The sequence below is a fragment of the Taudactylus pleione genome, unplaced genomic scaffold, assembly GCF_031769625.1.
Source record: "Taudactylus pleione unplaced genomic scaffold, aTauple2 ptg000662l, whole genome shotgun sequence".
NCBI lineage: Eukaryota > Metazoa > Chordata > Amphibia > Anura > Myobatrachidae > Taudactylus > Taudactylus pleione.
This window is the reverse complement of record NW_028285064.1, coordinates 2160448-2232536: the sequence shown is the minus strand read 5'-3', so window position 1 is coordinate 2232536 and position 72089 is coordinate 2160448. Positions and strand designations below refer to the sequence as shown.

Here is a 72089-nt window from a genome sequence, read left to right as displayed (position 1 = left end):
GTGTGTTTAAGAAGCTATGGGGCACTGTGTGTAAGAGGCTATGCGGGCAGTGTGTGTAAGAGGCTATGGGGCAGTGTGTGTAAGAGGCTATGGGTGCAGTGTGTGTAAGAGGCTATGGGGCAGTGTGTGTAAGAGGCTATGGCGCAGTTTGTGTAAGAGGCTATGGGGGCAGTGTGTGTAAGAGACAATGGGGGCAGTGTGTATGTGGCTATGGGGGCAGTGTGTGTAAGAGATTATGGGGGCAGTGTGTGTATGTGGCTATGGGGGCAGTGTATGTAAGAGGCTATGGGGGCAGTGCATGTAATAGGCTATGGGGGAGTGTGTGTAAGAGGCTATGGAGCAGTGTGTGTAAGAGGCTATGGGAAAAGTGTGTGCGAGGCTATGTGGGCAGTGTGTGTAAGAGGCTATGGGGGCAGTGTGTGTGAGGCTATGGGGCAGTGTGTGTAAAAGGCTATGGGGGCAGTGTGTGTATGTGGCTATAGCGGCAGTGTGTGTAAGAGGCTATGGGGCAGTGTGTGTACGAGACTATGGGGGCAGTGTGTGTATGTGGCTATGGGGCAGTGTGTGTAAGAGGCTATGGGGCAGTGTGTGTGAGGCTATGGGGCATTGTGTGTAAGAGGCTATGGGGGCAGCGTGTGTAAGAGACTATGGGGGCAGTGTGTGTAAGAGGCTATGGGGCAGTGTGTGTATGTGGTTATGGGGGCAGTGTGTGTAAGAGGCTATGGGGGCAGTGTGTGTATGCGGCTATGGGGACAGTGTGTGTATGCGGGCAGTGTATGTAAGAGGCTATGGGGCAGTGTGTGTAAGAGACTATGGGGGCAGTGTGTGTAAGAGGCTATGGGGCAGTGTGTGTAAGAGGCTATGGGGCAGTGTGTGTAAGAGGCTATGGGGGCAGTGTGTGTAAGAGGCTATGGGGGCAGTGTGTGTTAGAGGCTATGGGGGCAGTGTGTGTATACGGCTATGGGGGCAGTGTGTGTATGCGGCTATGCGGGCAGTGTGTGTAAGAGGCTATGGGGCAGTGTGTGTAAGAGGCTATAGGGCAGTGTGTGTAAGAGGCTATGGGGGCAGTGTGTGTATGTGGTTATGGGGCAGTGTGTGTAAGAGGCTATGGGGGCAGTGTGTGTATGCGGCTATGGAGCAGTGTGTGTAAGAGGCTATGGGGCAGTGTGTGTATGTGGTTATGGGGCAGTGTGTGTAAGAGGCTATGGGGCAGTGTGTGTAAGAGGCTATGGGGGCAGTGTGTGTAAGAGGCTATGGGGCAGTGTGTGTAAGAGGCTATGGAGCAGTGTGTGTAAGAGGCTATGGGGGCAGTGTATGTAAGAGCCTATGGGGGCAGTGTGTGTATGTGGCTATGGGGGCAGTGTGTGTAAGAGGCTATGGGGCAGTGTGTGTAAGAGGCTATGGGGGCAGTGTTTATGTGGCTATGGGGGCAGTGTGTGTAAGAGACTATTGGGGCAGTGTGTGTAAGAGGCTATGGGGGCAGTGTATGTAAGAGGCTATGAGGGCAGTGTATGTAAGAGGCTATGGGGGCAGTGTATGTAAGTGGCTATGGGGTCAGTGTGTGTATGAGGCTATGGGGCAGCGTGTGTAAGAGACTATGGGGGCAGTGTGTATGTGGCTATGGGGGCAGTGTGTGTAAGAGACTATGGGGGCAGTGTGTGTAAGAGGCTATGGGGCAGTGTGTGTAAGAGGCTATGGGGGCAGTGTGTGTAAGAGGCTATGGGGGCAGTGTGTGTATACGTCTATGGGGGCAGTGTGTGTATGCGGCTATGTGGGCAGTGTGTGTAAGAGGCTATGGGGGCAGTGTGTGTGAGGCTATGGGGCAGTGTGTGTATGTGGCTATAGGGGCAGTGTGTGTAAGAGGCTATGGGGCAGTGTGTGTAAGAGGCTATGGGGGCAGTGTGTGCATGTGGCTATGTGGCAGTGTGTGTAAGAGGCTATGGGGCAGTGTGTGTGAGGCTATGGGGCATTGTGTGTAAGAGGCTATGGGGGCAGCGTGTGTAAGAGACTATGGGGGCAGTGTGTATGTGGCTATGGGGGCAGTGTGTGTAAGAGACTATGGGGGCAGTGTGTGTAAGAGGCTATGGGGCAATGTGTGTAAGAGGCTATGGGGGCAGTGTGTGTAAGAGGCTATGGGGGCAGTGTGTGTATACGGCTATGGGGGCAGTGTGTGTATGCGGCTATGCGGGCAGTGTATGTAAGAGGCTATGGGGCAGTGTGTGTAAGAGGCTATGGGGCAGTGTGTGTAAGAGGCTATGGGGGCAGTGTGTGTATGTGGTTATGGGGGCAGTGTGTGTAAGAGGCTATGGGGGCAGTGTGTGTATGCGGCTATGGGGACAGTGTGTGTATGCGGGCAGTGTATGTAAGAGGCTATGGGGCAGTGTGTGTAAGAGACTATGGGGGCAGTGTGTGTAAGAGGCTATGGGGCAGTGTGTGTAAGAGGCTATGGGGCAGTGTGTGTAAGAGGCTATGGGGGCAGTGTGTGTAAGAGGCTATGGGGGCAGTGTGTGTTAGAGACTATGGGGGCAGTGTGTGTATACGGCTATGGGGGCAGTGTGTGTATGCGGCTATGCGGGCAGTGTGTGTAAGAGGCTATGGGGCAGTGTGTGTAAGAGGCTATGGGGCAGTGTGTGTAAGAGGCTATGGGGGCAGTGTGTGTATGTGGTTATGGGGCAGTGTGTGTAAGAGGCTATGGGGGCAGTGTGTGTATGCGGCTATGGAGACAGTGTGTGTATGTGGTTATGGGGCAGTGTGTGTAAGAGGCTATGGGGGCAGTGTGTGTATGTGGTTATGGGGCAGTGTGTGTAAGAGGCTATGGGGCAGTGTGTGTAAGAGGCTATGGGGGCAGTGTGTGTAAGAGGCTATGGGGCAGTGTGTGTAAGAGGCTATGGAGCAGTGTGTGTAAGAGGCTATGGGGGCAGTGTATGTAAGAGCCTATGGGGGCAGTGTGTGTATGTGGCTATGGGGGCAGTGTGTGTAAGAGGCTATGGGGCAGTGTGTGTAAGAGGCTATGGGGGCAGTGTTTATGTGGCTATGGGGGCAGTGTGTGTAAGAGACTATGGGGGCAGTGTGTGTAAGAGGCTATGGGGGCAGTGTATGTAAGAGGCTATGAGGGCAGTGTATGTAAGAGGCTATGGGGGCAGTGTATGTAAGTGGCTATGGGGTCAGTGTGTGTATGTGGCTATGGGGGCAGTGTGTGTAAGAGGCTATGGGGCAGTGTGTGTAAGAGGCTATGGGGGAGTGTGTGTAAGAGGCTATGGGGCAGTGTGTGTAAGAGGCTATGGGGGCAGTGTGTGTAAGAGGCTATGGAGCAGTCTGTGTAAGAGGCTATGGGGGCAGTGTGTGTAAGAGGCTATGGAGCAGTGTGTGTATGAGGCTATGGGGGCAGTGTATGTAAGAGGCTATGGGGCAGTGTGTGTAAGAGGCTGTGGGGCAGTGTGTGTAAGAGGCTGTGGGGCAGTGTGTGTATGTGGCTATGGGGGCAGTGTGTGTAAGAGGCTATGGGGCAGTGTGTGTAAGAGACTATGGGGCAGTGTGTGTAAGAGGCTATGGGGGCAGTGTTTGTGAGGCTATGGGGCAGTGTGTGTAAGAGGCTATGGGGGAAGTGTGTGTATGTGGCTATGGGGCAGTGTGTGTAAGAGGGTATGGGGGCAGTGTGTGTGAGGCAATGGGGGCAGTGTGTGTGAGGCTATGGGGCAGTGTGTGTAAGAGGTAGGGGTGTGCACCGGCCACTTTTCGTGTTTTGTGTTTGGGTTTTGGATCTGGATCTTTCTTCGTGTTTTGGATCTGGATTGGTTTTGCCAAAACCACCCTTCCGTGTTTTGGGTTCTGGGTTTTGTGTTTTGGATCTGTATTTTTTTGAAAAAAAGCATAAAAACAGCTAAAATCACAGAATTTGTGGGTTTTTCTGCTCCTATGCTATTATTAACCTCAATAACCTTAATTTCCACTCATTTCCAGTCTATTCTGAACACCTCACACCTCACAATAGTGTTTTTATGTCCAAAAGGTTGCACCGAGGTAGCTGGATGACTATGCTAAGAGATACGAGTGGGCGGCACAAACACGTGGTCCATCTAGGAGTGACACTGCAGTGGCAGACAGGATGGCAGTTTGAAAAACTAGGCCCCAAACTATACATAATGCAAAGAAAAAAAAGAGGTGCAAGATGGAATTGTCCTTGGGCCCTCCCACCCACCCTTATGTTGTATAAACAGGACATGCACACTTTAACAAACCAAACATTTCAGCGCCAGGGTCTGCCACATGACTGTGGCTGAAATGATTGGTTCGTTTGAGCCCCCACAAAACAAGCTGGCAATTAATCTGTCCCTGCACAAACTGGTTCTACGGAGGCAAGATGTCGTCCTCATCCTCCTCATCCACCGATTCCTCACCCTCTTCAGTGTTGTGTACATCCTCATCCTCACAGAGTATTAATTCGTCCCCACTGGAATCCACAACCACAGGTCCCTCTGTACGTTCTGGAGGCTGGTCTCCCTAGAAGAGTTGATAATTCATTTTATGAACATCATCTTCTCCACATTTTGTGGCAGCAACCTCCTACGCCTTTCGCTGACAAGGTTTCCGGCTGCACTAAACACTCTTTCGGAGTACACACTGGAGGGGGGGCAACTCAGGTAAAATAGAGCCAGTTTGTACAGGGACCTCCAAATTGCTTCTTTTTCCTGCCAGTACTGGTACGGACTGTCTGACATGCCTACTTGGATGCTGTCACCGATGTAATCCTTTAACAGACAGATGCACGCTTGTCGCTGCTGCTTTGAGGATGCAAGTGCGGCTACAGCCCACACAATTCACAAAGACAGAAAAAAGAAGAAGAATATTTTTATTGTTTGTGTAGCACACTTTGAGGGTGTCACCACCCTTTAACAGACAGACGCACACTTGTCGCTGCTGCTTTGAGGATGCAAGTGCAGCTACAGCCCACACAATTCACAAAGACAGAAAAAAAAGAAGAATATTTTTATTGTTTGTGTAGCACACTTTGAGGGTGTCACCACCCTTTAACAGACAGACGCACGCTTGTCGCTGCTGCTTTGAGGATGCAAGTGCGGCTACAGCCCACACAATTCACAAAGACAGAAAAAAGAAGAAGAATATTTTTATTGTTTGTGTAGCACACTTTGAGGGTGTCACCACCATTTAACAGACAGACGCACGCTTGTCGCTGCTGCTTTGAGGATGCAAGTGCGGCTACATTGCACACAAGTCACAAACACATTAAAAAAATAGTTTTTTATTTTTTGGAGCACTTTGAGAGTTACACCACCCTTTAACAGACAGACGCACGCTTGTCGCTGCTGCTTTGAGGACAGTATCATATGCAGTGACAGTAGACTTGTCAGAAATTGTTGGCACGTCCTTCAGTCCGGACCAGATGTCCAAACCAGCCCTTGACTTATGACACAGGCGCACGCTTGGCGCTGCTACTATGTTGATGCACGTGCGGCTACATCGCACACAAGTCACAACCACATTAAAAAAATAGTTTTTTATTTTTTGGAGCACTTTGAGGGTTACACCACCCTTTAACAGACAGACGCACGCTTGTCGCTGCTGCTTTGAGGATGCAAGTGCGGCTACAGCCCACACAATTCACAAAGACAGAAAAAAGAAGAAGAATATTTTTATTGTTTGTGTAGCACACTTTGAGGGTGTCACCACCCTTTAACAGACAGACGCACGCTTGTCGCTGCTGCTTTGAGGATGCAAGTGCGGCTACAGCCCACACATTTCACAAAGACAGAAAAAAGAAGAAGAATATTTTTATTGTTTGTGTAGCACACTTTGAGGGTGTCACCACCCTTTAACAGACCGATGCACGCTTGTCGCTGCTGCTTTGAGGATGCAGGTGGAATCTAGACGGGATTTGGAACCGGGGACACACTACCTCCATCAATTGTCTAAATCCCACTGCACTAATGGCGGATACCGGACGCACGTCTAACACCAACATAGCAGTCAAGGCCTCAATTATACGTTTTGCTTCAGGATGACTGCTGTCGTACTTCATCCTCATCGCTAGGGACTGTTGGAGGGTCAATTGTTTAGTAAAAGTAGTGATGTTCCTACTTCCTCTCTGGGATGATGAACAACTCCCAGATGCAGCAACAGCACTAGGAGGAAGTGGTTCTTGATCTTTCCCTATTTTATTTTTATCGGAGAAAGTTTGGTCCTCCATTTATGTTATATTGATATATACGTGCGGCTAAAGCGCACACAAACACAGAAAATATTTTTTTATTTTTGTTGGAGAGTAGTGCACTTTGTGGGTTACACCACCCTTTAAGAAATGAGCCAGCCGACTCTTTACTTATGGGACACAGGCGCACGCTTGGTGCTGCTCCTTTATTGATGCACGTGCAGCCACAGTGCACACAAGTCACAAACACAGAAAATATTTTTTTTTTTGGTTTGGACTGGAGTGTACTTTGGGGGTTACAGCACCCTTTAACGGTCAAGCCAGCCGGCCCTTTACTTATGACACAGGCGCACGCTTGGCACTACTTTGTTGATGCACGTGCGGCTACTGCGCACACAATTCACAAACAGAAAATAATTTTTTTTTTTGGTTTGGACTGGAGTGTACTTTGGGGGTTACAGCACCCTTTAACGGTCAAGCCAGCCGGCCCTTTACTTATGACACAGGCGCACGCTTGGCACTACTTTGTTGATGCACGTGCGGCTACTGCGCACACAATTCACAAACACAGAAAATAATTCTTTTTTTGGTTTGGACTGGAGTGTACTTTGGGGGTTACAGCACCCTTTAACGGTCAAGCCAGCCGGCCCTTTACTTATGACACAGGCGCACGCTTGGCACTACTTTGTTGATGCACGTGCGGCTACTGCGCACACAATTCACGAACACAGAAAATAATTTTTTTTTTGGTTTGGACTGGAGTGTACTTTGGGGGTTACAGCACCCTTTAACGGTCAAGCCAGCCGGCCCTTTACTTATGACACAGGCGCACGCTTGGCACTACTTTGTTGATGCACGTGCGGCTACTGCGCACACAATTCACAAACACACAAAAAATATTATTTTTTTAGCACTTGGGGGGAGCACCCCTGATGGACAGAGCACCCCCTGGACAACACTACAGCACCCCTTTAGGACTGGGACACTGCACAGGACTTTGGACTATGGAGAACTGACTGCACAACACAGTCCAGCCAGCCCCTATGGACTTTGAAGTAGTGGACACAGCCCCTATTAACAACAGCAGCACAGCACAACACAGCCAGCCCCTATGGACTTTGAAGTAGTGGACAACAGCAGCACAGCACAACACTACTCTGCACTACACTACACAGCCCAGCCAGCCCTAACTCCCACCCTCCCTCTTCACTGTCCACAGCCGAGTGAGAAAATGGCGCCGACGCGGGTACCTTATATAGGATCCAAAACCCGCGAGACTCGGAAGGCAGGATGATGAAGTTTTGCCTCGATTTCAGATCCGACTCAGGCGGGAAAAGTCGAGCCTGACTCGGATCTGCCTCGGATTGGGGGGGCTCGGGGGGGTTCGGATTTCAGAAATCCGAACCCGCTCACCCCTAGTAAGAGGCAATTGGGGCAGTGTGTGTAAGAGACTAAGGGGGCAGTGTGTATGTGGCTATGGGGGCAGTGTGTGTAAGAGACTATGGGGGCAGTGTGTATAAGAGACTATGGGGGCAGTGTGTGTAAGAGGCTATGGGGCAGTGTGTGTAAGAGGCTATGGGGGCAGTGTGTGTAAGAGGTTATGGGGGCAGTGTATGTAAGAGGCTATGGGGGCAGTGTGTGTAAGAGACTATGGGGGCAGTGTGTGTATGTAGCTATGGGGCAGTGTGTGTAAGAGGCTATGGGGGCAGTGTGTGAGAGGCTATGGGGTAGTGTGTGTAAGAGGCTATGGGGGCAGTGTGTGTAAGAGACTATGGGGGCAGTGTGTATGTGGCTATGGGGGCAGTGTGTGTATGACCCATACGTATGCGCAGTTGTGCGAACATCGCTCGGAGCGAACGAGCGGACGCTTGCGAGCGGCTCTGAATCAGGCCCTGTGTGTGTAAGTGGCTATGGGGACAGTGGGCCTCATTCGGAGGCGGTCGGAGGATGCAAGCGGTCGCTCAGAAAATGGGCGGCCGCTTGCATCCTGACCGCCCGCCTCTGTTGCGGTTGTTAGGCTGTGGGTTAACACCCACAGCTCTAACGACCGCTCCGGTGATGGTCGCGATGGTCAGAGACCATCGCGACCATCGGGGCTTACGACGAGACCTTAGGGTAGGGTCTCCCTTGTCGTAAGCCCCGGAGAGCTTCTGGCTCTGTCTGAGCCGGAAGCTCTCCACTGACATCACTAGTGATGTCAGTGGGCCCTCCCCCAAACGGTAGGCGTTCCCATGAGAACGCCTCCATTTGGGCTGCCACCCCCCCGGCCCGCCTTCCAAAGCCGCATGCTCTGTGGGGGGCCATCGACCTGGTTCGAGCGCATCGGCGCTAACGACTGGGTTTGAATGACCCCCAGTGTGTGTATGCGGCTATGGGGCAGTGGGCCTGATTCAGAGCCGGACGCTCTTTCAGACCGCTCGCTCTGAATCAGTGCTCTCCCTCTCTTTTTTTTTTAGAGCGGCCTCCTGGCCGCTCGCATAGCTGTGGGTGACCACCCACAGCTATAGCGAGCGGCCAGGAAGATGGTCAAGACCATCGTGACCATCGGGCTTGCGACGAGACCCTTGTGGTAGGGTCTCGTCTGCCGCAAGCCCTGCAGTGCTTTTGGCTCTATCAGAGCCGAAAGCACTCCCACTGACACCCATGGGAACGCCTCCGTCTGGGCAGCAACGCCCCCGGCACGCCCACAAAAGGGGGCGTACTCTCATTCATCATCGACAGCACGCCCCCTTTGTAGCGAGACGTATAGCGACGGCTTGCCCGTCGCTATGCGGGTCTCGCGCATGCACGGAGCCTGCTCCCTCGTGCGCATGCACACTTGGCCAACATCGACCTGCTTGTGAGCGCTCAGCGCTCATGAGCGGGTCTGAATCAGGCCCTGTGTGTGTAAGAGACTATGGAGGCAGTTTGTGTAAGAGGCTATGGGGGCAGTGTGTGTAAGAGGCTATGGGGGCAGTGTGTGTAAGAGGCTATGTGGGCAGTGTGTGTAAGAGGGTATGGGGGCAGTGTGTGTAAGAGGCTATGGGCGCAGTGTGTGTATGCGGCTATGGCGGCAGTGTGTGTGAGGCTATGGGGGCAGTGTGTGTAAGAGGCTATGGGTTGTGGTAACCTTGACTTTACGTGGTATGTAAAGAGTTTACCTTGTGTGTTGTGGTTCAATCTTCACTCGACTTACGGAGAGGTGAGAGTAATGGAAGCACATGAAGGGGTGACGAGGCAGCTTGTGGTTTTTATTTTGTGAACACAGGTTTATTAGAGAGTCGGCAGGGCACTTGCATAAATAACACTCCGCATTCAATGAGGCAGCCTTCGTATTGCACCAGTGGGAAAAACATCAATAATGAGATTACACATAAAAACAATGGCATTTGCACGGCACCATACGGATTGGTGTAATAATACTTCGGCAGTATGACCATACAATGTAAGGCAACTTTTACGTTACTATTTACAGTTGAATTCAGTATTGAGCATACATTCTTATCTCAAACGGTTGCACACTACAAGCAGGGCAGTTTCTAGCCAATCTGGCTCCCAGTGCGAGCATTCAAAATCCCCCCCCCCCTATAATATTTACTTCTCTGAGCCATGCAATCAGTGGCATTACTAATAATGCCATCATATTTTAACTGTATGAAATACTTCCTGTAAGGAATAATGTCATAAAATGTGGTTTTTAATAATAACATAGAAAACCATATTTCATGACAATCTGGCATCTTCTAAACTGCAGTGTTCTATAAGCTTCCTGTGGATTGGGACTCGAGGTGGGGTCACAGAAAATATGTTATATTAACACATAATGTACATACTGAATCTTGTCCCTTTAATTTTTCTATTTGAGGAACTGGAAGCCTCTCTCTGCTGCCTGCGTGCCGTGCTTCGGCATCTGGCATCACCACTGCAGTCCAGCCCAGGCAGTCACAAACACTCTCCCGACGGGCTGGCGTCCCCTCACGAAATGGCGCCCATTTGGGTCTTTCTGTTAGGTAAAGCTGGCTCTTCATTGGGCTAGGTCACACATAAAGAAAAGGGAAGGAATTTTCCCAATTGGACAAGCCTTAGCTTAGCAGTTGTAGAGGATTAGATAGTGTTCACTGTAGGAATTTTTTAGGGCAAGGAGTGTTGAACGCAGAGAATAACACATCTGTGCATACCAAAGCAGAGCTGTAACTACACATTTTCGTGCCCTGTGTACATAAAGAACATTAGTGTCCCATCCATATTAGAAGCAGTGGGAGTGCACAAAAAAAAACCAGTTGTAGTTTCCCTGGGAAGGTGCGTGACCACACAATAGTACCCTCAATTCGAATTATGCCACACAGTAATGTCCCTTCTTCACATTACATTGCACCGTAGTGTCCCTTAGTCACATTACACCACCCAGTAGTGCCCATTCACCTTAAACCACAGAGGCAATTCACGTTATGCCACACAGAGCCCATTAACATTATGCCACACAGTAATAAAACGTATACACATTATGCCACACAGTAGTAGAGCCTTTCATTTAAAATTACAAAAAAAAGTCGATTAATGGCCAGTCAATGTTCCTATCATAAATCTTGCATTTATATTTGTAATTTCTTAAAAATTCAAAGTAATTAAACTCAGCACTGCCAGCCCTGTCACACAACCTGTGTGTAGTAATCAGGCTGAGAACGGTCTTCCCCAGTACACAACCTGTGTGTAGTGATCATGCTGAGCGCCGCCAACCCATTCACACATCTGGTGTGTAGTGACCATGCTGAAGCCACCAGCCCATTCACACAACCAGTGTGTAGTGATCATGCTGAGGGATGCCACTTCTGTCACACAACCTGTGTGTAGTAATTGTGCACAGTAATCATGCTGAGGGCTGCCAGCCCTGTCACACAACATGTGTGTAGTATATACATGGTTTTCCCTGACATATGTAGTCTTTCCAAAGAGAATACTATGTGCTCATGGGTGACTGCAGGCAGCTCTGGTATGTCACACAAACAGTACAGTAATAGTGTGTACTGACTCATAGGTGTAGCCTACTTCCTACCAGTGTGCCACAGTGTAAGGATTATCCCTGGAGAAGAGGCAGAATGACTCACCCCTCCCATACATGTTGTTACATACTGTAATATGGTACTAACTCCACATCATCTAACTCAGCCATCACATATCACAGCATACTGTACAGTGCGGCTCGGAACGTTATGTCTACAGCAGTGGTCGAAGTGGAAATTTTGAAGTGTGGGTATGGAAATATCAGTGGGGATTTAATTAAGCTGGCCAAACTCCTGAGCCACCCTGATATTTACATACCCCCAATTCAAAATTAGGACAGTGACTTGGGCCTAATGCCTAGAATCACTTACCAGTAGCACGTGCTCTTTGCCCGCTTACCAATCACCACAAGCCTGAGAACTGACTGGGCCCACGGGCCTAGTGTCCAACAATACTGGTGGTCTAGGGAGGGTTAAATAAGTGAAGGTGGCCGAAGCCGCTTACCAAGGCTCTTGGAGAGGCTCTCATCATGGCCAGTGGTGCATACGATTCTTCTGTGGCCGGCTCTTCCGTCTTCTTTTCTTCAGGAGGTCTTCTTTCCTCCCGCTTCTCTTCCTTCGCAGCAGCACACATCTCCTTACAACAGCACTCTCCTCTCCTCACACCTCACCTACCTGCAGAACTCACCACTTCTCACATCTAACTGCAGCACTCACTTCTCCTCACACCTCCCTTCCCCTCACAGCGGCACTCCTCTCCTCACACCTACCTTACCTCACTGCAGCACTCACCTCTCCTCACACCTACCTCCCCTTACTGCAGCACTCACCTCTCCTCACACCTACCTTACCTCACTGCAGCACTCACCTCTCCTCACACCTACCTCCCCTTACTGCAGCACTCACCTCTCCTCACACCTACCTTACCTCACTGCAGCACTCACCTCTCCTCACACCTACCTCCCTTCACTGCAGCACTCACCTCTCCTCACACCTACCTTACCTCACTGCAGCTCTCACCTCTCCTCACACCTACCTCCTCTCACAACGGCACTCCTCTCCTCACACCTACCTTACCTCACTGCAGCACTCACCTCTCCTCACACCTACCTCCCATCACTGCAGCACTCACCTCTCCTCACACCTACCTTACCTCACTGCAGCACTCTCCTCTCCTCACACCTACCTTACCACACTGCAGCACTCACCTCTCCTCACACCTACCTCCCCTCAATACAGCACTCGCCTCTCCTCACATCTACCTCCCCTCAATGCAGCACTCATCTCTCCTCACACCTACCTTACCTCACTGCAGCACTCACCTCTCCTCACACCTACCTCCCCTCACTGCAGCACTCTCCTCTCCTCACACCTACCTCCCCTCACAGCGGCACTCCTCTCCTCACACCTACCACCCCTCACTGCAGCACTCACGTCTCCTCACACCTACCTTACCTCACTGTAGCACTCACCTCTCCTCACACCTACCTTACCTCACTGCAGCACTCACCTCTCCTCACACCTACCTCCCCTCACAGCAGCACTCACCTCTCTTCACACCTACCTTACCTCACTGCAGCACTCACCTTTCCTCACACTTACCTCCCCTCACTGCAGCACTCACCTCTCCTCACAACTACCTTACCTCACTGCAGCACTCTCCTCTCCTCAAACCTACCTCCCCTCACTGTAGCACTCACCTCTCCTCACACCTACCTTACCTCACTGTAGCACTCACCTCTCCTCACAAGACCACTCACCTCTCCTGACACCACTCATGTCACTGTAGCACTCACCTAGAGCTCCTCATCCCCCCCCTCACTGTAGCACTAACCCCCATTCACCATCTGTACACACACAGCCCCTTCACTATCTGTACACACACACAGTCCCCTTTCACCACCTGTACACAGTTACACCCCCAGCCCCCCTTCACCATCTGAACAGTTACACACCCAGCCCCCCTTCACCACCTGTACACACACAGCCCCCCTTCACCATCTGTACAGTTACACACCCAGCCCCCCTTCACCACCTGTACACACACAGCCCCCCTTCACCATCTGTACAGTTACTCTCATAGCCCCCCTTCACCACCTGTACACACACAGCCCCCTTCACCATTTGTACAGTTACACACACCCACAGCCCCCTCTTCACCATCTGTAAACACAGTAGACTCTTCATCGGTATGTATACACACTTAGCTCCGCCCCTCATCACTCGTTTAGCATCACAGCAGCATGCTGAGCAGTGCTCCCTTCCCATCTGGGTCCCCTCCCCAGCAGTATTTTGAATATGGTGCCGGCAACGCGGACCGACAGCCATTTAGGGGCGGCCACGCGGCTGCCGGTCCGCGAGCTGTTATTAGCTCACGCGACCAGTGCCAGTGGACAACTTTAAAAAGAACTTGCCTCGGGGAGGACTGGGACTGTAATAGGTAGTCCCAGCGCCAGCTGCTAGACGCCTGCACGTAGAGATCACTCAGCCCCTGTCACCCGGCTGGTCTGGCTGCGGTCCCTGCTGCTCCGTCTGCAGCTGCTGTGTGTGCCCTGATTGAAGACCACTGTCAGTCAGACTGTCTTAAGGGGTCAGGGTGGAGCGCCCCGTGCAATTGCATGGGTCGCCCGCCCCTAGAAACGGCCCTGACTACAAGAAAACAATTCAGCAATGATGTCAGTACTAAACTAACAGTTTCAATGTCCAGATGACCTTAAACACAAAACACTGTATTCCTACCCGTCTTCGCTGCTGCAGCTGGTGGAGCTCTTATAGATCAGTTTAAGTTGACCATGGTACTAGTCCCACTTAGTGTAACGTTTGTTAGTATTAAATCTGGGAGGGAAGAATCGCCAATGTGTATATGGAAGTCCTGTACACAGTACAGCAATTCAGTCACTGAATGTTAATTCCACTTTTCTCTCTATAAGCACATTCAATTCTCAGGCAATCAGGTTATTCAATATTCCTAAACAACTATTACTGTAAAGTGTCCCGCAGTTCTATCCCAGTTTGATGGGCTATATTATCTCCTTTCAGTAGTGTATTCCAGCGTTCAAGTATCAAAGAATCACTGTGCTGTGAAATAGGACAGTCTTGGTGTGATCCGGAAAACATGCAGGGTAAATATTGGTGAGCTTGGTCAGTGAAGCAGATAACTCCTATATACTGAAAGTGAAAGTAACACTGAGGTTCTGCTATTTGCAACAAGGTATGAGAAAGTCCTACTGAGTGTCAGTGCAGCTCTGCCTGTGGTGCAATCAGTCTTCCACTCACCACTTCTCCACTGCTGGAGCTGTATGTCTACACTGCAGTTAATCGGTGGCCATCTTGTGGTTGGCAGCATGGCAACTCAAAGCAATTGTTGCTGTTGGCCTGCGGCCATCTTGTGGTTGGCAGAAAAAGTTATAAATCACAATAGGACAGCGACTTCTCTTATAAGTAGTATAACTGAAATGAGGGTGCTTTGAAGTTACCCTATGATGGCTGCTGCTGTGGTATGGGGCAGGGGGGATGATTACCCTGTACTGCGTGTTGCCACTGTGGCTGTGTACCTCCACGAGCGGCTCTTGCTGCTGCGCTGGACGCCTTAATGGTGTGCTGCTCTTCGTTGCTGTGGCTCATCTGACCCGGTCCATCTTCTGCGGGTCCCCGGCGTCCCCGCTCGGCTGCTCCACACTCCACTAGAGCTTTGCAGCTTGGCGGTCTCTGCCCGCTGTCCTCGTGCTGCATGCCACACTTCTCCTCAGCTCCTGGCACGCCCTCTTTTTCGCGGGCACCTGACCACACCCACCGCTTGAGAGACAGGACAGGCTCATCCAATCAGCACCAGCTGTCCCCTTGCTTCACACGTGCTGGGGAGACATGTATTAACTCCTTCCTTGCCCAAAGTGGTATTAACCCCTCACAGTCCTAGGGGTGTCCGTTTCATGGGTGTCACATCCCTCCATACGGAAATGATGCGTGTCCTCACGCTTGGTCCAATAATAAAGGGAAACAGAACAAAGGATAATTCCCAAATAACAGAGTATTGGCATCTGTAAGTCACAAATCCTGGGCATCAAGGAACATAGGATGAATAGATCATGATCCTGACTACGCCTAACCATTAACTATCACACTAGCACAAATGTACACAAAAATACAACATATCAATGTCAAACAGATTAGTGCAATCAGGAAAATATAAACAGTACTAAAGGTGCCTCTACCGACCTCTCTATTGTCTGTAACGCGTGGGCAGTATTCCTTGGGTGCTCCTGGTCGAGCGTCTCACTTCACCAATTTCAGGGACGTCTGCAATGACTTCCTCAACCACAGGCGATTGCCTCATTTCTGGGGTCGGGGAACCGGCCACGACAGGCCAATACATACTCAGGACAAGACTCAATGGGTCATTTAGCATCGACAACTGATCTCGGGCTGGGTGTGATGGTGGAGAATCAGGTAGTAATTCTGGGGCTCTGTGATGGTTAGGGCACAATTTGAGTTGATCCCGATGTACAACTTTCGGTTGACCACCTTCTACCTTATCAATCTGGTACACGGCTATTTCAGCGTTGGGTATGCCAGTAACTACATATGGATCAGGCTCCCATTGCGAATCCAATTTGCTGTGCCGCCGATTATTTCGCCTTAGCACGACATCTCCTACGGTTAATGGTCTGGCATGTGCGGTCGCATCGTATCGATCCTTTTGTCGATCACGGATAGCATCCATACGTTGGTCCACAAGAGCTCGAGCAGTCTGTAATCTACGCTGGTGTTCTACGACCCAATCCCCTTGGAAGCAAGAATCTGTGGCATCATCCGAAGCCAGGCCTAAGTGAACGTCAGCGGGTAGTTTCCCAGATCGTCCAAAAAGCAGATAATATGGCGTGTATCCTGTGGAGCTGTGCACAGTGTTGTTGTAGACAAAGATCAGTTCTGCTAGCAGAGTGGGCCACTCACGTCTTTGTGGAAGGGGTACCGCTCGGAGTAAATTTATCACAGTTTGGTTCATCCTTTCGCAGGCCCCGTTGCCCTGAGGATGGTATGCTGTAGTGCATAATTTCACACACCCGTACAACTGGCATAGTTCTTGGAAGAGTATGGCTTCAAACGCAGGCCCCTGATCCGTCAGAATACTAGCAGGGCACCCGTAGGGCCGTACAAATGCTCGCCAGACGATTTCTGCTGTCGTCTTTGCCGTGAGATCCCGAACTGGCAGTACAACGGCAAACTTGGTGTAATGGTCAATTATGGTTACAGCATATTGATATCCATTGCTACTTGGTTCTAGCTTCACATGGTCGATAGTTACGAGTTCCAGTGGTTGTCGGGTAACAATGGGGTGCAGCGATGCCTTCTCTTCTGATGGAGCCGGTCTACGTGCTGTGCATATGTTGCAAGATTTGCACCAGTCTTCCACATCCTGACGCATATTCCCCCAGTAAAATCTTCGACGTAGGGTCGCCTCGGTCTTTTGACAGCCGAAATGGCCAGAGTGATCATGATAGGCCCGTAGGATAAGATCAATTTTTGCAGGGGGCACCACCAACTGCTCAATCAACAGATGTGTCTTTGGATCTGTGCTCTGTCGTAGCAATAGGCCTCTTCGCAACGTCAAACGGTCCTTTTGTCGCCACAATTGGATTAGGTCCGGGGTTGCAGCTTGTCTCTGAATTCGGGTCAACCCCTGACGAGAGGCCAGCAACTGTTTCACCCTTTTTAAGGTTGGGCTTGCGTCCTGCCAGACAGTCCAATCTCCTTCCATCTCCACGCCCTGAACTTCCTGCACTCTCGCAGGGATGGGAACCATAGCATTCTGTTCCGGTGCTCTTCTTTTCAAACTGAAGTTGGGAGTTTCAATCTGCTCCCACCTGTCTATTCCTTCCAATTCACTTTCGCCTGTCTGTAGCCGGGAGAGTGCATCGGCATTCGCGTTACTTCGCCCACTTCTGTATACTACTTTGAACTGGTAGTTGGCCAGTCTGGAGGACCACCTTTGTTCCAAAGCTCCTAGAGGGGTGGTGGCTTGATGAGCCAGTGGGTTACAGTCCGTATAAGCTACAAACGGTGTTGCCGCTAGATAGTCTCTGAATTTTTCTGTCACTTCTCACACCAAGGCACGAAACTCGAGTTTGTAGGTGCTGTAATTGGCGTCGTTCCGTTCGGTGGGACGTAGACTGCGACTAGCGTAAGCGATCACACGCTCTTGATTTTCCTGAACTTGGGCAAGTACAGCTCCCAACCCTTGCTTGCTGGCATCCGTGTACAGCCGGAACGGGTGGTTGTAATCTGGGTAGGCCAGCACAGGGGCCTCTGTCAGGACTTTCTTCAGCAGGTCGAAGGCTGTCTGTCGTTCAGTCGTCCACTCAATGGGAATTTGTTTGTTATACTTATCCTTAAGGATCCCTCGTAGAATTTCTAATAGAGGGGCGGCGACTTTGGCAAAGTCCTTCACAAACCGTCGATAATATCCTACAAATCCAAGGAACCGTCGGACATCTTTGACTGTCAGCGGGATGGGCCATTCCAATACCGCTTTCACCTTTTCAGGGTCCGGGGTCACACCCTCAGGGCTTACAATGTGACCTAAGTACTGAACTCGCGGCTTGAGCAGGTGGCACTTGGATGGCTTCAGCTTCAGACCGAATCTAGTCAGCTGTTGGAAAACCTCCCGTAAGTGTTGCAGATGGTCAGAGTAGGTTTTTGAAAAGATGATAATGTCATCCAAATATAGGAGAACCACATTGAAATTCCTATGGCCTAGACAATGCTCCATCACGCGTTGGAAGGTGGCGGGAGCATTGCATAAGCCAAATGGCATACGGTTGAATTCATAGAGCCCCATTGGTGTGACGAAGGCAGTCTTCTCCTTGTCCTCTTCCTTCATCTGAACCTGCCAGTAGCCGCTGGTCAAATCTAGGGTTGAGAAATATTTGGCAGATTTAAGCGCCGTCAGAGACTCCTCAATTCGGGGTAGAGGATAGGCATCCTTATGTGTGATAGCATTCAGCTTCCTGTAGTCTACACAGAATCTTAGCTGGCCATCCTTTTTGCGAACTAACACCAATGGGGTTGCCCATGGGCTGTGACTCTCTCGGATGATGCCATTGCTCTTCATGTCCTACAACAGTTGCCGTACGGGCTGATATAGCGCTGGTGCCAATGGGCGATGCCGCTCCTTTATGGGTGGGGCATCCCCTGTCAGGATACGATGGTGTATCTCCTTCACGATACCCAGATCTGTAGGGCTCTGGCTGAAAGTCTCAGCATTATTCTTCACAACCTGGAGGATTCCGGCCTTATGGTCTCTCGGTGTGCTGCCATCCCCTACCTGAATCTCTGTCCACCATTCATCTTCCTGCTCGTCAGCTGTACTACTCTCCGTGGTTACTTGACACTGATTAGCTTGTAAGGATGGATATACAACATCTTGAAATGAGGTCCACAACAATCGGGCCAGTGGCTGGCGTCGATATAACTTGATTGCGTAATTATGGGGATTTAAGATCCGCACTGGGACTCGTCCGTTCTCCACAGTGACTAGGGTACTGGCTACTACCGCCTCCTGACGAGCGGACGTTAAACAGGGTTCAATTAAGGCCTTATAGCTTCTGCCAGCTGGTCCGCATCGTGCCTTGCCCCAGAGGATGGTCTCTGAATTGGCTTGCAATTTGATGGGCTTACTATCCATTAGTCTAACCTTTCCAATCTCTCCCTCACTATGGGTGAACCTCTGATGACCTTGAAGCACCCTGATAGTCTTCTGTATGATTCTTCGCTCCCCGGTGACCAACTGAGACAATTCACTCCTTAGTGTGGCCAATAGCTCCTCCGGACATTGCTGTAAGACGTTCATTCCTAGAATCACCGATGCTACTTTAGCTTCACTGCTCTCAGTGATCAGACATCCCTGTAGTGGAAGGAGGGTTTCTCCGATCTGCATATTAGCCTCCCAGTACCCCACGCAGGAGATCCCCAGTCCGTTACTAGCAATTAGTTGCAGCCATGAGGGAGGTGGCATCAGCAACTGCCCCTCCTTCTAATAGCATTGAAAAGCAGGTAGCTGTATGGTGGTGATTTGGGATCCTGTGTCTAACATGGCCAAAACTTCCACGCCGTTTATGACAATTGGGATTGTCGGACACGTCCCGACATACCGGGGCCACCACTCTTCAGGATTCGGGTCTACTCCTCCTGTTCTCCCCGAGGCTTGACCCCCACCCTCGGGGTGTTGCAGTTTAACGTCTCCTCTTGCCTGCAGTGTCTCTCCACATGACCTGCCTTCTGGCACCGCCTGCAGATGGGACGGCCTTGAGCATCAAACCGATCTGTTGATCTTCTCCCTTGTCCCCGGGGTGGTTCCCACCAGTCATCAGCCCTTTGTCTTCTTGGCCGCCACCGCGGCTCTTCATAATCCGCCGGTTGGGATTGAGCTAGGCTATGCACCTCCCTACGTATCTCTGCCATTCCCAATGTCATTTCTTCCATCTGTTTCCTCAACAATTGTATTGGGTCAGGGGATGGCAGCTGCAGCCCATGGGAGGCGGGGTTGGTTTCTTTGGGTGCCTGACATGCATTCCGTAAGCCAGCTTCTGCCGAGTAGGACTGACTTGGTAATTCTGGGAATTCCGTATTATGCTCTTCGACCGTGCCCAACATTTTGATAGCCGCTTCTTTAAAGTCTAAGAAAGTATGCGTCGGAAGTTGTAGTCGCAGTAGTCGCAGTTGAACTCGTGTTCCTTCTTTGTTAGCTCCCTCTATCAATTGGGTGACCGAGGTCTCATCCAGGTTCCTGACTTCTTCCTGATCGACAGCCTGGATTGCCCTCAAGGCCTCCTGCAGGGTGAGGGCGTAGTCACGCAGACTCTCCCCAGGTTTTTGTTTACATGCATATAACCTCATTTTCAAGGTGGATAAGGTACGGGCATCAAAAGTGGTCGCCAGTCGTTTAAGGACTTGTTCTACGTTCTGTTTTTCTCTGGCGGGCCAGGACGTCACTTCCCTGAGTGCCAAATTCTTCAATTGCCCAATGAGGATCTCGACCTGCTGCTGATCACTTAGCGGGTACAAACGGAACATAGAGGTCATCTTCCTTTTAAACTCGGTGAGAGTGCTTCCTTCTGTGCCATGGTCCTCACCAGAATACGTGGGGAGCCACGGGGCTCCGAAGTAATAGGGGAGTGTGATAGGATTGATCTGTGCCACAGGGGGGTTGATCGGTGCTCCTGCGCCAGCAGGCGGTACTGCCTGGGCTGGTGGATCGGTCAACATGGCTCTTCTATACTTCCAACCTTCTCACTTTGGACTCCGTTAATCCTGTTCGTGACGCCAGTTGTGGTAACCTTGACTTTATGTGGTAAGTAAAGAGTTTACCTTGTGTGTTGTGGTTCAATCTTCACTCGACTTACGGAGAGGTGAGAGTAATGGAAGCACATGAAGGGGTGACGAGGCAGCTTGTGGTTTTTATTTTGTGAACACAGGTTTATTAGAGAGTCGGCAGGGCACTTGCATAAATAACACTCCGCATTCAATGAGGCAGCCTTCGTATTGCATCAGTGGGAAAAACATCAATAATGAGATTACACATAAAAACAATGGCATTTGCACGGCACCATACGGATTGGTGTAATAATACTTCGGCAGTATGACCATACAATGTAAGGCAACTTTTACGTTACTATTCACAGTTGAATTCAGTATTGAGCATACATTCTTATCTCAAACGGTTGCACACTACAAGAAAACAATTCAGCAATGATGTCAGTACTAAACTAACAGTTTCAATGTCCAGATGACCTTAAACACAAAACACTGTATTCCTACCCGTCTTCGCTGCTGCAGCTGGTGGAGCTCTTATAGATCAGTTTAAGTTGACCATGGTACTAGTCCCACTTAGTGTAACGTTTTTTAGTATTAAATCTGGGAGGGAAGAATCGCCAATGTGTATATGGAAGTCCTGTACACAGTACAGCAATTCAGTCACTGAATGTTAATTCCACTTTTCTCTCTATAAGCACATTCAATTCTCAGGCAATCAGGTTATTCAATATTCCTAAACAACTGTTACTGTAAAGTGTCCCACAGTTCTATCCCAGTTTGATGGGCTATATTATCTCCTTTCAGTAGTGTATTCCAGCGTTCAAGTATCAAAGAATCACTGTGCTGTGAAATAGGACAGTCTTGGTGTGATCCGGAAAACATGCAGGGTAAATATTGGTGAGCTTGGTCAGTGAAGCAGATAACTCCTATATACTGAAAGTGAAAGTAACACTGAGGTTCTGCTATTTGCAACAAGGTATGAGAAAGTCCAGTACTACTGAGTGTCAGTGCAGCTCTGCCTGTGGTGCAATCAATCTTCCACTCACCACTCCTGTAGTTACCTCTGGTGCAAGGCTATGTAACTTCTCCATTGCTGGAGCTGTATGTCTACACTGCAGTTAATCGGTGGCCATCTTGTGGTTGGCAGCATGGCAACTCAAAGCAATTGTTGCTGTTGGCCTGCGGCCATCTTGTGGTTGGCAGAAAAAGTTATAAATCACAATAGGACAGCGACTTCTCTTATAAGTAATATAACTGAAATGAGGGTGCTTTGAAGTTACCCTATGATGGCTGCTGCTGTGGTATGGGGCAGGGGGGATGATTACCCTGTACTGCGTGTTGCCACTGTGGCTGTGTACCTCCACGAGCGGCTCTTGCTGCTGCGCTGGACGACTTAATGGTGTGCTGCTCTTCGTTGCTGTGGCTCACCTGACCATCTTCCGCGGGTCCCCGGCGTCCACGCTCCCGGCTTGGCTGCTCCACACTCCACTAGAGCTTGGCGGTCTCTGCCCGCTGTCCTCTTGCTGCATGCCACACTTCTCCTCAGCTCCTGGCACGCCCTCTTTTTCGCGGGCACCTGACCACACCCACCGCTTGAGAGACAGGACAGGCTCATCCAATCAGCACCAGCTGTCCCCTTGCTTCACACGTGCTGGGGAGACATGTATTAACTCCTTCCTTGCCCAAAGTGGTATTAACCCCTCACAGTCCTAGGGGTGTCCGTTTCATGGGTGTCACAGGGGCAGTGTGTGTGAGGCTATGGGGACAGTGTGTGTAAGAGGCTATGGGGGCAGTGTGTGTAAGAGGCTATGGGGCAGTGTGTGTGTGGCTATGGGGGCAGTGTGTATAAGAGGCTTTGGGGGCAGTGTGTATGTGGCTATGGGGGCAGTGTATGTGAGGCTATGGGGCAGTGTGTGTGAGGCTATGGGCGCAGTGTGTGTAAGAGGCTATGGGGGCAGTGTATGTAAGAGACTATGGGGGCAGTGTGTGTATGCGGCTATGGGCGCCGTGTTTGTAAAATTGTATGCAGTTGAGGGAGTGGGGCCCGAAACTGATATCTTGCTTAGGGCCCCATGAGGTGTAAACCCGTCTATGGATTGGGGGAGAGAAGATGGGTATTTAGAGCCTGGTGGAGACTGGAAATAGAATACCTATGGCAGTCCCGACTACCCCAAGAAAGTTACTAGATGAAACGCTTTGGGGTTTCCCTAGAGCAGGGGCTGGCTGGCAACTTTTAGCCTGGGGGGCAAATGCATGCAGGCGGCCCTGGCAGAGGAGTAGCGTGTAGCCAGGGTGCCCGAAAGAATGTTCGTGCTACGGCGCCCCCCGCCTCAAGTGTTCTAGGGGGGAGGCGGTCCATATGGGATTAATGTAAGGTAAAAATAAAGATTAGGGGCAGCCCTCTGTCGTAGTGCCCATATGCAGTGCCACCCTGTACCACAGGAGGACACCCTTATGCAGGCCTCGAGTAGTGCCCCCAGTAGTGATCCCCCCTATGCAGTGCCCCTTGTGCCCCCAGTAGTAAGCCCCTTACATAGTGCCCCCAGTAGTGGTAACCCTTATGCAGTGCCCTTTAAATAGTGGCTCCAGTTGTAGTCTTCCCCTATGCAGTACCCCCACCATTGCCCTTTATATAGAGCCTCCAGGAGTGGTCCTTCGATGCAGTGCCCCCAGTGGTAGTCCCCTCCCCCCTATGTAGTGCCCCTAGTAGTAGTCCCCTCCCCCCTATGCAATGCCCCTAGTAATAGTCCCCTCCCCTTGTAGTGCCCCTAGTAGTAGTCCCCCCAGTAGTAGTACCCCCCTTGTAGTGCCCCCAGTAGTAGTCCCCCCCTTGTAGCGCCCCCAGTAGTAGTAGTCCTGCCCTTGTAGTGCCCCCAGTAGCAGTAGTCCCCCCCTTGTAGTGCCCCCAGTAGTAGTATTTCCCCCCTTGTAATGCCCCCAGTAGTATTCCCCCCCCTTGTAGTGCCCCCAGTAGTATTCCCCCCCTGTAGTGCTCCCAGGAGTCCCCCCCTTGTAGTGCCCCCAGTAGTATTCCCCCCCTGTAGTGCTCCCAGTAGTCCCCCCCTTGTAGTGCTCCCAGGAGTCCCCCCCTTGTAGTGCCCCCAGTAGTATTCCCACCTGCAGTGCTCCCAGGAGTCCCCCCCTTGTAATGCCCCCAGTAGTCCCCCCCCCCCTTACCTGACACCCGCTCCTGGTCCCGCCGCCGAGATCAGCTCCTCCGTCCGCCGCTTTGCATTATGGGAGTGACGCGTCATGGGAGCCGGAAGATGTCTCTGGCAGTGGGAGCAGCAGCCGATGAGAGTCTGTCTGACTCTCGTCAGCTGCTAAAGCAAACACACAGCTGCCGGAGCCGGCGGCTGTGTGTTTGTGCTGTGTAGCGCTGACCGAACTCCGTCCGGTCAGCGCTACACACGCGGTGCAGCTGTGTCACAGTGACACAGACTGCCCGCGGCCCGCATGACGCTGCGGCCCGGGGGGCACACGGCACCCTGCCCCCCGGCCCAGCCCGCCACTGCCCTAGAGTTTTCCACTACAGTATCATCTTTTCAGTCTCCACTTATATATAGCACCTTCTTGGACTTGTTTCCTGGCCAGAAACCTTTCCTGATGGTGTTATTTAGTTAAGCTATATTTTAATACTTATAATGGGCATTTTACACTATGTAGACAAAAGTGATAGGTCTCCTCCACGCAAGTGAAATGTACAGCATGCATCTCATTGCACGCGAGTTCTAAATGGCCACTAATGTGACGGTTTCGATAAGAACACTCTGTAGGGAGGCCCATGCACTTGTAGTTTTACGGAAACAACAAATGTTTTTATCAGGATGACAATGCCACCTGTCATGTTTCCAGTGCGGTGCTGGACTGGTATACAGAAATTAATGTAACCCGGATGGACTGGCCGGTTCAGAGTCCAGATCTTAACCCCATTGAGACCCTTAGGGACGAATTGGAGCTACGGGTACGTTCTAGACTCGACCTTCCTCAGTGTCACAGACGGTCACTGTACTTAAGACGAAATGGCAAAATATATCATCTGCTGCTGTCCAGGAACTTGCGGACAGTTTGCCAAGAAGGGCGTCTGTAGTAATCACTGGTGGTGGACCTACAAAGCACTGACGTCAATAAATCTCGTTGATCTATTTGCTGTCAGTGTCCAATCATATATAATATACATAGTATATTATATATTATTGTTGCCATTAAATAGAATTGTTATGTCATTAATTTCTTATGTGAGTATTTATCTTTGCTGTGTAGATGGAGTTTCTATAAGGATATTATTGGAGCTTTGAGATTCTTCTTATAAGCCTATTTTTCGCTTTGTGAAGGATCACAGGAGATATAAGCACTTTATTGTACATACTATGCATTTATACTCAGTTTTGTTTCCTGTGGCAGTGCCTGTATCGATGAGAGACACGGATATCTGCTCCCCTGATTGATGTACATAAGAAGTACCTCGCACTTGGATTTTTAAAGAAACCATTCTGATTGAATTCTTCATTTTGAAAGACTTGATTGGATGAGCCTGAAAAATTTGGATTGCTGGTACGAGTAACATTTTGAGTTTTCTCGAAATAATCTGTGATTGTATGTAACAGAGCTCAACTGCGTCTTGCGCCGGCCTCGCCCCCTCCCTGCCGGTCATACAGTGATATTTTAAAGACAGCAAACAAGCTTTTATCTTGTAAAAAATAATCCATTATAAGTGTACAGAGACAAGGACTATTGTTGTTTTTTAATCTATAAGAATGCGGTTGAATCTGTCTCCTCCCTTACTTGCACACGAAGGACCTGATTCAGACATGCTCGCTTGCAAGCGATGGCTCGTTGCTGGCGATGCTTGCAAATGTGCGCATTCGTATAGTTTGCGGTGCACGTGCGCAAGCTAGTACGAGCAATCGGGATGCGCTCGCTCGCCCTGCGAAGACAGCCCAGTGGAATGAGTGACAGGAGAGGCTGTTTGTGGGTGGTAACAGAGGCAGGTCAGTAGTAACGGGGGAGTGGAGTTTCGGACGCAGGCGTGCCTGAGTGTTTCAACGCCATTTCAGAGGCGTGCATAATTAACCGGCAGCGTCATAGTATACGTCACCTGGTTGAATTATACACTAAACTGCTCGCAGTGCTTGCGGTAGGGTGCGGTCAGATCCGATGTAACCCGGTGTACCGACGGTTGTGTATACTTCCTGGAGATGATGTAAGCTAGTGGGCGGCTAAAGACAGCCTGGTGGGCGTCTGTAAACACAAAATGATCGCTCGCCAAGACATAGTGGGCGTGCTTATGCCTTGCCATGCGTGCGGCTGCCTTGACATCGCTTAGCTGAATTTCCATACACTGGGAGCGAGCGGCCGCTTCTAGCGAGCAGGTCTGAATCAGGCCCTATCTCCCTAGTCCGTGTACATGTCATTATTATGCGACATTGATTCAGGAACAATAAATACAGATTATAATCTAGGACAGAACACGGCCCTGCTTCACATGAGCCGACTGGGCTAGATATTTGTCAGTGTATCATTTCTGTTTAATGAACAGACCAGTGTTAGAACAAAATAGAGATTTATTACAGACAAGACACAAGACTTTTTCCGGTAGAAACCCATATGTGTGTATGGTAAAAATCCTGCTGAAAGCTCCCACAGCCTCTGAGAGGTTTGAACAATCTTACAATAGAGAAAGTGAATAACATTTCCTCAACAATAGGAAAATTATCTTAATGATGCATTCAGGATGTCTCTGAATCCGTAGTGCATTACCTCATTAAAGTCTATTATTTGTCATCTCAATCTTCTCAAATCAGGTCACCTCTGCTTATAACACCCATCATATGGTAATAAATACCCCGCCACCCGACCGCCCGCCCTTACTTCAGCTCATTGTTTGTGGATTCCATGGCAACAAACTTCATTTCGTTATTGACAGTTCCAGACGTGATGCTCCCGTCCCTGACTTTATTCCGAAACATAAAAGGAAAAGCTTTCTTGAAGGACTTCCTGAAGCTGGCTCCCATGAAGCCGTACACGATGGGATTGATGGAGGAGTTGGCATAGGACATGCAGTTGGCCCAGGTCTTGATCTTGTATGTGGCGTAGTTGGCTTGGAATCCTGGGTAAAACCCCTGGAAGAGGCTGAAAAGCTGAATGGGTCCCCAGCATATTGTAAATAGGAGGACGATGACAATCACCATTTTGGAGATTTTGCTCCTCATAGCGATGGTTCTCTCAGACAGTAGCTGGACCTGGTATAGAGCGGAGTAATATTATTCAATTAATGAGACGATGGGTTCACACTGGTAATATTACACTTAGGGGTAAATTTACCAAAGTGTAGGTTTTTAGAAGTGAAGATGTTGCGGAGGGTGCTGGGAGGGATCTGATTGGATCCCTCTCACGGCACTCTCCCGATAGAAGCCCATCGCACTCCGGCGCTTGGTGCATATGAGAAGGGATGTAGTTATTAGACCAGCGGACGCAATACCGCCGGTCTACATCCCGACTGGACTTGCCCGACAACGGACTTAAGATAGGCGTTGAAATGCCAACGCCTATCTTAATCCTGATGCCGGAGGACCGATCCCCGCCATCCCGATCGTCTGCTAAGGCTAAGTCAGGAGATGGGAGGGTCAGGTTTAGGGACCTGGGGGAACTTAGGGTTAGGCAGCCCCCCACCCCCCTGGGAAAGGTTAGTGCCAGGTTAGACAACCCCCTGGGAGGGTTAGGTTTAGGGTGCAGGGAGGGGGGATTAGGTTTAGGCACCCCTGGGGGGAGGTTAGGGTTAGGCACTAGGAGGGGAGGTTAGGGTTAGGCACCCCTAAAGGAGGGTTCAGCCGCTGGTATTTCAATCCCATTCCTATGAGAAATTCGGTCAAACCCGCATTTTGGGAGTGTGACAGCGTTTCTCCCCTTGCTGCATCCCGTCCATAAAGAAATAGGCTTTATAGAGATTTAGGTGATTATTCCCATTTTCCTGCTTACGTGTCATGCCAGAATGCCGTGTTGTTTCCAGAACACAGGATAGAATCACGTGTAGACCTATCTAACTATACAGGCTAAATCTATCAATGAGCAATTCTTCCTCCTACAAATATTTAACATTCTAAATTCTTCTGTCACAAACGTAAAAATTAAATCCAGAGTACTAATCATTTCATTATTAGACAAAAGTAAAGCAGTCCATCATTGGCGCCCTTCACACTGCAGACGTGTGCATTGGAACTCTGGCGCTTTGAGATATCATCTAACCCGGGCTACCTGTTTACACTGCCCCTGTTCGCTACGCGGGTTGGACTCCTGGGTCACTAGACCCGGGTTATTTTTACAGGACCCTTTTCCACTGAGCCGTGACCCGAGTAGACCCACCAATAACCCGGGTTACTTATTACGGCAGTGGAAATGGGGTATTTTTTTAGTGTCTTTCACATTTGGTCAACACGAGTGTAACCAAACACGAAGCCTCACTGTTACTAGTTCTGCTCAGGATACAAACTGGTGTAAGAGAACAGTTTTATAGCACGTACAATAATGTAACAGTTTTCTATTTGGGTAAATTGTCGGTGGATTTATTATTTGTACCTGATAGTTGTTGTCCATGGGTTCCACTACTGGTTGTCCAACCCTCTTCAGCATTAATGAATAGCACAAGCAAATGGTCAGCAGCGGCAGTAGGTAGACCGCCAGGAACTGATACAGAATACACACTTTCTTTAGCACATCTGAAGGAAACTGCTCTATGCAGTATGTCCTGGGGCCATACCAGTAACCTTTCTGTATCTTCTGATATGGGATGATTGGCGTGGACAGCAGAAGAGAGCCTGTGGATAAAAAAAGAAGAGACCAGCATGGAATCTGATAGCATAAGATACCCAGTTTGGTGCAGGGGTGGGCTCAGTCAGGAGTCAGGCTGACATCTTCCCTGGGTCGGTGTAATTTCAACTGTCTCTGACCTCTTCACTTGTTGCTACACTGCTCCTGGCATACAAGTGAAGATGTTCCATGGCCATACTGCTTCACTTGAAATGGCCGGGGAACAACTTCTTCAACCTTCCCAGCCATCAGGAGCAACTGTGCATCTGCACATTTACTAAGCATGATGGCTGCCATCACACCCAGTAGATGTGTCCAAGCAAGCTGATTGGTGGATATGTCCTGTCAGACTACCTAGAAATCTTCACATACGAGGTATGTCTTTTAAATAACGAGACTGATTAAATAACTCATCTTTATTTATTGGTATTACAAATTTAATGTTTGTCCCCTTCAATATACTCCCCATTTGCACTAATACATCGCTGTAGTCTTGTTTTCCACTGGTGCAAGGCATGGAGCAAATCCATTTCTTTTAGTTGTTTCAATGTGTCTGCCGTTTTCTCCTTTACAGCATCAACTGATTCAGAATGTGTCCCTTTAAGCACTGATTTAACTTTTGGGAAAAGATAAAAGTCGCAAGGTGCTAAATCGGGCGAGTATGGAGGATGTGCAAGTGTAGTAACGTGATTGTCGGTCACAGAAAGTGCTGTGTGAGCGGGCGCATTGTCCTGGTGAGGAATGAAACCATTTTTCCACAGTTGCGGCCGTTTCTTTCTGACTCTCTCAGCTTTTTCAAAACTTCCTTATAATAATGCTGGTTATCTGTTGTGCTTTGTGGAATCCATTTTTGCAAAATTACACCCTTGATATCGAAAAAATTTTACTAAAAATTTCAAACTGACGCGTTGTTCAACTTCTAAACTTTTAAGTATATTTTCGGCACTCTACAGAAAACACAACCAAATTAAATGGCGACTCACAATCAACTGAACGTCAATGAGTGTTGCTGCTTGTCATGCAGGTTCAGACAAGTGCAAGGTTACTACGTATGCAGTTAGAACCGGTTCTGACTGCTTTGCTTACTAGGTGGAAACACAGTCTCGTTATCTTATAGACATACCTCGTATACCCCTTTTACACCAAAGTCCTGGGTCTGACCCGGGATTTGGATCACGTTTAAAAACTGGATCAGACCCAGGACAGATCCATTTCACATTGTGTCGCCAACCCAAATTAATCCTGACCAACGCCGTTCACACTGCACCCATGTGCAGTGTAACTCTTCTACCAGCGCTTGGAGATTACATCATTTCCAAACGCCAGGAAATCCGAACCTCCCCATGCTGCAAACAGGACCCGGGTCGGGTGACCACAGGTTACCCGTTTACACTAACCCGTTACCCGGTCCTTCCTGGGACCAACCATGCAAGCTACCAGGGTTGGATTCTTTGGTCACCGGACCAGTGGGTTTTTTTTTTAACCCTTTTAAATTTATGCTAAGCCCCGACCCGGCAATAACCCGGGTCCAAACGGCAGTGTAGTAGGGGTAATATTGCTAAGTGATATATGAATGGCTGGGATTATACACCAATCAGAGAGCTGGAATCTGTGTACTGAGTTTGACACTGTCCCTAGATTGTTAAACAGGGGCAGCATGCCAGGACACAGTGTGGTGACCACCAGGGTTTTCAGGTCTGTGTAATGAAGCTACCAGAGGTATGGTGTCTGTGTACTATAAACCCAGACAATAGAGGTGTACCTAGTAAAGTCACCATAGGTCTGGGGTTTGTATAGTAAAGATCTTTGATGTGTATAATGATGACACATTAGCTTTTGAGTACTGTACATTATAAAGCCATCAAAGATTTTAGGGGTCTGCCTTGTAGCATCAGCAGAGATTTTGGGGGACTGTGTTGTAAAGCTGCTGGAGTTTTGAATGACCTACATTGTAAAATAACCAGAAGTTTGTGGGTCATCATCTTATATTGGCCCCCCAAAATGGAACTAGTATAGAATAGTTGTCTCTAAGGATACATTGCATTATGGGGCTTCAAGGATTTGGGCTAGTCCCTCCTTGAACCTCTGTATCCGGTAAAACCTCCAAAAACTGTCACTTCTATGCTGTACCCCTAGACCAAGAGCTTTCACTCCCTTATTGTACATTATTCATCTACTGTAACTTCTTCCTCATCAGCCTCCTGTTACAGTATAACAGCTCGCGTACATCCCCATTGTTGTCCCTTTATCTATTCTTCATGTGGGGTTTAGTATACCTTCAAGCATCAAATTAGTCCAATTTACATTCTTAACTCATCTCCATACACTGCAATAATCACCTACAATGGTTCCTTTCCTCCCTCCACCTCACATTTTCTCAGACTTCAAATTCTTTATAAAGGCCAAGCTCACTAAATGGCTGCGCTCCCTTCTCCCCAGATATTCCTGGTCTGGTACTTAGGCCAACGCACTGTCTATTCCACTGCCAGCTTATGAAAAGCTCCTCTAGTACCTTCTACAAAGGCTTTGTCCATCTTACAGGGCTTTCATAATCCTCTGTTACTGTCCCATGCAATCTGTCTAATTTAAGAGCCACAACTGATCTTATTGTAACCAAGTCATAAGCTACAAGCCCCCCGTCAGCTTCCCCTACAAGCTGATGGGGAACTACACATCTCAGCAGCATGTCCTGCCACAGTTTTGCTAGTAGGGCATGCTAAAAATGTGGAGGGTATGCTGGGATGTGTAGTTCCACAGCAGCTGGAGTGCCGCATTTTTTAATACACCCGTTATACTCAGTGGGGTTGATGCAAATCTGAATGCTCCAGGGGTAGCAGGGCCCTTTGCAGCATGGGTAGTCGTGTGCGGCCGAAAACGGGGGCGTGGCCTAATTTCCATAGGTCACGCCCCATAAATTACGTTATTTGGGGGCGTGCCCGCATGGCACGCCTCCCGTGTAACGTCAGGCTGGGGGCGAGCCCAGCACTCCGTCACTAGCTGGGCTTCCCCCAGCCCTCTTCCTGCACTGAATGCATGCCGTGCCCATGCGTGCAGCATCCATTCAGCTACTCCAGGGTCCGGCACCACCGCACAGCTGCGGCGATGGGTGTGCCCAACCTCCCGACCAGACCACCCGCGTGACACTTCGGCCCACGGGTGGAACAGCTGGAAATCGGGATGTTGGGAGGGGTGCGCCCTCTATGGGGTGGCGCCCCTGATCGACCGCACTGGTCGAACATGCCTCGAGCCGGCCCTGCACCCGGGTGCGGCCTGCATCCCCCTTGTGACGCCACTGAGCACATGCGCGTCTGCTTCCATACTCAGGATGTTGGGAAGTATGCTATACCTGGTGCCAAAGATATATCAACTGCCGTAATTAACCATACGCACAGTTCTGCATAGCCTGCAATTTAGTCAACACACCCTCGCTGAACTTGTGTCTCCGTTACTGCCCAGTCTTGCTCCTCTTTGGTTGCAGGCGGAGATGTGACTTAATTACATGCGACTCTGCATCTCCTGCACTTGCATAAGTTCGGCTATGGAGCAGGCACAGTGTTAAAACACAAAACACGTTCACAAAACTAACCTGCATTCAACTCTGTATTAGCCCCAGCGCCCCTAAATGGAACCTCAGTTATACACATTAATGAAGATGTATTTTGCAGCTCTGAGATGAAGATGTGACAGGAAAGGGAATTATAATCATACAGGGTGATACTCTGTGATCAGGAAGAGAAGTAACAGTTCTTACCTATCCAGATGCAGATGCTGACGATCATGGCGACTCTCGGGGTGCGATGTCGCAGCGACCTCAGTGGATATAATGTTGCATAGCATCGGTCAGCGCTCATTGCTGTCAGCGTTATACAGGTGGCCTGCACTGTTACCTGAGGGTAATGAGAGATTGTGTACTTATAAAATTCACTAACATTCCATGTTTTCAGGAAGTTCTCAAAGATGGCAACTAAAGCAAAAATGTTTTAATTGGTCTATGACCATTCCTGAACCTACTGGTACTTCACCTGGTTCTATGAAAGGAGCATAAAACACCTACAATATTATCAGTGTGTACGAGGGCGCGACATATTGATACATCGCATCACTGGATCGCTGTGGTGTGTACCCAGCTTAAGGTCTGTGTATTCCCTAACTGGGGAAAACTTACAGTGAAGGTGTTGGGATTTCCCCAGTTCTCTACTGCTGAGTCGATTGGTAGCTTTGATATTTTAAAGCCAGGTGTATCTGTATTCTTGGCTGGTTTGTAAGATGCTTCACTCTAGAGGGCGTATTTACCACAAGCCGCATTGAAAATTAGGTTGTGTTGTGAAAGTATCACTCTAAATTGCAATGTGATAATGGGCGGGATGCATCAATGGGAAAAATGCGGCCAAACCCTGAAAATGCAGGTTGCACCACATTTCTCATAAGCACTAAGGCCCTCATTCCGAGGCAGTCGGAGGATGCAAGCGGTCGCTCAGAAACTGGGCGGCCGCTTGCATCCTGACCGGCCGCCTCTGTTTCAGTCGTTAGGCTGTGGGTTTACACCCACAGCTCTAACAACCGCCAGGGTGATGGTCGCGATGGTCATAGACCATCGCGGCTTACGACGAGACCCTAGGGTAGAGTCTCACTTGTCGTAACCCCCGGAGAGCTTCTGGCTCTGTCAGAGCCGGAAGCTCTCCACTGACATCACTAGTGATGTCAGTGGGGCCTCCCCCAAACGGCAGGCGTTCCCATGGGAACGCCTCCGTTTGGGCTGCCACCCCCCGGCCCGCCTTCCAAACGGGGCGAGCTGTCAATCAACATCGACAGCTCTCCCCCTTTGGGAAGAGACCTGCTACGACCGGCGCTGTCGGTCGCAGCGGGTCTCACGCATGTGCACGAAGGAGCCAGCTCCCTCATGCGCATGCGCACTGGACAAACATCGAGGCGGCCGTGCGGTTGCAGACCGTACGGCCGCCTCTGAATGAAGCCCTAAGCCCCGGAGTGCGATGCACTCTGAGACTTAGTTGCGGTGGGTAACGCCATCTTCCTCACGTCATTACCCATAGAAGCCTATGGGCTTCTTTCCGCAGAGTGCTGATAGAGGGATCCAATTGATCCCTCCCAGCACCCCCTGCACGTCCTTCTGAGCATGCGCAGAAGGACGCCGGAGGGGCTTCTGGGTCATAGACCCAAAAGTCCCTCCATCGCAAAGAGCAGCTCTAGCCGACAGAGAGGTCCTTTGCGGTGATCGCCATGCATACCGGCATTGCCTCTGCTCCCTCTGTACATGCACACTCCGCTGGGGTCTGCATATAGGGGAGGCGGGGTGTATGCCCATGGGGGATGGAGGGGTAACCAGGGAGGGAGATCACTTCAGTGGGGTGAGGACTAATAAAGAGTAATATGACTCTGGAAGGGGGGTAAAATAATAAAAAACACATAATACTGGTCACAGGGGAGGAGGAGGATGGCGGGCGTAAGGAAAAAGGGTATTTTTACAGAGAGGGAGTTTTGGTTTAGAAAACAGGGATTTGTTATTATATTATTATTAGGATTTATGACCCCTGGAGGGGTCTATTGCCTATAGAGGGTAGGCAGTTATTTTATAATGGGGGCCTTCATACACGGAGGGATGGGGGGGTTGCAAAACACCCCCTAGATATATATATTTTTTTAATAAAATATTTAAATATATTATTAAAAATAATCTTTAAACTTTATTAAATAAAAAAAAACACTGTCGATATTTTTTTAACCATGTCGACATTTGTGAAAATGTTCCTTGTCGACTTTATGTCCATGTCGCAATGCAGAACCTGTCGACATTCTGACCGGATACCGCCGCCACCTCTGTGCTGTGTCTTACGGCACATTTCTTTTTGGCACAAGTAAAGTCCTCTTCAAACAAAGGCCCTCATTCAGAGCCGTACGCTCTGAGCAGAGCGCACGCTCTGATTGAGGGCCGTCCTCCATAATTATGGAGCGTCCTACTGGACGCTCGTATAGCTGTGGGTCACCACCCACAGCCTATACGAGCGTGCAGTTTGATGGCCGCGATGGTCTTGACCATCTCGACCATCGCCACTGCGAGCCGGAGCCTGCGGTTGAGTTTTTCAACCGCAAGGCCCGGAGTGATTTTGGCTCTATCAGAGCCAAAATCACTCCCACTGACATCACTAGTGATGTCAGTGGGCCGGCTTCTGACGGTAGGCGTTCCCTTGGGAACGCCCCCGTCTGGGAGGCACGCCCCCGGCACGCCCACCAAAGGGGACGTGCTGTCAATCAACATCGACAGCACGCCCCCTTTGATCAGACACAACGAGCGAAGGAAAGCCCTTCGCTCGTCGCGTCTGGCGCATGCACACGACGGAGCTCCCGCCGTCGCGCGCATGCGCATTGCACAACATCGACCCACTTGCGAGCGGACAGCCGCTTGCGAGTGGGTCTGAATCAGGCCCAAAGTTTGTTGACATGAATGTAAAATAAACCACTGTACAAAATGGCAAACACTGTGCCTAGCCGGCAGCGACTGCTCCAGAGCTTCTCCTCTGGCTGCTGGTAGGAAGTCTCCTTAGCAGAGAAGGACCCGTACGTACCGGCCCACATTGTGTGCATCATTTGGCCAATGGTATCAGGGCGGTGTGTTTTTTTGCTTTGGGAATGTAAATCCTGTGACCTTGCCTGAAGTCACTAGAAAAGTAATAGGTGACCTCATTTCTGTTTTTCTTTTTGCACTACGAAAAGTTACTACAGACAATGAGGGGTACACAGGATAAAATTCACTGGCCACTGTTGCTACCAACAACCAGCTGTAGTTTTGGAACAGGAGTAGCGGAATCGGTATGAATCCCGACAGCGGCTGGCCGACATGGCTGAAAATCCTGATCGTCCCAAGGTAAGTATTAACTAACCTAACCACCCCCCCTAACCCTAACCCTCCCTTAGGGGTGCCTAACCCTAACCTTCCCCCCCAGTGCCTAACCCTAATCGCCCCTCTAAGTGCCTAAACCTAACTCCCCCTTCCCCACCGCCTAACCCTAACTCCCCCTTCCCCGCCGCCTAACCCTAACTCCCCCCCCCGGTGGAGCCTAACCCTAACCCTCCCTTCCCCTAGCCTAACCCTAACCTCCCGGGGTGGTGCCTAACCCTAAGTCTCCCCCGGTGGTGCCTAACCCTAACCCTCCCTTCCCCTAGCCTAACCCTAACCTCCCGGGGTGGTGCCTAACCCTAAGTCCCCCCCGGGAGCCCTAAACCTAACCCCCTCCGCAGCTGTCCGCAACGGCGCCCAGCATCACTTCAATCGTGATATCGAGCGCCGGTCTCCCGGCGTCGGTAAAATGACAGGCGTCTAGATTTAGACGCCTGTCATTTAACCCTCGCCAGGATAAAGCAGTCGGGAAGCCGGCTGTCGGGATTACGTCCGCCGGCTTCCCGACTGCATACCGAAGTAGCCAGGTAGGTACAGTAGTCAGAGCCATAACTAGACTTTTTGGTGCCCTGTTCCAGAGACAGCATTGCCCCCCCCCCCACCCCCCACCATTATTTAAATAGGGAAATAAGTGCACCTGAAAAGGGCCATGGGCTCATGGGGAAAGGCCAGGGAGTAAATAGGGGAGGCCAGGAGATAGATGCTGTTGATAAAAGAAGAGGAAGCTACAAGTGAGAATGATAATAAACAGGAAAATTGACAGGCCCAAACAGCGCCCCCTGCCCTGCGGTGCCCTGTGCCATGGCACTGGTCGCACTACCCTAGTTACGTCCCTGACAGGAGTTTCACTCAACATTTTGTGTATCAACTTCAGTAGGTCACATTAGTACAAGTATTTAGAAATCAAATTGAATGTATTTATTTCTGTTTTAGTACAGAGCCGCCCAGTAGGCATGTAATATTTAGCTGCATTTACCACCCCTGGCATGTACCTGCTGTAAGTAGGCCACAAACTTGCACATGAAGTCTCCGAACACCCAGCTGGGCAGAGGGTACAGCGTTGCAGTGAAAGGCACACAGCATACTAGGAACATGATGTCGGTGGAGGCCAGATTAGCTGGGGGCAGAGAGAGACAGAGAGTAACCATACATGTGATCACCAGGTTGTCCCGCTGCTCCCTGCAGGCACTAGGTCTCAGCAATACACAGCGCCTCCTAGGGGAGGCAGAATCATTTATACTGTATAAATGTGTGAACGTCACCTGAAGCCCAGCCTCTGACCACTGCAGAGCCTCCCCTTTCATTCCATAAAAGTTTTATGCTTTTCTCCTAAAATAATGCTTGACTTTATCTCATGTGTGGCCTACGTTAGTTATAGAGGACGTTAGGACTGACCTTTCCTTTGGGGGCTCCGGTTTCCTCCCACATCCCAAAATTATACTGGTAGGTTAATTGGCTCCCAACAAAAAATTAACCCTAGTGTGTATGTGAGCATGTGGTAGGGAATATAGGGCCCCATTTACTAACGAGTTTTATCACCATAAACGAGTGATAACTGTCACTGTGTATGATAAATGGTGCTCCAGCCAATCAGCTCCCAACTGTCATTTTTCTAACAGGTGACAGTTGGGAGCTGATTGGCTGGAGCACCATTTATCAGACACAGCGACATTTATCACTCGTTTATGGTGATAAAACTCGTTAGTAAATGAGGCCCATAGAGTGTAAGCTCCACTGCGGCAGGGACTAATGCGAATGGCCAAATATTCTCTGTAAAGCGCTGCGGAATATGTGTGCGCTATATAAATAACTGGTAATAATAATTAGGACTGTTATTGTGGCCCCCATTTATCAATGATCGCTTTTGCAATATGATCAGGGCATGCCAGTAACGCCCATGATCGCATTGCGATCATACCGGCCAGATGCATCATCCCCGACATGCAGGGACACGGGCTCCGAAAGGAGCCTGTCCCTGCGATGTCTCCGGAGAGCTGCCGGCCAGTGCAGGTGCTGCTGCGCATACACATCCGCTATAGCCAGGGAGGGTTCCGGCGGATCCCTCTGCCGGCTAATTATGCTCAGTGTAGCCTATAGGCTACAGCGGCTAACGTCATCTTCAAATGGCGTTAGCTGCGGGGGCCAAGATCTGGAATGTATCGCATTCTGAATATTGGTATATTTTTCAGCATCATATCCCACATAGAAACCTATGGGGGAGGCAGCTGACAGCGGCAATGGAGGGATCACAGCAGGTATCGGAGATACAGTACCTGCTGCGGTCCCTCTTAGAATACATACGGGGATACGTAATATATGAGGTAAAGCCCCGAAAACTGGTGTTTTCGGGAATTTTACCTCAGATACACTTTAATAAATGGGCCCCTATATGGGGCACTTGTGTGTGTTTAAATTTTCTTCTACATTGAAGGGCAACCAGACCATGCATGAAAATCTAAACCGAGACCCAATTTCTGACAGCTCAAAGCAGTTGCACAATTTATTTTTGCTGAATGGAAAAGTCGCGCATCCCTCTGCAGAAAACCCCTCCCTTCACGCCCTGTATCGCCTTCTCTGCAAAACAAAGTCTTCTTATAGAACTGCTCTGCAAATCTAGGCGCACCAGGCCCTCTGCTCCGTGCTCAGTAAATGGCTGCCCTCACTCTGCTCAACCCGTCAGGCGGTGAAAGTTGTTACTCTTCAGAAAACATCAACGTTTTATTCCACAAAAAGCTCAGCGCACCGGCGCAAAAAAATGGACGCGTAACGCCACCAAGCAGGATGCTTAGTAAGGGACCTCCACTCCCGAAATCATATTCTCTTCTTTAAATAACTTTCAGCAAATGTTATTGGGAACTAGAGACTGGCTATCCCTTATAAAATGGCTGCAACAAGACATTACGGTGTCAGAGGCCGCACATATCCCCAGCTCATGAAGTATCACCCAAACCTGAGCAGATATTTATGTACTGATGACATCATAGATTGGTTATCTAGACACTTACACCACAGCCAATCACCTCTTCACCTGGGCGTCATGGAGACACCAGCTGTCTCCTTACCTGTAGCTGTGGCTGTTACAGAATACTAATAGCTTTTATTTATCCTGAGCAATGTACAGTGATTAGAGCGCAATGACACAAATACATGGGATAACCTTAAACACAATGATAAAACCAACGCGAGTGAAGGGGTGAGGGGAGGATAGGGCAGGATAGAGAGACTCACTGATGGCTGTACAAGCAATGATTCGTTGCTTGGGGTGAGTAGAGAGCAAACAGCACTCCATAAACCTGTACCCACAGGATCAGTCACCAGAGGGCAGAATGGAGATGGGAACAGATATGCAATCATGGTACAGGAGGGTGAATGGGGAGAGTGGTTAGGTGGACGGTCAGGGGTAGAGAGTTATGAGGGCTTGTATGAAGTAGTGAGTCTTAAGGGCTCATTTGAAGGGGTGGTGGCTGGCAAGGAAAGTCGGATAGGGCAGGGGAGTACTAGCGTAGAGTTCACTTTATCTCCAACTAAGGCTTAGTAAATAGTCCCCTGTATTTTAAAAGTGACAGCTAGGAGCTGATTGGTTGCTATCATATCTCCATCCACTTTATCACTCTCCAAGGGGTAAATTTACTAAGTGAGAGTTTTTAGAAGTGGAGATGTTGCCCATAGCAACCAATCAGATTCTAGCTATTATCTTCTAGAACAGGGGTGGAGAACCTTTTTTCTGCTGAGGGCCATTTCGATATATATAACATTATTTGTGGGCCTGGTGCAGGCCACGCCCCCTCCGCTTGATGTCACACGAGGGCGGGGCCACAATAGCCGATGATTACAGCAATGCCCGGAGCATCCTGAGGATGCTCATGGGAGCTGTAAGGGCAGCGGTGTGACTGTCTGAAGTGTCCTAAGGATGCTCCAGGTGGCACTGCTGCATAGATTGTGGCTGCAGGGTGCCATTCTTGGCACCCTGCTAGCCAAATGAGGCTAGCAGAAAAAAGCTCTGAGGGCCAGACCAAATGATTCCTGGGGCCTTATACGGCCCCTGGGCAGGAGGTTCCCCATCCCTGTTCTAGAAGGTGCTAATTAAATGTTAAGTAGAACCTGATTGGTTGCTATAGGCAATATCTCCACTTCTAAAAACTCTCACTTTAGTAAATATTCCCCCAAGGCTTAGTACATCTCCGCCCACAGTTTGCAGAGGGGGGGGGGGGGGCTGACACGGCACGGAGTGTCTGCTTTAATGATAGCTTGCAGCGGGGAGAGACAAGTGAGAGGAAGGCCGACATATACATGAAATATCCCTGCCCATCACTGGTCTTATGTCTGCACTGACCTAGACGGGCAATTTCTCCAGTGGGGTAATTGTATAAAGTCATGAGGATGTGTCTGCAGTTACTCATCTACCACTGTACGTCAGCACCATGGACAGTAGGTGGGAAATGGATGAGCATCCTCAGAGTAAGAGAGTGTAACTCATACACACATGGCCCCTCCATACTAACCCCAGCGTGTTCTGTACTTCATGTACTAAGCCTGGAAATGCTTTATAACAGTTGGAACATAATTAAACCATTATCTCTGTGCTGTTGCTGTACATTACTCTGACACCGCGATCCTTCCGTGACAGCATGAGACGAGATACGTGCGCTGATAATATAGATATTCATTGAGTTCCCACTTATGTAAGTGCATTTTGGACATGAAGATTGTCTCTCATCTCTTCCGACCTCCTCGCTGTCACATTACCAGGAAGCAGCAGGTGAGAATATAATTGCACAGCAACAACTCGTAATTGCCAACATTTTCCCCGTCTCCTGGCTCTTCCGCTGCTGTAAATGGACTTTGGTGCTTTCTGGTAACTGAATTGTACAGGGAAGTTGTTATGCAAAATTGCTAAGGCGTAGATCGTGCAGCAGTCATGTGTAATATTATAACTTATCACACCAGGGGGAGAATTATCACAGCTTGAAAAGAGATAAACTACTAACCAATCAGCTTCTAACTGTCATTTTACAGGGTGTGTTTGAAAAATGACAGTTAGGAGCTGATTGGATGGTACCTCATCTCTGTTCAATTTATCTCCATCCAAGGCTTAGTAAATAGACCCCTAAGTGCTTATTGTTACGTTGACATTGTTAGAATGTCAACATTTCGTTTTACTCCTACCATCCTCTACCTAACGGTGACCCTAACGCTAACCCTAAACCCTAACCCTACACGACTGTGCACCCAGCGATGCGACCTAAGACCTAAGACCCCAGCGCCGTCAGGCCAACATATTAGGTGCTCCAACTCCGTACACACTGGATGATCCAGTGCCCGACTGCTCGATATGTCGGCCCCCCGCCGCCTAGTGCTGCATGGGATCACCAGCCGCATCGCCTCATCTTCCTGCATGTACAAAAGATCAGGCCATGCGGCTGACGACCCCAGGAGAGTGCACATACACGATGTAGTGCATACACACTGCACAATATGAACGATTTGTTGCTCTGATGCGTCGGAAACGGCCTAACCGTTAGCCATATCGTGTAGTGTATAGGGGACTTAAGCCTCATGGAAATGTTTAAGTTATGAAAATGTCGGCATTCTGTCAATGTCGACTTTTTGCAGGTGCCGACATTTTAACCATGTTGACATAATCAATATCGACATGGGGAACAGTGACATCCTGACTGCATATTCTCTCATGTCCATAATTACTGTTAGGCGTGTACAAGTTAAATGATATCAGAAGTCACCATTTACAGAAATTTGCACATGTATTAGTAGGATCACTTTTATTAAAAAATATACTATTTGCTTATGCCAAAAGTTGGTCTTCATTGCCACCTAGTGGTCATAATCAGATGTAACATGATTACAACATGGACTAGCTAGCGTTTGCCAAATAAATAATTTACTTTTAAAATGTTACACAGTGGGATGTTTTGCCAGAGACATCAATTCCCCTAAACTTTACCTAGTTCTGGACAGCAGGGCACTTCCCCCATGTTCATCAAAAAACTCTAAAAAAAATAACTTAAAGGTAAACAAACAAACGTAATTATTTTATTTTTGTACGCAGAACTGAAAGCACATAGACAAAACTAGTTTCAAAGTTCCACAGCTTACGCGCAATCCCGATCACACATACAGTGAATTGCTGAGATTGGCCCAGAAAAGTGGTAAGTTAATTCTTACATTTCCAGGCTATCACTGCTGAGTGTTGTTAACTTTCACGTGATTAAAAAAAAAAAAAACGTTACTGCTTTGATCAAAAAAATTTGGATAAATGAACACCTAACTTTAAAATTATTGCTGCTCCCTCGTTTATAGCCTTTTCCCCAAAAGACTGAACCCCATTTATAAACTTGCCTGTCTAAGTGTGGAATTTCCCTGAATTCCCAGTGTAAAAATAAAACCTCCACACAATAAAAGTGAATAAAGACTGCCCAAAACAATCATTAAGCACTTAAAAATATTTACGGAATATAAAATGTCTTTTCTAACTTCTGGAATAAAGGGGTCCAAATAAATAATACTCACCCACACTCTCCCATTGTCCTGCACAATATGATTATAGCCAGGAGACCTTGGTTATTGCCCTTCGCCAGTCGAATACAAGTGTTAACCAAGCACAGTTTATATTGTTTTATGGATGGTAGAATGGGCTGTATTTTAGGTCACTGTAGTTGTCTAAATATATTTTTAGCTTATGGACATTTTGCAGGGAAAATCTGGAATAAAATCACTTTTTGTGATTTGAGTTTTCCTTAGCATCCAAAAAATTATACCACTAATTTTATTTGTTGGTTATAGCGTTTACAAGGTTCCCAAATGTGAGTGCTGCATATGAGTTTGGGTCATGTTTTGGCTCACTATGGGGTCTATTTACTAAGCAGTATTAGGAGACAAAGTGAAAGGAGATAAGGTGCCAGTCAATCAGATCCCAACTGTCATTTGTCAAACACAGCCTGTCACATGGCAGTTAGGAGCTGATTGGCTGGTACCTTATAGCCTTTCACTTTATCTTCTAACACTGCTTAGTAAATAGACCCCTATAGATCTTACCTGCGGCCAGTGGCCGCCTTTGAGAACACAATAAAGGTACTTTCCCAAGTTTCGCCCATTCAGCGAAACGCACTTAGGGCCACAATTACAGTTTGAAGTGTTTGTGCCCTGAGTGTAGGCTTCAACTTTTTGTTACAAAAATATGGCCTCAAGGTGCATCCAACATAAAGGCGTACGTCATACTTGCCTACCCTCCCGATTCGGCTGGGAGCCTCCCGAAAATCGGATGCAGCTCCCGGCCCCCTGGAAAGGAAGGCAAGCCTCCCGGCGGCCGCCGATTTCCCCGGCCCCCCCCGAAATTAACAGTTAAACCCCCGCAGTGGAGGGGGCTGGTGACGCAATTCACGCTGAATCGCATCATTTCGCCCCTGCCCCCTGCTTCATAATGCCTGTATTATCGCCATTGTGTAGCGGAGGCAGGGCCAAAATGACACGATCGCGTGGCCCCTCCCCTGTCACGCCCGCAAATGTCAGTCACACGCCCCCTTATACCGGCCACGCCCCCCCTGCCCTGCCGATCTGGCTGCTCCCTCCCGGAAGGAGCAGCCAGAAAGTCGGCAAGTATGGCGTACGTCAGTCATATAGGTGTGTATGCTTATGCCCCATGATAGCATAGAGACACGGCTTGCCAATGCTAAATGCAGAAGTAGCATTACTTTGTTTGTACACAGCATAATAATGTAATAATGGGTAATTGTGTACTTTACAGACTCATTGCAGGGAGAACCCAATTAATGTTTTTTAAATGGTACTTGTGTACTTTACGTTCACAAGTACCGAAAGTTGTCCCCACCTAAAGAAGAAAGTTCTGCGCTCGCCACAAGGTTATATAATCCCCCTCTATGCCCACTTGGTTGGTAGGGAATGACGCTGGACACTGGGAATGACGCTGGACACTGGCTGATGATGTCAGGGTCCTCTCTGTGAAGGGGATTTAGACATTACCATGATGGATAATAATAATGAGTGTAGGACACTTGGGTTTTCTCTGCAATGAGTCCGTAAAGTACACAAGTACCTAATAGAGTGTCATGTACACAAGAGAGAATAGTGTTAGTTATTAATATATGTGACAAAAACACACAATTGGAAAGTTATACACTGTACAGCAGGGAGGAGTCAGTATTAATAATCGTTAGAATGACGTAACAGATCTAATAGACAATAATAAATGTTAAACTAAACAATAGTCAAATGCCAGCGATCACGAAGTTCAATTAGTACTGACTCATCCCTGCTGAACATAGTGCACCAATTGTGTGTTATTTGTTTCATTTTGAGTAGGTACAGATCCTACTATTATTGCAGATCCTATTATTGAGCTGCTCATATTCTTCCCTTGTTTAGAGATATAACAGTGAGTCATGCGCACCTACTTCTATATTTAGTAATAAGTAATAATATGAGAAATGTAATTATGTAACATACAAACATCCCCACATCTATTGTTTAGCCTCCTTTTCCAAAGTAGTGCCCATGGAGAGGTGAATAAAGCAATGCGAATAGACGGCTGCGGCTTTGTATAATAAAGTCACAACCCTAATGAATTAAGCAGTATCATCTGGAGAAGTCAAATGGTCAATGTGCAATCAGCCAATCTGATGTGGCCAGGGGCACAGAGAGAGGGGGGGGGGGCAGGTACTAATTACCTGGGCCCATGTTTGTTGGAGGGGCTTGGCGGGGGCCCGGGTCTGACGCCGCCCCCTCCCTCTTACCTGTCAGCAGCCCAGCACATAAAAGCGTGGGAGACTGCTGCCGCTGAACAGCAGCAGCAGTCTCCTCTCCTTTGCCTGTGGCGGGGAGAGATCACACTGATCGCGCTCCCTCCCCCTGGATTTGCGACGGGCTGAGGGGCTCACAGCCTCCCCTCCTCAGCGCAAAAATAGGATTCTTTGAAAAAATTTCTAAGGAGGCATGGCCACGCATTGCTACTGGGGGCACTACATCTGGGGGCATTGCTACTGGGGGCACTGCTACGAGGGTCACTACATCTGGGGGCATTGATACAGGGGGCACTACTTCTGGAGGCATTGCTCCTGGGGGCACTACATCTGGAGGCATTGCTTCTGGGGCACTACATATGGGGGCACTACATCTGGGGCACTGCTACAAGGGTCACTACATCTGGTGGCATTGCTACAGGGGGCACTACTTCTGGGGGCACTACAGCTGGGGCATTGCTACTGGGGCACTACTACTGTTGGCACTACATCTGGTGCCAGACTACAGGGGGCACTACTATATCGTCCATATTTAATAGAGGCCCCCACATGTTTATTGCCCAGGGGATCCACAGACCTTAATCCGGCCCTGCATAGCACGCTTATGTGAACACGCCCTTACTGTGCTCTTCTTATGGTTACCCGCCCCATTCTACCTTTCCAGGCGAGACTGCAAGTCTACATATGTATGCGTTCTGGTGTGCGTGCCCCGTATGCTCTGATCTCAGCAGACGCAAACTACAAGCAGCAGAGGGGAAAACCTGTGCAAAAGGGTAAAAGTCATTTTTTTGGACTCATTTGGAACTGAGGGCCTGATTCAGGGCCGCTCGTTCGCTCGAGCGATGTTCGCACAACTGCGCATGCGTATGGGTTGTAATGCGCATGCGCCAACCAGTCACTGGGGTCGGAAATCGAGCGCTCGCAAAATAGCGAGTGCCTGCTAATTTGAGTGACAGGATGAGGCGTTTGTGGGTGGTAACCGGGGGAAGGTGCTTGAAAACAGGGAGTGGTGATCCGAACGCAGGCGTTCCAAACGGTCAAAACGGGCGTTTTAAGGGTGTGCATAATTAACAAAGCAGCGTCATCGACCACGTCACTTGGTTGTCTTTTAGCCTGAACTGTTCGCATGATTGCGGTAGGATAAACCTACCACATGCACTGCGAGCAGTTCAGATGCCTTTCGATGTACTCGATTAATCTAATAAATAGCGGAGATGACGTAGGATGCGAGCGGCCAGGGGGCGTCTTTACAAAATAGTGAGCGCATGTTTCGTTCGCTTGCTCAGACATAGAGGCGTCAACAGACCGCAAAGAGCCGGACCCTTTTTCTGACCGAGTGAGCGCAAATAGCGTCCGGCTCTGAATCAGGCCCTTAAATCACGAGCATCAGGAGAAATTTATCACATGTGGCACTTCTGCGGGTGCGAAACTTTATTGCAGAGGTTCCCAAACTCCGCCATTACAGTCCACATCGTAGAGCTATCCATGCTTGAGCACAGGTGACTTATCTAGTTCCTCAGTCAATTTAATTTAACTATCTGGACTCCAGCATGGATATGCTTACCAGTGACAAACGCAGGATTTCTTGAGGAGAGTTTCCAAATGCTAGATTATAGAGTGAGTGTGGCCAGTCCATGAACAGGGCATAATTAGCACTTATCCAGTTTTGGGTCATACAAAGCATATTATGTGTCATAATTCCAGCATATACAGGACCATCGATCACAGTAAGGCCGCATATCCACTACACGACTATTGAACGATTACGACATCGTTATCGTTCAATCGTTCCTTATATTGTGCATTTAAATGCAGCAGTAGTGCCATCCTACCTGAGCTGAATGCTTTTATTTCTAATGTGGGCACCAATCCAGAGCATTAGAGCAAGTCCGGGGGTCTGGGGAAGCAGCAGAAGAACCTAGCACTTCCACGCAACTGGAAACCCCCCCTGCATTTGCCTACGCTTACTACCTGGACTGTAATGGGGGAGTTTGGGCACCTCTGCTTTGTTGCATTGCTTGGAGTGCGTCTAGAAATGCCAGAAGACGCCCAGCTATGACATGGTGCAAACTACAAGAGTCTTCTTGCTTTGTTAACCTACACTTGAAGCAGTTTAGTGTCACTGGGCTATTCATCACCACCATTACTCATTGCTATATTTGTTGCCTTCTAATTGGCGTTTACAAATCCAAGGGGATCGGATACTATTTCATCACACTGGGCTCCCCGTGACATTGTCAGCTACAGATACAGATACATGTGTCTGCACCGATGCTAGTTGTTATGTCATCAGCCTGCATTCACCTGAGAACTTTTTATTTTTATTTTGGGTTTTTGCTTTTTATTCAGTTGGTTTTTATTTTCATTATTATCAATTGTTTGTAACCATATGTCGTATCTACATCCCCACTCCCGGGAGTTTTATTAATGTTATTGTCTTTGGATATATTTACAACATTCATGGTCATTTTAATAAAGTAATATTGAACACTCCTCGCTGTGTATATTAAGCGCCACCCACTCTTTTGTATATTCTTTTGCCTTGTTGGAGGTTTGGCAAAGCTTCCTGTGGGTGTGCAGCACTATATGTAAGTAGGGGAGTAAAATCAATGCACCACCACTGGCGCTTGGACTGTTACCTGTTTTTGCTTTGTTGACCTGCCCATTTTTCCCTCTGCACAGGAGGGAGTTCACCTAAATACGCACAGTGGCCATTCCTTTATATCATTTCAATAACCTTGTAAAAAGAAGTCTAATTTTTGTAGTGCTCAGCAAAAATAGGCACATTGGCGTGTAACGTTCTCCTGGGCATGTCCATGTTCTTTGGTGGAAATCTAGGCACATAATGGGTTGAATGCTTGTGTTGCGCTGTACATCAGTTATTTTGTGCATCGTGATATGCAGTGTAAGAGGATGCTCATCGCATCAGTGGAACCCTATGTGTGGCACAGGCATTCTGGCACTCTGACCGGTCTGCGGCTACGCAGGAAGCTGCGATGCTTTGCGTATTATACAACACCTTTCTATCATAGCCAGCAATAACTTTTTTTAGCAGTTTGTGCTACATTAGATGTGGGAACGGACCGGGAAGCTAGCCTTCGCTCCCCAGATGCATAAATGAGCCTTGGGTGCCCATGACCCTGTTACTGGTTCACTGGTTGTGCTTCCTTGGACCACTTTTAGTAGGTACCAGCGGCGGCTCCTAACTTAACTGGCCGGGGAGGGGGGGGGGTCTGTAGTTGTGTGCGTTCATGGGATCGCGATCTCATAAATAAACTGGTCGGCTGCAGCCCCTAGAAGCTGGGAAAGGCTTCCATCATAGCAGGGGAGTGGCTTCAGAAGCGCTCTCCGCTATCGCAGTCCCAGGCGGTGGAGACTCCTCCCCCTGGGACTGCCTGTCTAATATGATTGGCAGGGTATGCTTCCCATGGGAAGCCACGCCCACTACTAGGCAGTCCCTGTGAATGGCAGATTTTACTGGTGGGAAGGTAGAAGCTCCGGGGTAAGATCCGTCACTGGTAGGTACTAACCACTGCATACCGAAAGCACCCCCACAAGACCTGCTGTTTTGAAGATGCTCTGGCACAGTTGTCTAACATTATTATTATTATTTATTTATTATCAGTTATTTATATAGCGCACACATATTCCGCCGCGCTTTACAGAGCATATATTTGACCATGCACATCAGTCCCTGCCCCAGAGGAGCTTACAATCTATGTTCCCTACCACATGCTCATACACATACACACTAGGGTTAATTTTTGTTGGGGGCCAATTAACCTACCAGTATATTTTTGGAGTGTGGAAGGAAACCGGAACACCCAGAGGAAACCCACGCAAGCACAGTGAGAATATACAAACTCCACACAGTTAGGACCGTAGTGGGAATCGAACCTATGACCTCAGGGAATCAGTATGTAATACCGCCAGCCACATAGCGGTTCAAATCCCCATAGCGGCAGCCCGGCAAGGGTGAAAATCCCGATCGTCAATTAAGGTATCGCTAACCTAACCCCCCCCAACCCTAACCCTAAACCTCTCTTGGGGGTGCCTAACCCTAACCTCCCCCCGTGCCTAACCCCCCCTTCCCCACAGCCTAACCCTAAGTCTCCAGGGAGGGTGCCTAACCCTAACCTCCACCTGGGGGTGCCTAACCCTAACCCCCCTTCCCCTAGCCTAAACCTAACCCTCCCGAGGGGGTGCCTGACCCTAAGTCCCCCCGGGAGACCCTATCCCTCCCCCCCAGCTTACCTTCGATCGAGATGACGGGCATCGGGCTCCCGGCGTAGGTCTAATGACAGGCGTCGGGATTTCGACGCCTGTCATTAGTGCCTTGCCGGGATTAGACAGTTGGGAAGCCGGTGGTCAGGATTTCGTCTGCCGGCTTCCCGACCTCAGTGCTGTGAGGCAGTAATGCTAACCATTACACCGTCTGTGTAATCACAATTTGTCCCGTCAAAGTCGCTCAGATCCTAACGCTTCAAAAGATCTGCAGATAAGACAAACGACGCCGCGGGAGCGCGCATAGTGCGTACACACTTGACGATTTGAACGTTTTGTCGTTGTGATGTATCGGAATCGGCTAAAATCGTTCAAACTACCATCTAGTGTCTAGGGGCCATTAGGGAAGCATGATAATCAGCAGGGGGCGCAATGTGGTTGAGGCTCTTATGCTGGAGCAACAACCATCTGCGGAACCCCGACAATTACAATATCCTATATTACCTGTAGTACATTATATAAACGTCTCATTTCATGCCGATACTGCATTACATGAGAAAATGTTATACAGACTCTGAATGTACATGTGCAACTTCATATATGATCAGGCATTTACCATTCTCTAAACAGTAGTGCAGATTGCAGAATAATTTGCCTATGTACAAATATTCACCTCAGTTGCTACATTTGCTTCCTACTTTAAATCACCTCCAAACTGTTTAATAAACCACTTCCAACATTTTATCATTTTGGAAGCCATATGCTTTTTTTTTTTTAAATATAACATTCACAAACTAAACTAGAGCACACTTAGAAATACAATGTTCTCCGTAGAGCCCAAGAGTCCTTAGTGCTGCAGCCCCTCAGGGACAGACTCATTCAATTTGTACCTTTATGAATAATCATATAAAGAATGCCAAAAGACAGGTTAAATGTATAAGATAGGAAAACAGTGCTGAGATTGACCATGAGATGCGTTTTTGGAAAAATATTCGACCCCCTGCAGAGCCTGGTCACAGGCGAATATATATATTTTTCTGCACCGTTTATAATTTTGAGATTGCATTTGTATTATTAATAGTGTTTACTGTGTACTTGTTGGTTAATTAATGTTCTAACTTTTTTTCAAAAGACGATTGAATTATTAAATTAATTTTTCAGAATGAGCCAGAAAAGCAAAAAAATCAAAACATGTATACGGAATGTTGCTTGATGTATTTTTGCATCTACTGTATGTTTATATTTACAGTAAGTAAATCAGGCCCTGTATGTACAAAAGTATAATAGTGTATGCAGAACACTGAAATACTGTTTGATACGTTTCCCCACATTTTTTACCTACAGTATACGAAAGCCACACAAGACTCGAGTGTTTTTGAGAAGATTCAGACAGCTGCTATAAGCTACATCACATGGGGAAGGGTTCCAACAGTTATTCGGTAGGGGCAGTGGGAGTAGAGTGTTCATTCTCAGTGGGGGACAATGGGGGCAAAGTGATCACATACAGTACGAGATGAGCTGGGTGTTCACATACAGTGTAAGGAACGGTGGGAGCAGGGTGATCGCCAGTGACGTGCGGTGTGGTCAATGGCTGGGGAGGCACACATGGAGATGGGTCTGAGTGCTGGGAGCCTGTCTCACCCCTTACTCATTGTAACTCTCCCCTCACTACACTAAACTTCAGTGTCCATTGATTTTCCTACCTGCAGCACTGTGTCTTCTCTTGCTGCTGATCTCTAAACACTGCAGTGCACTTCTTGGTCACATGACACGACCAAGGTGTCCAACAGTGCTCAAGGCACGCCCCCATACTCAGAGGCATGCCTCTATTTGCTCTCTCTCTGTGCAGCTTACTGCCCGTGGTGTGGCTCTGCAAGCAGTGTCTGACTATACAGAAGCAAGGCTGAGCTGTTGCTGTCTCTTGTCTCGTCTCCATTCAGTCCTAGGGAGCTCCACAAAGCTGGTGAGTGTTAACTATAAATATTATTACAATAAACAAAGAAGATGTTTATAAGTTATAAATAACTTCTTTGTATTATTCTAATCATTTTTAGATCAAATCTCAAGAGTACAGAGCCTCCCCTGCCTAACCTGACTGCACATCCTTGGTGATCACATACAATACAAATAACAGTGGAAGCAGGGTGATCACTTACAACATCATTAACGGTGGGTGCTGGGTGATCACATACAGTGTAGGGCAGGGGCGTTGTAATAGAGGAGGGGGCCTGTGTGCAGGCTCTGTTTGGGCCCCCTTCTCTCTGTCAGCTCCCTGAGCGCAGTACATTCCAGCTTCATGTCAGAATCTACTGTGCATGCATGGGTCTCCGGGAAAATGGCGCCCGCACCTTTTCCCCAGGGACATCTTATCTGCGGATGCATAGGTCACTTGGAAAATTGCTGCCACCATTTTCCCAGTGATTTTTTGCTGCTTTGCAGCACCGGTTCGGCAGCACATCGGAATCTGCGGAAAGGTGAGTATTATTAACTATGGGCGCAGGGTGTGCGTTGAGGGCCCCTCTGGACCAAGGGGCCTGTGTGCACCGTACACCTTGCACCCATTATAAAGACGCCTATGGTGTAGGAAACGGTGGGAGCAGGGTTATCACATACAATATAAGGAAGGTTGGGAGCAAGGAGATCACATACAGTAAGGGGTCTAGTTACTAAGCGGTGTTAGGAGACAGAGTGAAAAGTGATAAGAAAGTGATAAGGTACCAGCCAACCATCTCCCAACTGTCATCTTACAGGCTGTGTTTGAAAAATGACAGTTGGGAGCTGATTGGCAGGCACCTTATCACTTTCCTATCACTTTTCACTCTGTCTCCTAACACTGCTTAGTAAATAGACCCCTAAGTAACGGTGGGAGAAAGTTGATCACAAACAGTATGAAGGCCAGTAGAGTAGAGAGATCACATACATTGGGGGGGGGGCAGTGGAAGCAGGATGACCAATGACAATAAGGTGATCACATACAGTGCTAGGAACAATGAGCAAGGTGATCACATTCAGTGGAGGGGACAGTGGGAGCAGGGTGATCACATACAGTGTAGGGGACTGTGGGAGCAGGGTGATCACATACACTGCTAGGAATGGTGTGTGTAGGGTGATCACATACAGTGAAGGGGACTGTGGGAGCAGGGTGATCACATACAGTGAAGGGGACTGTGGGAGCAGGGTGATCACATACAGTGCTAGAAATGGTGTGTGCTGGGTGATCACATACAGTGTAGGGGACTGTGGGAGCAAGGTGATCACATACAGTGTAGGGGACAGTGAGAGCAAGGTGACCACATACAGTGTAGGGGACTGTGGGAGCAGGGTGATCACATACAGTGTAGGGGACTGTGGGAGCAGGGTGATCACATACAGTGTAGGGGACTGTGGGAGCAGGGTGATCACATACAGTGTAGGAGACTGTGGGAGCAGGGTGATCACATACAGTGTAACGAACAATGGAGCAAGGTGATCATATACAGTGAGGGGCCAATGGAAACAAGATGTTCTGATCGTGTAGAGTGGGAGGCAGAGAGATCACATACAGTGGGGGGGATAGTCGGAACAAGGTGATCTTATACAATGGGGGTACATAGGAACAAGGTGATCTTATACAATGGGGGTACATGGGAACAAGGTGATGTTATACAATGGGGGTACATGGGAACAAGGTGATCTTATACAATGGGGGGACATGGGAACAAGGTGATCTTATACAATGGGGGTACATGGGAACAAGGTGATCTTATACAATGGGGGTACATGGGAACAAGGTGATCTTATACAATGGGGGTACATAGGAACAAGGTGATCTTATACAATGGGGGTACATGGGGACAAGGTGATCTTATACAATGGGGGTACATAGGAACAAGGTGATCTTATACAATGGGAGGGACATGGGAACAAGGTAATCTTATACAATGGGGGGACATGGGAGCAAGGTGATCTTATACAATGGGGGTACATGGGAACAAGGTGATCTTATAGAATGGGGGTACATGGGAACAAGGTGATCTTATAGAATGGGGGTACATGGGAATAAGGTGATCTTATACAATGGGGGTACATGGGAACAAGGTGATCTTATACAATGGGGGTACATGGGAACAAGGTGATCTTATACAATGGGAGTACATAGGAACAAGGTGATCTTATACAATGGGGGTACATGGGAACAAGGTGATCTTATACAATGGGGGTACATGGGAACAAGGTGATCTTATACAATGGGGGGACATGGGAACAAGGTAATCTTATACAATGGGGGGGACATGGGAACAAGGTAATCTTATACAATGGGGGGACATGGGAACAAGGTAATCTTATACAATGGGGGGACATGGGAACAAGGTAATCTTACACAATGGGGGTACATGGGAACAAGGTGATCTTATACAATGGGGGTACATGGGAACAAGGTGATCTTATACAATGGGGGGACATGGGAACAAGGTAATCTTATACAATGGGAGTACATGGGAACAAGGTGATCTTATACAATGGGGGGACATGGGAACAAGGTAATCTTATACAATGGGGGTACATGGGAACCAGGTGATCTTATACAATGGGGGGACATGGGAACCAGGTAATCTTATACAATGGGGGGGACATGGGAACAAGGTAATCTTATACAATGGGGGTACATGGGAACAAGGTAATCTTATACAATGGGGGGACATGGGAACAAGGTAATCTTATACAATGGGGGACATGGGAACAAGGTAATCTTATACAATGGGGGGACACGGGAACAAGGTAATCTTATACAATGGGGGTACACGGGAACAAGGTAATCTTATACAATGGGGGGACACGGGAACAAGGTGATCTTATACAATGGGGGTACATGGGAACAAGGTGATCTTATACAATGGGGGTACATGGGAACAAGGTGATCTTATACAATGGGGGTACATGGGAACAAGGTGATCTTATACAATGGGGGTACATGGGAACAAGGTGATCTTATACAATGGGGGGACATGGGAACAAGGTAATCTTATACAATGGGGGGGACATGGGAACAAGGTAATCTTATACAATGGGGGGACATGGGAACAAGGTAATCTTATACAATGGGGGGGACATGGGAACAAGGTGATCTTATACAATGGGGGTACATGGGAACAAGGTGATCTTATACAATGGGGGTACATGGGAACAAGGTGATCTTATACAATGGGGGGACAAGGGAACAAGGTAATCTTATACAATGGGGGGGACATGGGAACAAGGGAATCTTATACAATGGGGGGACATGGGAACAAGGTGATCACATGCAATGGGGGGACAATGGAAGCAGCGTGATCACATACAAAGCGAGCAGGGAGATCATATACAGAGGGGGGTATGCAGTCAGGAAGCCGACGGTTGAAATGCCACCTGCCGGCTTGCCGACTGAGCAATCCCGACGGGACAAATGATAGGTGTCGAAATCCCCATGCCTATCATTATCACTACACCGCGGGAGCCTGACGCCTGGCTTACCGAACAAAGGTAAGCTGGGTGGTGGCGGCGGACAGCCGCATGGGGGGAGGGTTAGGGTCTCACGGGGGGGACTTAGGGTTAGGCACCCCCCTGGGAGGGTTAGGCTAGGGCACAGGTTCTCAACTCGGTCCTCAGGACCCCAAACAGTGCATGTTTTCCAGGTCTCCTCACAGAATCAGTGAAATAATTAGCTCCACGTGTGGATTTTTTAAAATCTGTCAATGAGTAATGAATACACCTGTGCTTCTGCTGGGTGACCTGCAAAACATGACCTGTGTGGGGTCCTGAGAACCTCTGGGCTAGGGGAAGGGGGAGTTAGGGTTAGGCACCCCAGGGGAGGTAAGGGTTATGCACCCCCCGGGAGGGTTAGGTTTAGGCACTTAGGGGGAGTAGGGTTAAGCACTAGGGGGTAAGGCTAGGGATAGGCACCCCTAAGGGAAGATAAGGGAGGGGAGGGTTCGGTTAGTTAGTGTACTAACCGATCGGGATTTTCAGTGGTGCCAGTATTCCGGCGTTGGGATTCATACCGATCCCCAGTGGAGGGGGTACAGTGGTTGCAGGGTAAGACAATATTGAGCTATTTCCGAAAATTTTATATTTGCAATGTATTTCATGCATAATCCCCATTTTTAACTGCCGTCTAAATTAGTGTGACACATCCTGCTCCAGCACTGTGGCCCTGCCTCTGCTAGTCACCGGACCAAACACAAAATTACGACCATAATCCTCTTTAGTGTAATTGATACTTATGGCGCTTGTGGGTATTTTGCTGTAGTGTGTGAGATTTTATGGGTCAGTAACTTGACAGTGTCTATTCACCTGGGTACAGGGTGCTTACTTCCTGAATGTCAGCATCTGCTCTGGGGTGACCCACATTCTACAGGTCCCCAAGGTGGCTGATAATGTAAAAGTGATACATTGTGACAGTGTTACACATCTAATACAGAGATATCCAGCTATACATGGGACGGAATGCCAGAATCCCGTACCCAACCCATGGGACTGGCTGGGGGCAGATCTGCTGGAATTGTAGTATGCATTAATCACTACATGTAACAATAATATAACCCTGACAATCTCATTCATATTATTGGTTAATGGTGTATTCTGCAACTGGAGCTACATTTTACATTTTGCACTGTAGAGCTTGCAATCTAGGTTTCGACATCTGTACAGTTGGGTGAAATGATTAGGCTAAGTTCCTTTTATCATACAATAATTGTTAATTTCCTCGGCTAAAAATGTGTTTCTAGATAGATAGATAGATAGATAGATAGATAGATAGATAGATAGATAGATAGAGAGATATGAGATAGAGAGATATGGGATAGAAAGATAGAGAGATATGGGATAGAGAGATAGAGAGATATGGGATAGAGAGATATGGGATAGATAGATAGATAGATAGATAGATAGATAGATAGATAGATAGATAGATATGGGATAGAGAGATGGAATAGATAGAGAGATATGGGATATAGAGATATGGGATAGATAGAGAGATATGAGAGAGAGAGAGATATGGGATAGAGAGATATGGGATAGATAGAGAAATGAGATAGAGAGATATGGGATAGAGAGATGTGAGATAGAGAGAGAGATATTGGATAGAGAGATATGAGATAGAGAGATATGAGATAGAGAGATATGGGATAGAGAGATATGAGATAGAGAGATATGGGATAGAGAGATATGGGATAGATAGATATGAGATAGAGAGAGATATGGGATAGAGAGATATGAGATAGAGAGATATGGGATAGAGAGATATGAGATAGAGAGATATGGGATAGAGAGATATGGGATAGAGAGATATGAGATAGAGAGATATGGGATAGAGAGATATGAGATAGAGAGAGAGAGAGATATGGGATAGAGAGATATGAGAAAGAGAGATATGGGATAGATAGATGAGATAGAGAGATATGGGATAGATAGAGAGATATGAGATAGAGAGATATGGGATAGAGTGATAGAGAGATATGGGATAGAGAGATATGGGATAGATAGAGAGATATGAGAGAGATATGGGATAGAGAGATATGGGATAGATAGATAGATATGAGAGAAAGATATGGGATAGATAGAGAGATGAGAGAGAGAGAGAGAGAGAGAGAGAGAGAGAGAGAGAGAGAGAGAGAGAGAGAGAGAGATATGGGATAGATAGAGATATGAGATAGAGAGATATGGGATAGATAGATAGATATGGGATAGAGAGATATGAGATAGAGAGATATGGGATAGAGAGATATGGGATAGAGAGATATGAGATAGAGAGATATGGGACAGAGAGATATGAGATAGAGAGATATGGGATAGAGAGATATGGGATAGAGAGAGAGAGATATGAGAGAGATATGGGATAGAAAGATGTGGGATAGATAGAGAGATATGGGATAGAGAGATATGAGATAGAGAGAGAGAGATATGGGATAGAGAGATATGAGATAGAGAGAGATATGAGATAGAGAGATATGGGATAGAGAGATATGGGATAGAGAGATAGATGAGATAGATATGAGATAGAGAGATATGGGATAGATAGATGAGATATAGAGATATGGGATAGATAGATAGATGAGATAGAGAGATATGGGATAGATAGATAGATAGATAGATAGATAGATAGATAGATATGAGATAGATAGATAGATAGATAGATAGATAGATAGATAGATATGAGATAGAGATATGGGATAGATAGATAGATAGATAGATAGATAGATAGATAGATAGATAGATAGATAGATAGATAGATAGATAATGGGATAGATAGATAGATAGATAGATAGATAGATAGATAGATAGATAGATAGATAGATAGATAGATAGATAGATAGATAGATAGATATGAGATATACACACACACACACAACTCTCATAAAAAATTAACTCCATATCCTCCAATCCCTTACAATAAGCCCATTAACTTATATTTCGCAATATACCTCTAATACACCGTCATGTCCCTACTTACCTATGTAAAAGTTGGTGGCCGTTCTCATCTGCCTGTGTTTGGAAATGACATAGATCACTAGAGAGTTCCCGATCAGCCCCACCAGCATGATCAGAGCAAAGAACAGAGGCACCAGCCACGCGTCGGTCAAAAACGGCGGCGAACCGGCTTCGGTCCGGTTCGCCAACGAATCGTTGCTTCGGCTCCAGTTCGCCGGGGTGCTGCCGTTCTCGTATTCCCATGAAAAGTCCAACATCTCATCCAGCGCCATCCACAGGTAGAGAACACGCCCGGATCGGGTCCCCTTGGCTGCAGGAACTCACTCTTCTGCTCCCGCTGTAATTCGGCACAGTATCTTCTTCCTTGTACAGTGAGATTTACAAAGAGCTCAGCGACAAGTGAAGAATTGCAGCCATATAAGTCTCCTGCGAGTTACATTAGTGCAACATTGTATCCAGTGCCCTGCAGCAGCCTGATCGTGTCTCCCCTGTGCCCATCCTATACAGCATACAGGTATACAGGCAGCTCCTGCCAGCACTGGAGACTCTCCGCGATTTATAGTGGAAAGAGTCACACGTGGAATGTGAGCAGTGAGAGGGACCCCGTGTACAGTTACCCTGGAAACAACCCCCCATCCCAATTTCTACTCTGAGCACGTCACCAGCGGAGGCTAAATAACCAATCAGTGGGGAAGGGGGAGACTGGCTGCCTTATATTAGCCAATTGTTTAATACAGAGGGAACTATGTCACATACAGACAAATAGTATTAATATCACATTTATATCAGGAGCTCAGATTGTATACAAAGTGAGACATTTGTTTTATCGTGCAATATAGGGGAGGACTGGGGACAAGATTTTGGACAAGGGTCATATGTTACATATATCAGTGTATGGCAGGGAGGATGGTGCCATGGAAAATAATGTCAAAGTTGTAAAGTCACTATAGAGGGTCAGTTACTGCACATGCAGCAGTACCCCCCCCCCTCCCCCACTCATTTTGCCCCTCAGGTGAAAATTACTTTGCACAGGTGGTGTGGTGGATAAGTTTTGTGTTTTACATATATATATATATTTCACAAAACCTATCCGCCACTCCACCTGTGCAAAGTAATTTTCACATGAGGGGCTAAATGAGTACGAAGAGGGGGCGCAGGCAGAAGTGTCTATATATACACACACACATATATATATATACACATACACACAATATATATATATATATATATATATATATATAGTATCAGGGGCGCAACTAGAACTTTTTGGACCCCATAGCAACATTTTTAAGGCCCCCCCCCTAACTTAGGTCTTACACAATGCCCACAGTAGTAGTTCCCCTAAAACACTAAATGCCCACTGTAATGGTGGACCCTTATGCAATGCCACTGTAGTAATAATGCCCCCTGTAGTAATGCCCCTGGTAACAATGTCCTCTGGTAATAATGCCACTAAAAGTAATGCCCCCCTTGACGTGCCCCCAGTAGTAAGGGCCCCTGTAGTGCCCTCAGTTGTGCTCCCAATAGTGGCCCTGTAGTGCTCCCAGTAGTAAGGCCCCTGTAGTGCCCCCATATGATGCCCCCAGTAGAAGGCTGCTGTAGTGCCCCCATATGATGCCCCCAGTAGTAAGGGCGCTGTAGTGCCCCCATATGATACCCCCATAGTAAGGGCGCTGTAGTGCCCCCCATATGATGTCCGCAGTAGTAAGGCCCCTATAGTGCCCCCACATGATGCCCCCAGTAGTAAGGCCCCTGTAATGCCCCCAGTAGTAAGCCCCCTCCTGCAAACACACACACATATACACAAAAAAAACAATATTTACCTTAAACTCTGCTGCCGTCTGTCCCCGGCGCCCGCTCCTCGCACTACGGGACCCATAAGCCTGGAGCTCAGGAGTGAGATCCGTCCTCCAGCTGCTGCTGGCGCCGGGGGGGGGAAGGAGCCAGGCATTCGCTGGTAACACAATCTCAGCGGTAGTAAGGCCGCTGTAGTGCCCCCATATGATGCCCCCAGTAGTAAGGCCGCTGTAGTGCCCTCATATGATGCCCCCAGTAGTAAGGCTGCTTTAGTGCCCCCATATGATGCCCCCAGTAGTAAGGCCCCTGTGGTGCCCCCATATGATGCCCCTATTTGCCCTTAAATGAAGACACCCCTTATTAAGGGGAAACTCCAAATATGATTGAAAGGGAAATCTCACTTTCATAAATTACTGTAACGTAAAGTTTTAATACAGGGAAAAAAACCATATCACATATAAATATACAAAATAGGACAAAAGAATCAGATGGCTCATATCATTAATGGCCTGTGGTGTGCGCAAAAGATGGTTAAAATCGCCTGACATCCGGATTGCAGGCAAGTTGGCTACACACTGCAAAGCTTGCCTGGTCAAACAATGAGTCCTTAGTACGTCCAATTCAGTCGAATTAAAATGGGTTTGGAGGACAGCTGATATTAAACATATTATTATGAGATTTAATTTGAGATTATGGGCCTGGTTCAGAGGTGCACGCTATGTCGATGCCGCACGCAAGCGGCCAATGCTTTCAGTCTGTACATGCGTCTGAGTCGCACTGCGCATGTGTCTTGCCAGTTACGCCAAAAGTTGCAGAACTATTATTCATATAATAGTGCACGTCTTCCCAGTGTTTACGTCTCATCCATCTTTTCTGAGATGGTTATTTGTGATCATCACTGCCCTCATCATTTGTTTGGAAGGTGCCACAAATCTCTGCAGGCCGGACAGTCTTAATGACACAAACACAGAACAAGTGCGTCCGAGATTGATGACGGAGGTGCAGACATGAGACAGGCGGCTCCGCTCGTCAGAGCTTACAGTGATTTTAATGATTGTGAAATAATAAGAGGGGTTTTTATGTAACTCGCTAATGAATCAGGAACGTACAGGCACAAAAAGAAAATCAAATATTCTAGTGTGAAACAGCCATTAGTGCCCACATGACACATGGAACGAAGAGCATCCATCAGTCAGATATCGGTTCTATTTCCTGTGACACGTGTAATATATTTAACAGAGATCACAGAACTAAGAAGCTATTGCCGAGATTTATACTCTGGATGTAACAGAACAATATCCTCCTAGCATATATAACACAAATATATTGGTAAATGCAGAATGTCAGTCCAGAGTTGTACCCTGTTTGCTATATACAGAGGTAAAATGGGTTTCTGTGGGCCTGATTCAGACCCGGACGCTACGCTGCGCTCGCTCGCATTGAGCGATTTTTCGCAATCTGTGCATGCGTATGAGTCGCAATGCGCACCAGTCATTGCGATGGGAAAGTGCTCACCCGTAGCCCGCAGTCGGGCCGCTATTTTGAGTGATAGATAGTGCCGTTTGTGGGTGGTAATAGGGGAAGGTGCTTGAAAACGGGGGTGTGGATGTGCCAACGCAGGCGTACCCGACCGTCAGAACGGCGTTTAATGGGTTCGCATAATTAGCAAAGTAGCGTCATTACACACGTGACTGGGTTGTATTTTAGCCAGAACTGCTCGCAGTGTTGTGGTGGGAAACGGCTACCACAAGCGCTGCGAGCAGCTCCGATGGCTCTCAATGTTCCCGATTAATCCTGCAACTGCCGGAGATGACGTGTGTTGCGAGTGGCAAAGGGGCATCTTTATACAGGTGCGAGCGCATAGTGCGGCTGCTCGCTATTACTTAGTGGGCGGCTTTACGCCACGCAGTGCGAGCACATGATTTAAATAGCCGGCCCCTTTTAGCCAGCGAGCAGACGCAAATAGTGTCCGGGTCTAAATCAGGCCCTGTGTTAGCCTGTGATTTGGAGAACACAAAAGTTCTACATTAATTACAGTAATGACAATAATTACAGCAGATAAACATAAGTCTAATCTTTTAAATATTTTTTATTTAATATGTACTCAGAAAGAAGAATACAAACACCAGGAAATAAGTGATGTAACAATAGCCTGTGCACGACATTAGCTTGTATAAACCAGAAAGCAGCTTCCACCCGCATATGGTCAGAATGTCAACAGTCAGAATGTCGGCATGGATTTTAGGTTCGCAACCAGTACTTCGACATTCAAAAATGTCGGTATGGTTAAATTGTCAACATTATTATAACGCCAACTTTTAACATATCGACACCAGAATGGCAACGTGCAGTTTTTGCTTATTGTTAGGCTTAGGCTAAAATAAGCGAAATAACCCCTGTATGTCGACATTCCGGCGTCAGCATGTAAAAATGTCGACATATGGAACATGTTGACGTTTTTTAATGTTGGGCGTAAACCTAAAGTTCATGTTGACATTGTGACTGTCGACATTCAGCGCCTGTCAACATTCTGGTCGAGATTCTGAATGTCGTCTTTTGATACCACACCCCATCCACCCATGTGTACTAAAGAAGCTAAGTTCTACCATTGATGAACCACTTTGTCTATTATTTCCTGTATGGACCTGAAAATCAAATGTGACACCACTTCCTAAAACGAGAGCAGAATGACAGGGAATTTGGGTGATGATCCTGACTTTTGTCATGGATAAATTATACGATTCAGGGTGATGTGATTCTGGAACATTGAACATAGGGCCTGATTCAGACCCGGTCACAAGCGCTGTGTGCTCGCAACCTGGTCAATGGTGGGCCAGTGCGCATGCGCACGACGGAGCCGACTATAGCTGTGGGTGGTCACCCACAGCTATGCGAGCGGCCAGGAGGCTGCACAAAAAAAAAAAAACGCCCTGATTCAGAGCGTCCAGCTCTGAATCAGGGCCTCAATTTGGTAACAAAGCATTAGTTTATGAGGAGATCAGTTTATACCTGGATTTTTGTTGAGCAATGAAGGTGGTCTGTTTGGATTTTGCCAATGTACTCACCTCTGTTCTACCCCAGAGGCGTCACTAGGGTTGGAGTCACCCAGTGTTGTAACTAATGGTGACACCCACTCCACCAAAAAAAAAAAAAATCAGGACCAAGGTGCGCAGCTCCACGCTCTCCCCACTTACCAGTCCAGCAGTCCAGTACTCACACAGTAGTGCTCCTCCCAGAATGCTGGGCACACCCGGCGGGCGTAATGATGTCACGCCCTGCATTCTGAGTAAAGAAGAGAGGAGGGTGGTCCGACAGACTGGACCAAAATACTTCCGCCGTCAGCCCGCCCGCACCTTGCCATCCACATGGCGGGGGTGGTAGTGGGGAGTGGACTGGTGGGTGCAGGCAGGAGTGTGGTGGCAGGAGCGCGTGCAGGGGGTGCGGTCAGGCATGGCTGCCAAGAGAAATCTTGGGCTCTGGTACAGCGACTTCCTGGGGGCCCCCTTGCAGAGGGTGTTGCTCCAGCATGTTGGATTAATGCTGATATACCTATCTATCATCTATGTCTGTATATATATATGTGTGTATATATAATATATATATATACTGTATATATATATATATATAAAAATATATATTAAAACAAACTCAAAAAGGATTAGTGCACTAGGTATGATCCACTTCACAATTGTCTCTTAGTGGAACAACAAGTCCCAGACTTAACTGTCTTTTGTTCTAATGCTGATGGGTATAGCTGTACACACTTAGGAGCTCATTCAGAACCGCTCACAGGTGACCCGATGTTTGCGCACTGCGCATGCGCAGGGTCCGGCGTGTGCGAGCCCCGCTGAGCAACTGAAGTTCAGACGCTACGGGGCTCGCAACAAGACGGGACGGCAGTAGTGGACTTTCTGCTCTATGAGAGCAGGGAGTCATCTCGGCCTTGCGGCAGCCGAGACCCTACCGCAGGGTCTCGTTGCAAGGCCGATGGTCGCGATTATCACGATGGTCTCCTGGCCGCTCGCACAAGCTGTGGGTGGTCTCCCACAGCTTTGCGAGTGGCTGGAGAAAAAAAATAAAATAAATAAAAAATGCCCACAGATCCAGTGAGCGGCTGCGAGCGGATCTGAATCAGCGGAGCCGGCCTGCTGCGTGCCCGATGATGTCACCGTGGCCGGCGTCCAGAGCCACAAGCGGAGCCGGCATGCTGCGTGTGCAATGACGTCACCACGGCTGGCGTCCAGAGCCACAGACATAGTTGCCAAGTCCGCTTATAACAAGCGGAATTGGGCTTGTTATTTTTGCAAATTGCTTGTTTTTTTTTAAGGTTGCTAGTTTTTGAGCTTGTTTGTGTGCATTGCCGAGGCACCCCTGGAGGTAAGTAAATGTGTGTGTGTGTGGGAGAGGGGGAAGGTTGTGTCTGGGGATTAGAGGGCAGTAGCCAGTGGACGGGGTGAAGTTGGAGGGGGTAGGCATGAAGGAGAGGTAAACTAGATGATAGAAATGAGGCAGGTACATGGGGGTAAGTTAAAATGACTGAGGCTGTTAAAAAGAGGGGATAATGGAATTACACGGGTGACAGGAATGAAGGAGGTAAGGAAGAGGGGTGAGAGAAATGGGGAAAGGAAAGGTGGTTACACACTAGACGATTTGTCGCCTGATCCTGCTGATTGGACCTACATATCGTCCATATTGGCCAGTGTGTAACCACTATGTGTGACCCTGCGCACTCCCGCGGGTTGTCCATCGGGAACGCTCCGTCGGCTTGCATGTAGGGCCGATGGAATGACCCAGATGCCGACGCCGGCATAGTGGATTGAGCCGGTGCCTGACATATCGGACATTTGGTCACCACATCGTGCAGTATATATTGACCGCCCGATATGTATTGCGTGGTCGGGTGCAGGGCCGCAACTAGGGGGGGGCTAGAGGTGCACGTGCACCGGGTGCCGGAATGCAGGGGGTGAAAAAGGGATGACTCACGGTGGCTTGGGGGCTGGAGAGTCAGAAAACGGCCATCCAAAAATGGCCACCGCCAAGGAGGAGACAGATGCTAGAGGTCCTTACTGGACCTCTAGTGTCTGTTAGGCCAGTGCAAGTGCCGGGAGAAGATGCTGAAAGCTGCATCTTCTCCCGTGAAACCCCCTGGCAACGCGCATAAAATCCCTGACAACGAGCAGGTAATTTTAAAGTAATTAGAAACCTTACTGTGGGGCATACAATGGTGTCGGGCAAATATGTAAGTGGCACTTTGGTAATAGGCATTACAGTGTGTGGCATAATGTGTAATGGGCATTATTGTGTGTGGAATAATGTAAGTCACTATACCAGGGACGTTTGACTAGTGCATTGCCTTATGGAGGAGCAAGGACAAAATCCAGGTATGGGAAGGGAGGGGGCGCAAAATTGCTACCTTGCACCGGGTGACAGATATCCTAGTTTCGGCCCTGGTCGGGTGTCGCATCACTGGACACACACATCGGCAAGTGTGTACCCAGCTGAAGACTGGCAAGGGAATGAGGTATGAAAAGAGGGAGGAGGTAACAATATGGAGGCTGGTGTAGAGGGAGAAAAGCAGTATAGGCAGATAATAAGGCTGTGCATATACTAATATATTGAGGTTAGAGAATAGGGGGAATGAAGGAAGTTAGGCAGGTAGAGAGTGAGGACAAAGAGACACCCCCATAAATTGGGCTTGTTTATTGGGCTTTTTAGGATTGGTTTAGGCTTGTTTTTTACTTATAGGTTGCTTGTTTTCCATTTCAGAGTTGGCAACACTAGCCACAGAGTAGGTATGTATTATACAGTAAGGACCACCAGCGGCAGCGGGCAGGGCCAGCCAGTGTTGGCTTAACCTTGTCAGCGAGTTTGCCCATGGAGTCGGCGGGGGTGCGCCGGCGATGATTGCGGCCGTGGTGCTTGGTGCATACGTGACTCTGGATGAGGTGCGGGTGTGAGTGCTGCTCTGTTTGGTGTCACCCCTTGAAAGGTGACACCTGGGTGCGGGCCGCACCCTCCGCACCCCCATAGGGACGCCTCTGCTCTAACCTTAGGTATTTAGGATGATCTAGGATGTGCAGTTGTAAACCCAACACCTCAAAGCTACAGAGGAAATAATTCCCTCCAATCAGGGATCAGCACACACTCCTCTGCCAGGTCCCCTAGGCCCTAGGCACCCGTCTACACTGCCTAATGGCTAATACTGCCCTATTCAGAATGACAGTGCCAAAACTCTCTAGTGTAGTATGCCGTGTTCTCTGAGCAGGTGCGTACGAATAGGATCAGTTGTTTCCATTTCCACATTACTGTTTTCCCCATTTGAGTTGAGCCATCAGAATTCCGTGATCACCCTATTTTCTCCCCCTGGACATCATATGTTAGGATTAGGCACTTGGGGGAGGGTTAGGGTTAGGCTGGCGGAGGGGATGGTTAGGGTTAGGCACTAGGGGAATGGTTAGGCTAGGATTAGGTTTAGGCACTAAGGGGAGGGTTAGGGTTAGGCACTAGTGGGATGGTTAGGGTTAGGCTAGGATTAGGTTTAGGCACTAAGGGGAGGGTTAGGGTTAGGCACTAGTGGGATGGTTAGGGTTAGGCTAGGATTAGGTTTAGGCACTAAGGGGAGGGTTAGGGTTAGGCACTAGTGGGATGGTTAGGGTTAGGCTAGGATTAGGTTTAGGCACTAAGGGGAGGGTTAGGGTTAGGCACCAGAGGGAGGGTTAGGGTGCAAAATAAAATGTGTTGACCATTTGTGTGTCGGCCATTTGAACCTGTCAACCCTTTAACTGCGTCGACCTTTTGCACCATCGGCCGTTGTCCCTGTCGACCTATTGTATGTCGATCATTTGGTATCGACTGTCGACCTTTTTTATTATCCATCTTTATACCACACCCTTGTCATCACTCCCTCGGATGGTGCCACCCAGTGCAGCCCCCACCCTCCTAGTGACCCCCCTCAAGCCTCCCAGGTGATGCCACTAATATTGTGGAGCTCTCTAAAGCATGAGGAAGTGATAACAAATTCACTGACAGAATTTAAACATGTTTTGGAAGCCGCTTCAAACGATATGATTACCAGATCATAGGCTGCAGTGGTCTTTCATCTCTGTCTTATGCTGTTGATTACATTCCATTCTTTTTCTTTTCTATTTCTTATCCGAGGTTTCTCGGCTGTATGAGTTTTCTTGTTTACGTTTTTTTTGTACCAATTGTCTGGAAAAGTGCATTTGTTCCGCTAAGTAAGTGCATAGTTTAACAAAAGAACATATTTCAGTGAGTGAGGCAGGAAAGCGAGGTATACAGTATACCTATAATTTTTGTTTTCTTTCTGGAAAGTCCTGCTAAAAGGTACGATTTCTCTCTGTACTCCTGACAGATTGTCCTTTTTTAAAACCCATATTAACATCGCACAAAAGCTCAGTTTCATGGGCATATTATGGGAGTGTCTCGGCATGTCTGAGAACGGTGCTGCATTTCCAAATGCAAATACTTCAGAGGCCGTTTACTTGGATTAGTAGAGAGTCGCTAGAAATATATCCGAATACTTGAATAAGTTTGAGGAAAGACGAGCACCCTGTTTAGTGATGGAATATTGCTAGTTCACTAGGGGTTAAGGGAGAGGAGGGGGCGTAGCCAGGATTGTGTCCATCAAAAATAATAGCCTATGGCAGTAAGCAGCAAGGCCCCTACTATTCTTATAAAAAGCCTGGAAGAGGAGCCATCTTCCTCTTTTCCAGTTTTGGAACCATACTGGGCTGAGTATCAAAGTCTTTAATTGATTTTGCTATTCTCTGCTCCACTGTATTATTGTTAGCTGTGGCTTTACTTACTTCTTTATTTACCCCTTACCACAGCAGTCGCGGCTTCCTCCCCTCCGGTGCGCGTTCCCCCTTCACTTACAGCCTGGCTCACGGGGGGCTCAGTAAGTCAGCCGGGCACCCCCCGCCAGGCTATGCAATGCTCTCTGGACCAGGCCTCCCCGCACTCCACACCACCGTCTGGCCCCACCCACTACCCCCGGCGGCCATTTTAGCTCCCAGCCAGCACCAAGACAAATACCATAATGGCCCCCGCTGTTTACCCACCCACCCCCACCACGCCAAGTGCGGGGGGGGGGGGGGGCAGCTCCCTAGGGTTTCATCTCCCCATTACTATTCAGCATCAGGGTGCCAGGCACTGCTGTTTTTCCTGCGGGCTCTATTGCTCCTGGGGTGATTAGCGCACCGCCTGGGCCTCAATACCCAGCACCCCCCTCACCTTCAGTTAGTTCCATCGCGCCCGTACAGACAATGGTCGGCAGCGCGGGCCAGGATAAGTGCACGCTGGCAGTTCCCAGCCATTACCCATTGTTGCACACTGGTTGGCCCCCTTATTTCCCAGTAGCCTTGCAGCTTCAGCCTCCCCCCCCTATCATTTTCCGCCCCCCCATTTTAATTTTACCAACACCCCCCCTGCAATCTTTCATGGCCCCCGGCCTGTTCACATTTCGCAATTAGCCCAGGTCAGCGCAGTTACACAACCCCCCCTCCCATTCTACACCCTCGGCCCCCCCCCCTTCTCCTGGGCCCGCTACCACTGTTCACCATCCCGATCAGCTGATGGAGGTCACACCTATGCTTCCATCTCACGTGTTATTATTTCAAGTCCTTAGGTTGCCATTTCAGAGTCTTCCAAGGTTCCACAGGAAGTGTCTATGGCTGTCCGGGTTGATCAGACGGCGAGTGAAGTCGCGGTGGGCGCACCGCGCAACGAGGGACAAGCGTTAGCGGGCAGTCAGCCATCGCTTGGCTTTCCTCTGCAGGATCTGGTGAGTATGTTGTTCTCCCTTTGTGCAGCGATTCTCCACTTTCCTTTGCGGATTATTAGTGATTCTTCCAGATCCACCGACAGGCCCTGTGAGGTGTGAGGCATTTGGCGCAAAAGATTAAGAGTAAGTATACAAGCCCAAAAAATCTAGTGTTGTATTGGTAGCTAGGGAATTGGTATGAAATTGAATTAAATGAATTGGTCCGATTCCCGGCAGCAGCAACCCGACATCAGCAGAGATCCCGGCAGCGGAAGCCTGACAGCGCTGGAAATCCCGATCGTGGATAGGTAAGTATTGTCTAACCTAACCACCCCCTTCCCCGCTGCCTAAACCTAAGTGCCTAACCCTAACCCTCCCTCCCCCTAGCCTAACCCTCCCAGGGGGGTGCCTAACCCTAAGTCCCCCCGCGGAGCCCTAAACCTAACCCTCCCCCCCGCGGCTGTCCGCTCGCGGCGCCGGCATCACTACGATCGGGATGCCGGGCGCCGGTCTCCCGGCGTCGGGTAAATGCCGGGCGTCTACATCTAGATGCTCGGCATTTCACCCTTGCCGGGATATGACAGTCGGGAAGCCGGCTGCCGGTATTTAGGCAGTCGGCTTCCCGATTGCATACCTTAGCTAGGGTCCTAGATGCAGCGGTGGATATGGTACATTGTGCAAACACAACTATACTTAGTGGATTGAGGTCACAATTGGGAGGCGGACTAAGAAAGGCAAAATTGTAGGCATGTTCGCCACTGCGGCCGATGCTAAAAAGGCTTTAAACCAGGCGAAAGCTTTTGGGGCAGCGAGGAAGGAGCCTGTCATTCATAACAGGTTTGGTTAACTGACATATACGTATTCGCGGCAAGTTTACATTTCGCGGCCAGGGGAGTGCATGAATGTGCTAAAAAGCATGCAGTGTTCAAGAGAGAGCAGGAGGGTCAGGCAAAGATTCAGGCCCTCATTCAGAGGCGGTCGTAAGAAGCGATCGCTCTCTCTGAATGAGGGCGGCCACTTCATTTTTGAAGTGCGGCCTCCTGGTCGTTAGTTAAGTTAGTAAGTTACCACCCACAGCTTAACGACCGACCAGGTTGATGGTCTCGATGGTGATCACCATCGCGACCATCGGGGCTTACGACCAGCCCCTAGGTTGGGTCTGGGCACTCGTAAGCCCCAGGGAGCTTTCTGCTCTGATGGAGCAGGAAGCTCCCCACTGACATCACTGATGATGTCAGTGCGGCCGCCCACAAAACGGTAGGCATTCATTAAGGAACGCCTCCATTTGGAAACCATCCCCCCCCGGCCCGCCTACCAAACGGGGCTAGCTGTCGATCAGTATCGACAGCCGCCCCTTTGGTAACGAGCTCTGGAGCGACAGAGTGCGCAGGACTAACCATCGAGTCGGTTACGAGCGCATTGGCGCTTGCGACCGACTCTGAATGAGGTCCTCAGTTTGGATTCAAAGACGTGGAGGTTTAACTAGAGGTCACTCAGCAGTTCAAAATACCTGTGGATTACGATAGTTCGGAAGTAGCCCTGTCCAGCCGATCCCGGTACCTCAAGTGCTAGGCGCGGTAAGTGCTATGCGTTTAACAATTCCAGTGCAACAAGGGGATTGGGCGTAGGTACAGGCGTATTTGTATGCTGTGTGGTAACGGTCATTCGGTCATAATATGCAGCCCTATTGGGGTTATCAGGATCGGCATCGAGGGTACACTGCAACGAGCAGAGAGGGGGGGGTATTACAGAAGGCGCCCTCACCTATTAATGTGAGCGAACTGCGGAAGTGGACGATCGCTATCCTCTTTTGGAGGTAGTGGCCTTTGTTAGAGGGTTTTTAATTTGGATTTTCATTTGCTCTTAACACACAATATATGCGTCATATCCAAATGGAATCTTCAGTCCATACATGATCATCCAGAAGTCGTTAGGAGTAAATTGGTAACGGTGGTTAGATTGGGGCACATGTGGCCCTTTCTCGTTTTTCCCTTTGAGGGAGTTATGCATCTCGCCTTTGGGGTTTGTACCTAAGAGGGAGGCGGGCAAGTTTAGATTGATCCCGCATCTTTCCTTCCCGGAAAGGGATCTATCAACGACGCGTTAGATCCGGCAGATTGCCGAGTGGTTTACCAATCCTTCGAGCAGGCACTGGGAGGGTACAAAGTTTTGGCAAGCGAATATCCCTGGCTGAAGTGGATATCGAATCCGATTTCTGATTAATGCCACTTTGCCATGGATTTTTTCAGTATATGGGTTGTAAGGTCACTGAAACTTATTCTGTAAATAAGTGCTTTCCAACGGGTTGTTCTGTTACTGTTCCTTTTTCGACTGTTTCAGCTCACTTTTGCAACGAGGGCCCTGTTACGTGTTTGTCCTAGCTGAGGATAGAAATAGATACTTTGCTAGGTCTTTGCCGATTGCCTTTGGACTAAAGTCAGGAATTGGAGGAATTATTAGAGAAGTTAGCTAAAGCAATTGCAATTGCTTCTAAGCCTTTTGAATTTTGATTGTAGAATAATAACCACGGGCAGGAAATGTTGTTGTCGTTTGGAGCGCACCACAGTTGGGATTACTAAACATCACCATTTTTTGCTTATCTCAGGACTTGTGGGAGGATCTACAAGTTGGTTGGTAATTTTACGGGAGTTCAATGGTGTTCCGATTTTGGCCACCAGCTCCGGTGGACAATTAAGTACTTTGGTTTGTTTATGGACACGTCTAGTTTCGTAGGTTTCGGGGCTTTCTCGAAGGGCGAATGTGCGCGGTACCTTGGTCGGATTCATGGAGGTGGCAAGATCTAACTGCTAGCATGCTGTTTTTGGAATTTTGTACAATCAAGGTTACAGTTGAGATCTGGGCTACTAAACTCAACAACAGGATGTTTGCGTTCTACTGCGATAATTTAGGTGTAGTGCATGCTATCAATATTTAAGGGGCTGAGCCCCCTTCGGCCTTGCGTGGGTTGAGGCATTTTAACCCCTTTTTTGTGTGTTTGTGCAGGAACATAGAATTTAGGGCACGTCACCTTCCAGGTGTAGAGAACGGGATAGCAGATGTCCTTGTCTCGTTGTCAATGGGATGGGTTTCGAGTGCTGCCCCCCCCTTTTTTTCTTGATATATTCTGTAAATGGCTTACCCTGTCCTGTTCATATCTGATTGTCGCGCTGGAATTTGAGCGACTTGTTTTGATGTAATTGGCTCCATGTACGCTGAGGATTTAGTCGACGGCTTTTAATGATTAGCAGGGTTTCTTAGCTTACAAAAACGAGGGAGGTACGCCATTCCATGCCTACATGTTAGAATCGCTTGGAAATGGCATGAGCCAAGTTGTTCCAGAGCGACTATGTCGGCAGCTCGGTCCAGCATTTCTTATTTCTCAAAGAGTCCTGGTATGTCAGACAGAACCAAATTGTTTTATTAGCTAAAGTAACGAGAGGTTATGATAGGAACATCACATTCTAGGTGAATTTGCGAAGACCTAATGATGTGTCAATTTTAAGGGAGATGATAGTTGCAGTATTAGAGATCGCATACGGGGGTTTACGAGGCAACGCTCTTTAGTTTAGCATTTTCGTTAGCTTATTTCAGGGCATTTAAAATTAGCGAGTTTTTATAAATTAATAAGAGTTCGACATCGTCAGGTTTGTTTGTTTAAGAACTTAGTTTTAAGTCTAACCTGTATTTGTGTCGTGTACATAATTTAAAAAACTGATCAGCCAGCTAAGGGGCGAGCAATCTCTAGCCCAGCTCACGCAGACCCTTTCATCGATCCAGTGGGTTGGCCGTGAGTTTAATAGGGTACATCCCCCAAGCAGCGCACAATGGCTCATACATGGCAATCAGACACCATTGTCCAGGTTTCACTTTACAAGGGTCTTTCAAAGCTGTTTGATTGCTTTATATTTGCCTGTAGATCAGTTTGGCTCACATTCTTCGGGATTGGGGCAACAGCTGCAGGTGCTTCCGTTGACGCCTTAAACAATTAGGTCGATGGAAGTCGTCAGTCTACTAGAATTATTTGCGGGGGATAAGTTACATAGTTAGCAGCGCTTCTTGCGAGTTTGTTGGGAAACCCAGGGGCCTTATGCCTACTGCCGCTTTGGAGGTTGAAGGGCTTCTCAGTTTTGCCCTCACAGAGGTTTTCTGTATTTCACCTTCAACTGGGTCACCCAACTATTGTTTCCTTCCCTTGGCCAGGCTGTGAAATAAATCGTAAAGCCGTTTATGATGTCATTTTTTGCAAGTGATTCCAGGTATGCTGGCTGTCAGGTACAGTTTGTGGGACACTCATTTATCTATTGGTCTAATAAGCATTATTTAGCATTTCAGGCCCCACAATGGTTAGGTACTAACAAGATTCGGTGGTTCAGGTTTAAGGGCATGTGCTGGGGTGGCCTTCATAGATGCTTTATGGACAGTAGAAGATAGATTTGGGACCTCTGACTGGTTAGTCATACATTTGGGGGCCACTGATCTGGGTACTTGCAAAGGTATTGAGCTTATGATTGCTATTAGGCGAATCTCCAGTCCGGTCATTAATGGGCGGGCGTGTTATATGGCACCTTCGATTACATTACGAGGGGGAGAGTTTTTATAGGCCCGATGGGGTACACCTCACGGGCGCAGGTCTAGAGTGGTTTATTAGAGACCTTTGCAGTGTTTTCTTTGAAGTGCGACTATTTCCTGATGGGTGGTGGGGCTCGGCTCTTTGAGCCGATCTTTGGCGGGAAGCAGTGCTCCTAGCCTGTTATAGCGTAAGAGTGACTGGGTAGCATTTTCCTTTTGATAGCGGCCAGTTGGTCATTCTCCTTAGGGGGGGACCTGGCCTTCATCTTAGGGAGGGGTCAAGGCTGTGCCAATTAAGGGAGAATGGTTCTGACTCAGGCCAGTT

At 48.4% G+C, this 72089-nt stretch overlaps 1 protein-coding gene across 1 annotated transcript; it reads right to left on the bottom strand.

Annotated features, from left to right (window-relative positions):
• Positions 1-26034: 26034 nt before the first annotated feature.
• On the bottom strand, positions 26035-57171 carry LOC148478337 (G protein-coupled receptor 54-like). The gene is made up of 5 exons (XM_088455592.1): positions 56639-57171; positions 36166-36290; positions 32012-32147; positions 28030-28268; positions 26035-26696 (listed from the first exon to the last, which is right to left on the bottom strand). The coding sequence occupies exons 1-5, from the start codon at positions 56886-56888 to the stop codon at positions 26322-26324; spliced, it is 1125 nt and encodes a 374-aa protein (XP_088311718.1). The 5' UTR covers positions 56889-57171; the 3' UTR covers positions 26035-26321.
• Positions 57172-72089: the final 14918 nt, after the last annotated feature.

What these genes read in the sequence shown, in the direction of transcription:
- LOC148478337 (XM_088455592.1), bottom strand. Translation starts at nt 56,888, where the DNA reads ATGGCGCTGGATGAGATGTTGGACTTTTCATGGGAATACGAGAACGGC. An exon ending in CAGCATCTGCATCTGGATAG is followed by an intron (nt 28,269 to 32,011) that starts GTAAGAACTGTT and finishes TTTTATCCACAG; the next exon opens with GCTCTCTTCTGCTGTCCACG. An exon ending in CCATGGACAACAACTATCAG is followed by an intron (nt 26,697 to 28,029) that starts GTACAAATAATA and finishes GCTCTATACCAG; the next exon opens with GTCCAGCTACTGTCTGAGAG.